Source organism: Sarcophilus harrisii, chromosome 2, assembly GCF_902635505.1.
Source record: "Sarcophilus harrisii chromosome 2, mSarHar1.11, whole genome shotgun sequence".
Classification (NCBI taxonomy): Eukaryota; Metazoa; Chordata; class Mammalia; order Dasyuromorphia; family Dasyuridae; genus Sarcophilus; species Sarcophilus harrisii.
The window spans coordinates 435,765,251-435,837,339 of NC_045427.1; the positions used below are offsets into that span (position 1 = coordinate 435,765,251).

The 72,089-nt window shown below is 38.5% G+C and overlaps 1 protein-coding gene across 2 annotated transcripts; it reads right to left on the reverse strand.

Moving 5' to 3' along the window:
• Window positions 1–5,873: 5,873 nt before the first annotated feature.
• Window positions 5,874–41,551, reverse strand: LOC100922425 (sodium-dependent lysophosphatidylcholine symporter 1-like). 2 transcript variants are annotated; one of them, XM_031954169.1, is made up of 14 exons: window positions 41,077–41,551; window positions 40,633–40,885; window positions 34,833–34,952; window positions 32,696–32,820; window positions 28,766–28,898; window positions 26,847–26,925; window positions 21,983–22,152; window positions 19,725–19,815; window positions 17,216–17,337; window positions 16,330–16,413; window positions 11,288–11,371; window positions 9,952–10,064; window positions 8,517–8,660; window positions 5,874–7,774 (listed from the first exon to the last, which is right to left on the reverse strand). In XM_031954169.1, the coding sequence occupies exons 2-14, from the start codon at window positions 40,702–40,704 to the stop codon at window positions 7,594–7,596; spliced, it is 1,518 nt and encodes a 505-aa protein (XP_031810029.1). In that variant the 5' UTR covers window positions 40,705–40,885; window positions 41,077–41,551; the 3' UTR covers window positions 5,874–7,593. The 2 variants fall into 2 exon arrangements, with proteins under 2 accessions (XP_031810029.1, XP_031810030.1); XM_031954170.1 differs by lacking the exon at window positions 41,077–41,551 and having other exon boundaries at window positions 40,633–41,047.
• Between the last annotated feature and the right edge of the window lie 30,538 nt (window positions 41,552–72,089).

A 72,089-nucleotide genomic window follows, 5' to 3' on the forward strand; every position in this document is an offset into this window, starting at 1 on the left:
CAAATGAGGGATAAAGAGGAATACAGATATAACATAAAATTTAAAAGCTTTTGCACAAACTAAACCATTGCACCTACAATTATAACAGAAGTAGATAATGGGAGAAGTATCTTATAAAGTTCTGTTATAAAATCGGGCCTGGTTATCTTAATTCCAGCAGTATAGACTCTCCCTTAAGGGAGGCTATAGCTTATAGAATTAATTTATGGAAACCATTGTTATAAGATCAGACTCAATGGTATTGAGACCGTCGTGATGGTCTTCCCCTAAGAGAGACTATAAGTTTATAGACCATACTCATGGGAAAATGTTGACAATATTTTTTGAAGGTAAGCATACCTGTGTTCGATTCATCCTCCAGCACCAGTTCTGCTTGCCAAAAGTGGTCCACTAGGCATTTGCATTCCATGCCCAGCTCCAAGCCAGTGAGCCGGGCTTCTTACCCATTGAAAGTTTGAGAATAGGTTGAGATCGTTTCAGCCCTCAAATAATATTTTGCCTACTACCAGCTTATTTTTTCTCCTTAATAAACCCCAAAATATTTTACCTTGACTCCTGATATTCATATTGGCCAGATGAAAGATTGCAGCCAAAATCAGAGTATAAGAACCTCACTCTCAGAAGAGGACTTTGGAGCACATCTTCCTTTCCGGCAAGAACATATCTTCACACTAGAGCATCACCATCCTGTGGAATGGACTTAAGTCTCTGGGATCCCCATTGCAGTACCACCTTTATATGGGGTATTCTATTAGTATGTATGCCTTTGAAAAACTTAAGAACTCCTAAAAACCATTATTCAAAAACATCTTACCCACATCCTATCAGGACACCTCCTATCAGAGGTGATACTCATTGAAGATTTATGTATGTGTGCACTTGTGTGTGTATGTGTGTATGTGTTGTGTAATTTAAAACAAGGCCATTATAGCAATTTGTTTTGCTTAACTATATAGATAATTCTTCAAAGGGATTTATTTTTCTTTTCCAATGAGAGAGAATAATTTTGAGAGAGAAAATAATTTGCTAATTGGAAAAAAATTAAATGAATATTAAAAAGAAAAAAAGGGGCCTGTAGTTTTTTAGGTAACAGGGATAGGAGTGACCAGTATTAAACACTAGGAGCTAATTGGAATGCCCTTGGAATTTTGCCACAGTCTTTCAATGGGATAGAGACACAGCTGAGTTCAGTAGAAACAGCTTGTTCAGTTGTTTCAGCCATATCTGACTCTTTATGACCCTTGCAAAGACATTCTTGCAAAGATATTGGAGTGGTTTGCCATTTTCTTATCCAGCTCGTTTTACATATGAGGAAACTGAAGCAAACAGGGTTAAGTGACTTGCTAGGGGTCAAACAGCCAGTGGGACTGTGAGGTCAGATCTGAACTTATGACAAGATCTTTGTGACTCCAGGCCTAGTGCTCTATCCATTGTGTCACTTAGCAACCCTATTTTACAGATGAGAACTCCTATTACAGATCCCTATTTTACAGATGAGGAAACCAAACAAAGGAAGTACAAAGCTTAAAGACAGAGGGCCATGGTCTTAATTCTAGCTCTGTCACTCTGTGTAACTGTCTTCCTTTGATGTTCCTCCAATCTCTAAGTATTATATAAAGGTGAATCTTTAGGTCTTGTAGAACTACTGTGTCAAAGAGATAAGCATTTAGAATGTCTGGGGTTGTCATGGGCCTCCTGGGAACAGGTCTAAGACCATACTTACTCTCCATTGACTGCAATAAAGGATGCATGGCAATCTCTTTTATGTTACTATACTGAAAGATCCGTTTACCCTTAGGGAGCTAGAGATTGAAGGAGAAGCAGTGCAGTTTTCTGGAAAGAACATCAGACTTGGGAGTCAAGGAACCTGAGTACTAGTCCTGCTGGTGTGGTTTTGGATGGATCAGTTGCTCTCTCTGGGCCTTAATTACATCCTCCATATATAAGAGGTGTGGATAGAATAATTTCTAAGGTTCTTTCCAAGATTGACAGCATATGTTTCTGAGGTCATGTTTTCATCCAGGAAGGATGCAAGGAGATATCCTGGACTTCCTCTGAGCATATTCTTCCCCCTGGGTCTGGCACATATTGTCAAATGACTGACACAGCTTGGTGGCTGACTAAACAGGAAGCTTCCCTGGAAGAGCTGCAAGGAAAAGGCTCCACTAGATGTTTATTGTTCCTCCAGCTTTGACACCATCCTCATGATCATGCAATGTGGAACTTGGGATCCTTTTGGTACTAGCTCTTGGGATCACAAATGCTAGCATAATGGGTCCCTATAGGAAGAAGAACAGTTTTCAGGGAGTGATTATAGAAGCAAATGTCATTTGAAGCAGCTATCAGAGCTGGCACTATGGTATTAATTAGAGAACTGCTTCTTTCATTGAATTAGACTCTTCTCTTAAAGCTGCAGAGCAGGGTTCCTTTGAGCTCAGGCTCCTGGCTGATTTTTCGTCTCCATTTTCTGCCCTGTTAATTCTCAACTCCTAGGTATTCCTATATCAAGGCTGCCAAGAATTGCTGAAGAAAGTTTCAAAATTATCTTGAATATTCTATAAACTTGGGCTATTTTAACTTCAACTAGACCCTCACCACTCCACTCCATGGCAAACCTTTCACTTGTTTCTTATTATTTTTTATATTCCCCAGAGTGGTTATTTCTAGTCTTCTTTCTCCTCAAGACTTCAAGTCCATTTCCTCTATCAAAAGCTGTTTTCAGTAGATGATTTGGCCTCCTGCTTCACTCAGATTAACCCCCTCCAAACCTTTCCATTTTCTAATCTCCAATGTCCTTACTAATCTTGTCCTTCCTTCCAGTTTCAATGGAAAGGATACCCTCTCTCTTTTTGCTAAAGCAAAAATTATATGATTAATATATATACTGCAAAATTATACATCTGTCCTATTCAGCCTTGAAATCGTGCTCTATCAATCACTTCTACTCTCACCCACTTTTAGCGTTTCCCTCTAGTCGATTTTCACCTTCTCAAGCTAAAAACATGTTGGGTCTTTTCTATTGTTTGTTAAGAGTCATGTCTGACAAGATTAGAAGGGAAGCAATAAACTGGGAAAATATTTTTACAGTCAAAGGTTCTGATAAAGGCCTCATTTCCAAAATATATAGAATTAACTCAAATTTATAAAAAATCAAGCCATTCTCCAATTGAAAAATGGTCAAAGGATATGAACAGACAATTCTCAGATGAAGAAATTGAAACTATTTCTAGTCATATGAAAAGATGCTCCAAGTCACTATTAATCAGAGAAATGCAAATTAAGACAACTCTAAGATACCACTACACACCTGTCAGATTGGCTAAGATGACAGGAAAAATAATGATGATTGTTGGAGGGATGTGGGAAAACTGGAACATTGATTCATTGTTGGTGGAGTTGTGAACAATCCAACCATTTTGGAGAGTAGTTTGGAACTATGCTCAAAAAGTTATCAAACTGTGCATACCCTTTGATCCAGCAGTGTTACTACTGGGATTATATCCCAAAGAGATTATAAAGAAGGAAAGAGACCTGTATGTGCACGAATGTTTGTGGCAGCCCTTTTGTAGTGGCTAGAAACTGGAAACTGAATGGATGTCCATCAGTTGGAGAATGCTGAATAAATTGTGGTATATGAAAATTATGGAATATTACTGTTCTGTAAGAAATGACCAACAGGATGATTTCAGAAAGGCCTGGAGAGACTTACACGAACTGATGCTAAGTGAAATGAGCAGGACCAGGAGATCATTATATACTTCAACAACAATACTAGATGATGACCAGTCCTGATGGATCAGGCCATCCTCAGCAACGAGATCAACCAAATCATTTCTAATGGAGCAGTAATGAACTGAACTAGCTATACCCAGAAAAAGAACTCTGGGAGATGACTAAAAACCATTACATTGAATTCCCAGTCCCTATATTTATGCACACCTGCATCTTTGATTTCCTTCACAAGCTAATTGTACAATAATTCAGAGTCTGATTCTTTTTGTACAGCAAAATAATGTTTTGGTCATGTATACTTATTGTGTATCTAAGTTATATTTTAATATATTTAACATCTACTGGTCATCCTGCCATTTAGGGAGGGTGGGGGGTAAGAGGTGAAAAATTGGAACAAGAGGTTTGGCAATTGTTAATGCTGTAAAGTTACCCATGTATATATCCTGTAAATAAAAGGCTATTAAATTAAAAAAAAAAAAAAAAAAAAAAACAACAATACTAGATGATGACCAGTTCTGATAGACCTGGCCATCCTCAGCAATGAGTTCAACCAAATCATTTCTAATGGAGCAGTAATGAACTGAACCAGCTATACCCAGAAAAAGAACTCTGGGAGATGACTAAAAACCATTACATTGAATTCCCAATCCCTATATTTATGCACACATGCATTTTGATTTCCTTCACAAGCTAATTGTACAATAATTCAGAGTCTGATTCTTTTGTACAGCAAAATAATGTTTTAGTCATGTATACTTATTGTTATCTAAGTTATATTTTAATATATTTAACATCTACTGGTCATCCTGCCATTTAGGGGAGGGTGGGGGTAAGAGGTGAAAAATTGGAACAAGAGGTTTGGCAACTGTTAATGCTGTAAAGTTACCCATGTATATATCCTGTAAATAAAAGGCTATTAAATAAAAAAAAAAAAAAAAAAAAAGAGTCATGTCTGACTCTTCAGGACCCCATTTTGGATTTTCTTGGCAAAGGTTTGCCCTTTCCTTCTCAGCTCATTTTACAGATGAAGAAACTGAGGACCACCCTTATGTGAGATATTCTCTGTGTTAGTGAGTATGCCTTTGAAAGACTTAACTCTGATCAATCATAGTCCAAAGGACTGATAATAGAATGTTATCCATCTCTGATACAGAGGTGATGGACTCAGTGTAAATGTGTGTTTTAAAACAAGGCCAATCTGTGAATTTGCCCTGGGTTATGTGACTAGTTTAGAGGCAAACAGCCAGTAAGTATCTGAGGCCGGATTGAACTCATGAAGATGAGTCTTTCTAATTCCAGGCCTTGAGTTCTAGTCACTGTATCACCTAGCCAAGTCTACTCTAGCTTTAAACAATGCCTTTCCTTAATCTTGTCACCATTTTGATTCATTGTCTTCCCCCTTTTCCCTTTATTGCCAAATTCTTCCACTTCCTCGCTATTCTCTCTTCAAGCCCCTGAAATTTGATTTCTATCTCTTCACTATGGTGAAACTCTTCTCTCCCATGTCACCACGTTTAATGGGTACTTTTTTCATGTTTTCAATTTACTTCATCTTTAGGCAGTCACGATATTGTGGACTGCACCATCCTTCTGATACAAATTGACTTGTTAGCCATTTCTCACACTCAAACAATTCCTCTCCTATCTCCAGTTCTTTGCACAGAGTTGGGAATACCACACAGGTCTGGAATGTACTGCCTCCTCAGTTCTGCATCCAAGAATCCCTATCTTTCTTCAGGGTTAGCTCAGGTCTTACCTCCTACTAAAACTCTTTTCTAGAACTCCTTATTGTTAAATGCTTTTTCCCTTTTCACACTGGATAGAGTGCTGAACTTGGAACAGGAAGATTTGAATTGAAATCCAACCTGAGATACTTATTACTTGTGTGACCCTGGGCAAGTCACTTAACTGCTTCAGTTTCTTCAACTGTAAAATGGGGATAACAATAACACTTATGTCCCAGAATTGTGAGGATCAAATGAGGTAATATTTTAAAGTGTTTAATAAATGCTCCTCCCTCCTCTCCTTCCCTTTCCCCCTTCCTTCTTCCTCCCTCCTTTCTTTTCCTTTTTCCTTTTCCTTTCCCTTTTTCCCTTGCCCTTCCCTTTTTTCCTCCTTCCCCCCTCTTCTTTCCTCCCCCTCCCCTTCTCCTATCTTTTCCTTTTCCTTCCCCTCCCTCCCCTTCCTTTCCCTTCCTCCTTCCTTTCTCTAAATAGCTCCTGCCTGGATATTCCATTGGCACTCAAGAATGGGGCAACTACATGGCACAATGGATAGAGTAATAACCCTGAAGTCAGGAGGATCTGAGTTCAAATTTGACTTCAGACACTTAATACTTCCTAGCTGTTGAATGCAAACATCTGAATACCTCATCTCCATCTCCTAACTTGTTCCTCTCTCAATTTCTCTCCTATTCACATAGGACATCCCCCTCATCCTTAAAGTCATCCAGACTTTGTCACCTTTGACGCTTCCTATTTTCTTATTAATCAGCATCCTTTCTCATTTTACTTTTCTTTCCTCCAGTCTTAGAGACCTGGTGGCCCTTGAATCCAAACAGATGCCAAATTCTCTTGTTACTTCATATTTTGAATCAAGTTTCTCTTTTCATTTCCTCCTATAATAACCCTTTCCCCCTACTTCCCTAGACTACTGTAATTATTTCCAACTACCTTGTTGTTTTCAGTCTCTTTCCACTCTATGTTGACCTCCATCCAATTACCCAAAGTGGTCTTCCACTTACTATTACAATCCTGTTATAGCTGTATTCAGAAATCTTCAAAAGCTTCCCCTGAATGATGGAGGAAAACTCAATTCTGGTATTCAAGACCCTCTACAATCTGACTTCAACTAACCTTTTCAACCTAATCTCAGTATTCCTTTTTATATATTCTGAATTCTAACTGAAGTACTTTATATCCACTGTTTTAGTACTGTCTTACCCTCTCTCTGTACCTTTTCCCATATCATATTCCATGCCTTGAATGGATTCTTCCTATCTATTTCACTCTCCATTTTTTTTTTCAATGCTCAACTCAGATGTCAAACCAAATGCTTTCCCTGATGTCTTTGTTTTATTTCTCTCCAATAATATGGAAATAATGTCTCCGTATTCCAATTCCTCACAGGGTGTCTGAACCACCAACAATACTTAAATCTTACTCTTTCTCGTATCATTATTATTTGTATATTTGTCTTTCCCCAGGTGATAAACTTTTTCAGGAGACCTTTGAGAATACAGGATCACAGAAGCCAAGGAGTAAAAGTAATTATATTCCTTTGTGTTCCCAGTACGGAGCATAGGGTCCTGTTAACAAACATTAATTCTCATTTATGTACAGGATCCTATACATAAATGCCAATTAATAAATGTTGTCGATTAAATGAATGAAGGAAGAAGTTGGTTACAGTCTTGATGCCTGGTGAAAAACTTTCTCCTCAGTGCCTTCTCTGAAGAAGATGGCAAAGTCCACCTATTCTGAGAAGCCCTCAAGGATTTCTCAGTCCATATTGCTCTTTTTCTTTCTTCTCCGATAGCATGGTGCAGGATAAAGAGCTCTAGCCTTCGAGTTAGGAAACCTGTATTTAAAACCTGACTCCATTATTTATTAGCTGTATGACTGTGGAGAGGTTATTTCCTGTTTCTGGACCTCAATTTCACCATCTGTAATAGTCTGTATTACTGTCTCCTTGACAAGTTTTGAAGACTATAAAGTATTCTAGAAATAGAAGCTATTGTATATTGTATATTGAGATTTATTTCTTTTTTCCCATTCCTAGTCCAGGGAAATTTTCTTTCCACTTCACCAGGCTGCCAAGGTGGTACCAGGCCCTTCCTTCTTTATAGAGAGCCTTGGGGACTCACTTGGCTGCCTCAATCTTTGTTCCGATCTCTTTCTTCTTTTTCTTATCAATGGGGTAGAAGCAGAAGATAGTCAGGCCGATGATTAACAAGGTGATGGGAACGGGGGCCATGAGCACTCGGAGAACCAGTATAACCCTATGGTTTGGCTCACAGGTCCCAGGGCGGTAGCCTGCAAAGCTAAACACACAGTGGAGAGTTAAGAATATTATGCCCAAGATTATTCCTGTGGATCAGTTCCCATGCTACTGGCTGCATGGCAATAATTTCAGGGTGAGAGGGGAGGAGAAATGGCCAGTCAGAACTCATATTAATCCTTTCCTCTGTATTCCCTCCACAATTAGCGCCAAAACAAGACTGGGGAAAATATCCCAGCAATTTCCTAAAGCCCTCTATGCCACCTCTGGCTACATTCTCCTTCCTTTGTTTTCCCATTCAAGGTCACCCTTGAATGTTTGGAATCAAGGTCATTTTGAATTGTTATCAGGATAAAAACATACAGTGTGGTTTGGGCCAGACATTGTAACTGTTAGGAACAACCCAGGTCTCACCTTCCCCAAGGAACATCCATAGGGCCTGAAATATTTTTAGGGACACATTAACCCTAAGTAATAGGCCCAGACCTTTCCCATCCATGGTAATAACCTCCCAGGGCCATCATTGGGAAAGCTTAGACTTTTCATTTCTTTTAGAAATACCCCAAGTCTTTCATCCGTTATAGGGAAAGCTCTGAAACTTCACATTCAAAAATCACAAGTGAATTGGTAAATCGCCTTAGAAGTTTCTGAGGTCTCAGGGCTCCCAGGACCTGTTAACTAAATGTAGCCATCTTCCTGGGGGAGGAGGGGAATGCTAAAGCAGCTGCTTCCCAAAAAGAAGCTCGACAACCAACCACAAACACGAAGAGTAAAGCAAGTCCTACTGTAAACACATGGTAGAGATCCCCAGGGCCAGACCACCTCCAAACTTGTTGACAAAGATGAAGAAAGAGTAGAAGAATGCTTCCAGGTTATGGCAGGTAGGGTTCTTTAGTTGGAAATCGTCTATGGTGTCTGGGAGCATGGACCTATAGAAGGGAAGACAAAGACTTGAAGGAGTGGAGATGTTTTGCTTACTTGGTGAGGTGATTTACTAGCAAATCATTTTCTTCCTCTGGATCTTAATTTTATCTGCTTCAAAATGATGAATTCCAAGGTCATTTCTAGTTCTAAATCCTATCTATGCTACCTGCCCAACTGGTCCTACATTTTTTGACTCAGGCAATGCCAAAGAAGTATGGCAAGGCAGACCATCCTTCCCTGCCCCTGCCTCAAAGGCATGGAAAGAGTAGAAGACTAGGGTGCTGCCATCAATTGTTGCTATGCCCCCCACATCTGTTCCCCCACTTGGGAACTATTACTTAGAATCATGTATTGTTGGCAATGGAAGGGACCTCAGAGATCACCTCTTTTAATCTCATTTCTATTATAGATGAGGAAACTGTCTTAGAGGAGGGTCACAAAGTGATTTCGTGACCCTGAAACCAGTTCTCCTGATTCTTAGCTCAGGGTCTACTCTGGCTAGTAGGAGGTAAGCTGCAGCCTTAATTTAGGAAGACAGTAGTGCTAGAGTGACGTAGGTCTCTTAGAAGCAATAACTGTTTCCATGGTAATAGGTCCTTCCCAGACATCTTCCCTCTCTCCAGGCCCCAGGTATATTTCTATTGTCTTAAGATGTCAGAACCTGTTAGACTTAACTACTGGTAAAGATAGTCCTTAGACCTAACTCCTAGAGGCCAATTAGTAATGAATCCTTCCTTATATATCCCATTCCTGCCCTAAACAATCTTTTTGTGTTTTGAGGATGAAACTATGTGACCTGAATCCAGTCACATGATATTTTGGGACTCAGTTTCCTTCCCTTAAAAATGAAGGGATCAGTCTGGACTAGCAATTCTTAATCTTTTCCCCTTTGACAATCTGATAAGGTCTGTAGACTCCTCAGAATAATGTTTTGAATGCCTAAAATAAAATACATTGGACATTTTCAAAGAAAACCAATCATGTTAAAATATAGCTATCAAAATATTTATGGGACTCCAGGTTAAGAACCCCCAGTCCAGATGTTCTTTAAGATCTCTCATTGAATTAGAATTCAATGTTCTAGGGTCTCTTCCAGTTTTGGTATTCTGTTTTAAATTCTTAGAGCTTTTCCCACCTCTAATGTTTTGTGACCCCAGACATTTTCAATTCATTGTCAACAAATCCTTTCTCAATCCAGCCCTGATCTAGACTCTTTAGTACAAAAGTCTCCTTTCCTCCTACCATCCCATCTCCTTTTGAAGATTAGGAACTGTCTTGGCAGAAGCCCATACTCACCATGGCAACAAGAAAAGGACAGCTATGCTGCAGCCCATTGGGATCATAAGGAAAGCAAAGGTGAGGAAGTTGTTTTTCACTTGAATCAAAATAATGAAGCTTGGGATGACGAGCTGGGGATCAAAGTCAGTAGAGTGGAGAGAGTGAGTCAGGAGGCAGAAAAGGAGAATTCAATGGAAAGGTACTAAAGAAAATGGGAGGAAGTGGGGGGGGGGTGGGAAGAGCTGCAGGCTTTTCTTTCCTCCATTACCAGGTTTGATCACAGACACACTACTTGGAAGTCAGTGTGGAACAAGGGAAAGGGCGTCTATCTAGAGGAAGACGTGCTGAGTTGGGATCCCAGCTCTATTTGGTGCTTACTTCCTAGCTGACTGCTCAACATCAGTCTTTTCCTCTTTAAAATAAGGAAGATGAACCACATGAACTTTGGGTTCTGATTCTACAACTCTATGGTGTCTAAGGTCTGTTTCTTATCAGAAGTCTTGAGTTTGCATCCAGGTCTTGATGTGTGTTTACTGAGCTTCAATACCCTCACATGTAAAACTGATAATACTGTATGTTCTACCTGCTCTGCAGAGGTTTTATGGGAAGAGGATTTTTGTACACTCTGAAGTATTGCTGAGACTGCTAAATGATACAGCAAAGAGAAAGCTGGGTCTTGAGTGAGGAAACTCCGAGTTCAAATCCAACCTCAGACACTAGCTGTGTGAACCCTAGGCTAGGAAGTCATTTAACCAAGCCCTGCCTCTGTTTCCTCATCTGTTAAATGGGAATAATGATATCTCCCTTCCAAGACTATTGTGAAGATAAAATTACATAGAATAAAGCACTCTGTAAACCTGAAAGTGCCTTTATAAATGCTAGCCATTAGTATAGAAATGTGAATTATAGCCCTTGTTCCTATAAACTTGTTACCTAAGCCAAATTTTCTTCCTGTGACTGAAGGGGAAGTGAGAAGCTGCTGTTTCTTGCTCTGTCACTTACTTGTCACTTGACCTTGGGCAAGTTGAAGAATCTGGATTAGATAATTCTTAAAGCTTCCTCTAGTGCTGATTCTTTATAATAAGCCTGTTGGGCTGAAAGCAGAAGCTCTCCCTACACGAAGGATTCCTGAACCATTAAGATTCTAGGAATGGCGGAGCTCAAGGACCAGATCACAGCAAGCCTGCTGAGCTTTGTTTCCTTCCCCACAATCTGCATCTCTACTCCCTCTGCCCCTCCACTCTTGCTCCCACCTCCTTGTAGGAGTTTTGGCTATATGTATCACTGAAGTAGATCAACAGGTAAGGCTCCAGTGGAATAAAGAAAATTAGCCAGGAAAGCCTGGCAGACTTACTGAATATCCAACAAAAACTGCATTTTTCTTTCCAAACTTCACCAGGAACCATTGCCAGAATGGAATGGTGAAGCAGGCTACCACCTGAGAGAGGAAGCAGAAAAGGCAGGAATTAGTACTAGTGCTTAGGAACAGAAAAGGAGAGGTCAGTGCTAGAGGGCACGTAAGAAAACAGGATGCCACAGATCAGGTCACAGAGTGAGTTAGTTAATATAGAAAAGCTGGAATTAGTACTCAGGTCTCTTGATTCTCAGTCCAGCACTTCTTCTAACATGCCAGGTTAATTTAGACGAGAGCCTTATTTGTCTTGAGGAGAAATAAGGGATGGAAGAGTAGCTCAGGTCTTAGCTGCCATGAAGAAATGCCTTCCTATATGTGCCTGATGTGTATAAGGCATATGGAGGTATGAGGAGTGGGGAGAGAATAAAGAAGAAAAAGAAAAATGTTTCAAAGAAGGAGGAGTTGGAGAAGGAGAAGGAGAAGAAGAAAAAGAAAAATGATAGATGACATGCTATGGATGGTGATCCAAGGAAGTACTGGGAAGAGAACCAAAAAAGAACCATGTCACAAAAACACAGAAAGGAGAGAGGCTATTCCTTTATTCTTTGTAGGTTTACAGTAATAGAATATTCGAGATTTTTGGAGACCTATGCAACTATTTTTACAAATAGTAACATTTAGAAAGTTAAATTTTTATTAAATATATTGAAACATTACACTTAATAGCTAAATTTAAAAAAAAAAGGAGGAAAGGAGGACGAGAGAAAATAAAGTAGATACCAGGTAAGGCACAAGTGATCACAAAAAGTACTATAGGGTTATACTAGGCTCTCCTTTTGAAACAGAAGATATCTACCATGAAAAAGAAGAACTTATAGTTCCTTCAAGTCCTATTTCTTTCAGGAAGTCTTCTCTGACCAACCCATCTCCCCTCACAGACAACTATAATACAAATTTAGCTACAATAAGTACAGAAAAGGGGCACACAATTCTCAGAGGTTAGATGACTAAGGGATTATTTCCAGCTGGGAGACAGAGGACTGGGGAGGGATGAAAATGGGAAAGATTTCATGAAGAAGGCAGCATTAAATCTGGGTCTTCAAGGATGGATAGAAAGTAAATAGAATCAAATTTTAAAAAAAACTATTAACAACATTAAAAACACATTTCTGTAGCATTTTAAAGTTTACAAAGAACTTTTCTGACAGTAACCTTATAGGGTAGGTTCTGTATCATTATCTGTGTTTCATAACAGATAAAATTGAGGCACAGAAAGAAACAGTTAATCCAGGTTCATTTATAACTAGTGTTAAAGCAAAGGTCAAAACCCAGGTCTCCTGAAGTCAGGTCAAGTGTATTTTCTTTGACTTCTTTCTGTTATGTAAATGTACTTCTTTAGAGGCATATATGTCCAACACATTAGTTTTAAAGATGTTCTGCTCGATTATATATTTCTATGAACTTCTTTCTGTTTTCAGAATTTAAAAGAATATTTCAATGATGCTCTTCTTTTTTCTGGCATCAATCTCACTATTCCCGTTCCCCCCCCCCCCCCAAAAAAAAAAAATCCAAAACAAACAAACAAATTTCTCATACAATAAATGAGCATGAGTCAAGCAAAAACATTTTTTTCCCCTAAAACACATTGGCGATGTTCAGAAATGTCTATTTCATTCTGCACTATTAGTCACCTTTGTTGTTAGGAGATTATATCATCCATCCACTGCATTCATAGTTGGTCACTTCGTTGATTATTGTTCTTAAATCTTTCAAAGTAATTTTTTTCTTTACAGTGTTGCTATTATGTGTAAATTATTCTCCTGGCTCTACTCACTTTATTCTGTATTAATTCATATAAGTCTTCCAAAGTTTCTCATTTTTAGAATTTTTTTAGAACACAATAATATTCCATTATATTCATGGACTTTAAATTATCCACCCAGACTAATAGGGGCTCTTCCAGTTTCCAGTTCTTTTCTACAGTGGAGGGAGCTGCTAGAAATATTAAAATATATAAACACATCCACACACACTCATATATTACTGAAGGGTCCTTTTCGCTTTTATCTCTTTGAGATTTATGCCTAGTAGTAGTATTAGGAGGTTTGAGGGCATATTTTATATTTTGGTGACTTTTGAGGGATGGTTTCAAATTGCTTTTTAGAAGGCTGGAGCAATCCATAGCTCTATAAACAAGATATTAATTTGCCTGATTTCCTACATCCTCTTCAACAACTGTTACTTTCCTTTTTTTGTCATTTTTGAAAATCTGATGGGTATGAGGTGGAAACTCAGAGTTGTTTTAATTTTCATTTCTTTAAAGTGACAAGATCACAGAAGGAATCTTCTCTGCTTTTACAAATAGTTTATGCAATATTGAAATTAATTGTCCTTTGAATATTTATAGAATTTGCCTTAAAATTCATCTGGTACTGTTTTTTTTTTTTCCCCTTTGGCAATTCATTTATAGCTTGTCCAACTTTTTAAAAACTGACATTGGGTTACTTAAAGTCTCTATTTCTTGTTCTGTTAATCTGGTGTTTTATGATTTTGTAAATATTTCTACATCTCATTTATCAATTTTCTTGCCAAATAATATAGAAATTAGATATTAATTATTTCTTCTATTTCCTCTTCATTTATTATGAATTCTACTTTTTCGTTTTTGGCATGTACAATTTGGTTTTCTAATCTATCTTTAAAAATCAGATTAGTTAGGGGCAACTAGGTGGGGCAGGGGATAAAGCACCAGCCCTGAAATCAGGAGGACCTGAGTTCAAATTTGACCTCAGACACTTAACACTTCCTAGTTAGTTGTGTGACCCTGGGCAAGTCACTTAACCCCAATTGCCTCAGCAAAAAAAAAAAAAAGTCAGATTAATTAATACTTAATTTTGTAGTAGCCTTTTAAAAAAGTCCCCAGTTTTATTTATAAATTCCTTTTTTTGCTTTCAATTTAATCTTTTTTTAGTTTCAGAATTTTTAGTTATTTGAGTTTGTTACTTTATAATTTTTTTTTTCTTTTTAGTGGCATGACCAACTTCTTGATCTATTATTTTTTGTTGACAAAATTCTTTTGTTGATAAAAAAAAAAACTTGTACAGATAAATGTTTCCCTTAGTTTTTTTTTGGCTACATCTTAAAAGATTGAGTATGTTGTCTCATCATTTTCTTTGATGAAATTATCTCTTGTTTCTATGTTATTTTTTGATCCATTCTTTGGCATTAAATTTAGTCTCCACCTAAATTTGAATTTTTTCTTGAAAGGCTCTTTATTATTATTTCATTTATGGTCAGTTTTTGTGAATTTGTTAATTCTTTGGCATTAAATGATTTAGTCACCTAAATTTGAATTTTTTCTTGAAAGGCTCTTTTATTATTATTTCATTTATGTTCAGTTTTTGTGAATTTGTTTCTGAGGTTTTTATGTGATAGCACATGGTCAGTTTTTGTAAGGGTGGGATACAGAGTTGAGAAATAGATATATTCCTGCTGTTCCTATTCAGTAACTTCCAAAGAGCTATAATTTCTAAAATTCTATTAAAATTCTTATTTCTATGTTGTTTCCTTTTTTGTTAAGATTTATTCCTTTTTTAACTCTACCCTCTCCATAAATCACATCCCCCCATTCCTTTCCTTATTTCTCTCTGTGTATATATTTGTTTGTTGGTTTAGCTCTCCTTTGAATGGCTTAGATACACATTAAATTCATGTGACACCCACTTTCTCCATCCCTTTTCTTCATGTTTGCATATTCTTCTCAAGAATCCTAATTATGAGAAAGAAAAAGTTCTATCTCCCCCCTTTCTCATTTCTTTTCTAGTATATTCCCATCTCCCTCCCCTTTTTTCCTTCTTTTAAGAATCATCAAAACAGGACACAACCACCTTCAAGCCATCTGTCTTATTTAATAACCAGTGAAGTTACTGGAGTTCTGAAAGGACACGTCACTATCCTATGGAAGCATTTGACCATCATTTAATCTTTTTCAATTACTCAAATAGATTTACCTTTCTAGGTTTCTCTTGACTCCGGTGTTTTCATTTCAAAGTATTTGCTCAGCTCTGGTCTTTTCACCAGGAATGCTTTTTTCTTCTATTAAAACGCTTCCCCTCGACCTTTGGTATTATACTCAGCCATGTGTCAGACTCTACTTCCATACTGTATCCTCTTATTTGGGATGATAGTGCCCTGTTTGGGCCTGACCTCAATTACTTGGCTCCTGCTACTGAGTTTTTGACCTCCTTGGCATTTTCCTGTCCAAGGATTCCAGTCTTCTCCTCTGGTACAGAGTGGATTTCTGTACCTCCTCTTCTATATCATAGAGTTCTGCCTGCTCTTGTCCCTGATCCATAGACATAGTGATGTAGGATTCAAAGGTACCTTGGACTTGTTTATCTACTTATTCTAGGCTTCTTGCTCCCTGAGTAAACAGGCTACAGGCCTCAGATACAGGGATTGTCTTACTTTTAGATCTGTATGCCTAGTATTTTACACACAGTAAACACTTAATAAATGGTTTTTTTATTCATTCAAGTGCCCCTGGAATGTCTCTGGTTAGAGTGCTTGTTAAGTTTCCAGCTTGCCTACTTATATTAGTGTTGGTTTCCCTGGTGGAAATGCTTCTGGCTGTCTTTTCGTGCAGTTCAGAGTTGGGTGAAGGCACTTACTGTAGTTTATTTTAGGTTATCTTGATCATTATTCACTTGTTCTTTTTTTGTATCTTTGATGGAGTACATATGGGATAGCTGTGTTGCTGTATGACCTTTCCCATAGCTATATAAACTTGAAGTCCAGTAACTTTCAAAGACCACACAGTACTTCTCTAATGTACCCAAAATACTTGGACAACTTTAAAGAGAAATACAAATGTTAGTCGTTATTACACCCCAGAGAGCCCCCAGGAATGGCTGAGAATAGGTCCTCTGAGATCATGTGAATCTCCTTCTCAGCCTAGAGTCTTCTAGAAATCCCTCATTGGGATCCAGGCAATGGGGGATTTGGCCCACCCAGCTTCTCCCCCAAATGACAAAACTTTGTACCAGTAGGATGAGCAACAGATACTGGAAATACCCCGAGAGACCAGCGGCATGGGTGCAGAAGAAGGCGAAGATCCCCTGGGCCATCTGTGAGAAAGAAGGAGGAGTTTTCAGGGAGATCCAATTACTTCCAGCACTGGAGGGGAGGTTAAGTGTTCAGCGTTGGCTGGATCTCCTTCTCAAAGGATTCCACAGATTCTCTGAAGAGGAATTAGAAACTGAGGTGGCAATATCATGTAGTGAAAAGGGCATAGTATTTGGACTTGGCATTGATGCCCATCCCTGACATTTATAGCTGCTTAATCTTCAGCAAATCACTCTGAGCTTCAATTTCCCCTGCTAAAATCAGAGAAGAAAACATTCTACCTGGTAAAACTGTGATGAGGAAAGCACTTCATTAATCTTAAATTGCTATATCATTATTAGTTTTTTTATCAACATCTAGTCCAGTTTCTCATTTTATAGAAGTGATTTGTCAATGGTGACAAAGTGAGTTATATCTTAACTAGGAATAGAACTCAGGTCTCCTGGGCTTTTCCCACCATAGCACAATGAAATCCAGCTGTGGCCTGCATGGAGTGGGATGGGGCAGATAATAAAAGAGAATCAAGGTCTAGGATTCAGTTGTAACCTTCTCCATCAATATAGGATTCATAGATGTTAGACTCTCAAGACAATCTAGTCCAGTCCCCTTCTCATCTAAAAGATAAGTCCCAGAGACACATGAGGGGGTCATTGGCAAAGCTAGGCTCGGAACCCAGGGTTTCAGACTCTTAAACCCAATGCCACTATACCAAGCCTTCTTTCAAATTCCCCCCACTACTAGTCTAGTTAGAGTCAACCCTTCCTAATCTCTAGGACTCTGACTCAGCAGACCCTGTCCTTTTACCTGGAATGCCATGGAGACAAAGAGAAATCCACTTAGGAGGATCGTGTAGGTCCTGTGACTCATGATGATGAACAGACTGTGAATAAATGGGAGTCTGGACTGGTCCTGTTTCCCAGATGGCTCTGCAATGGAAGGAGTCAGGTGAGGGGCTGATCATGCCATAGGTTAACTTTTGTAGTCGTAGGCACCAGGGGCCTTCTATAACCAGGGAGCTGCTAGACTTTCCCACTGAGTTTACCTGTGAGTTTGCTGTTCCCTAATTTTTTTCCTGGACCTCTCCTTTGCTTGCTCACATTCTATCTTGTTTCGTACCTATTTGTCTTGTACCTATTTGTCTCTATGTGGGTTGTGACTCACTATTTGATTATAGATTTTAAAGTTAGGGCCTATGTAATTTTTTATCCCCTCTCCCCCCAGTTTTTAGTGCTTACTAGGCACTTAAGTATTTCTTTTAATTGTAGAGTCCCCAAGAACTTCTTAACTAAAGTTCTAAAAAAATGACAGATGGTGGAGAAAGAAGAAGATATGGTTACCCCATTAAAAGGCATGGGACCAAGAAGTCTGAGAGGATGGGAGAGGAAAGGAAGAAGGTAGGAGAAAATAGCAAATAAGGGGAAAAGAAGCAGGAACTGGTTAGTGAAAAATTAAGTGAAGCTAGAATATAACAGAGAAGGGAAGAAGTCACTAAGAGTGAAAACCTAGGGATTGATAATCCAGAAAGATAAGGGCTCAGAGAGCTATTCAGCTCAAATTAGAGTAGGAAACTAAAAAACTTTCTTACAGCCTTTAATATACATTTCTTCTTTAGCCTGATTGCATCTGACCTTGTAACATTTTGTTATTATTATTATTCAGTCATGTCCAACTCTTCGTGATCCTGTATGAAGTTTTCTTGGCAAATATACTAGAGGAGTTTGCCATTTCCTTCTCTAGATCATTTTACAGACGAGAAAACTGAGGAAAACAGGGTTAAGTGACTTGCCCAGAGTCACCCAGTAAATATCTGAGATCATATTTTAACTCAGGCTCTCCTTACTTCAGATCTGGCACCTTATTCACTGTGCCACATAGCTGCTCCTATCTTGTATCATATTTATTTCTATATTTGTTGATGCCTCTATTTAACTTCAGGCTCCTTTAAAGCAGAGGCAATGTCCCTTTACTAACTTTTTTTCCCCTAATAATAAACATAGGACCCCTGCACACACCTGCCATTTAACGGTTGGTTGTTGTTCTTCGTTCTCAAAGAGGATCACAATGACACCAGTATATTAGGGTTGAATTACAGTGCATCTGACTGTGGCAGATCAAATGAATGTGACCTCAGAATGTTCTACAGGTCAGGCACAAATAGTCCACGTAAACATTTGGGGTGGATTCTCTAAATTTGTGATCTCACTTGGCTTACTGCAATTCTGCTTTGCTCATAGAGCACAGTGCCTTCTTTGATGCAGCTATGTCAGTGGGGAGTCTTTTGCCAGCATCTCCCATGTCATCTAATTCATTTGAATGCCATTTGACAATTAAAAATTTGTGAAATTGCATTAAATTCCCTCAAGTGGACAGTTTCTGCCACAAGGCCTTATCAGATGGCCAAGGAATATTAGGGGCTCAGTAAGAAAACCCCAAACAAAACCAGGAACTTGGGGGCATAATAATAGGGGGTTCTAGAAAAATTCTTCCTTCTCCCTCTCAACACCACCCTTCACTGGCTTACGTGGTACTTCAGAATGCTCCCAGTCTTCTTTTGATTCACAGCTCCAGTGTCAGTTCCTGACTTGGGACTTTGTTCTAGGGCCAGCTTCTTCCCATTTTCTACTCTCTGGAGGGGATGATCAAGACCTGTTGGTTTTGGCTTCACTTACCTGGGCCACCTGGACGTTTCTATGCTTAGAGTACTAGGAACCCCTGGCTCACATATTTAAAGGGGAATTTTGGCCTCTAGGGTCTACTGGAGTATCTCATGTCAGATTGCTGGGGATCTCCACCCCTTTGGTTAAAGGTTTTAATTCCTATTAAAATGCAAACTTTCCTGGAAGAGTATTCTTAATTCCCTATTAGCATAAATGAATTAATATTCATCCTTGGCCATGGAGGGAGAGGCAACCTATGGTTTCTGAAGCTTGAAAGAAAGGGAACTTGGAGAGAGATGGGGATTTACCAAGGTGGGGATGGCAGAGAACCAAGAGGCAAATCCCTGTTTCATTTGGGGCCTAGGTGTGGACTCTGCCTAGGGTCCGGCCAGGTTAGCCTCTGGGGAGACTTGGCGGTCCCACGGTGCTCTGAAGGCTGTGTCCTATGACATAAGGCAAGCAAGTGAGGAGTAGGGGGGAAAAACTCTGGATTAAAGATCAAGAAACTTAGGTCAGAAATAGACCTCAATGGTCATCCAGTCCAGCTTCCTCCTTTTGCCAAGGAGGAAAAAAGAGGTTGTGATTTGCCCCAAATCACACAACCAGTGTTGCACACCTTCCAGCTGGCCATGGCCAGACCTCCCCAATGCTCTCACCATGCTGCTCTTGCACCCCAAGGACAAGGATGGCACAGGAGAAGCAGTAGAGGGAACTGATGATCAGTGCTGCTATCAGATACGATGCTCGCTGCAGAATAAGGAGAGAATCTGTCAGTGGGCACTCTTCACTGCTCTTTCAGGCAACAAATTTGTCCCTAACTCTCATTTTTGCTCATGCTGTGTTCACCACCTTTCCTACCGTTTCTACTGTCACCTTTATATCTTTTCCAATCTGTAAGGCCCTTCATGTGCTACCACTTCAAGTACAGCCTTCCCTGATCACCAAACCCTGTAATTCTCCCTCAGCTATCCACCTATCTTAACTCATCTTTTAAAGAAATTTTATTTAGTTTTTGACATTTACTATTAAAAGATTTTGATTTCTATTTTTCTCCTCCTTCTCTTCACCCCTCCCCAAGATGGGAAGCAATCTGATGTAGATTTTAAATGTGCAATTATTTTAGACATAATCCCACAGTGGTCATGTTGGGAAAGAAGAATCAGAACAAATATGAAAACCACAAGAAAGAAAAAAAAAGTGAAAACAGTATGTTTTAATCTGCATTCAGACTCCATGGTTCTTTCTCTGGATGTGGATAGCATTTTCCATCATGAGTTTTTTAGAACTGTCTGAGATCATCATATTGCTGAGAAGAACTAAGTCAATTTTAGTTATCTGTACAATCTTGCTGTTACCATATACAGTGCTCTCCTGGTTCTGCTCACTTGACTAAGGATTAATTCATGTAATTCTTTCCAGTTTTTTCTGAAATTGGCCTGCTTATCATTTCTTGTAGAACAATTTAACTCTTTCTCTGGACAGATCCAATCTAAACTCTGATAAAAGGCTTTTCCTGATAAGACCAGACACACAGGATACTTAGAACCTGAAATCCAAAGACCTGAGACCTGCCTGTGACAATGTGAAAATCACTTCAGCTCCTATAAGCATCTGTTTCCTTATCTGTAAAATGGAATATTTGTACTATTCTGTACCATGCCAACTACCATATGTCATCAAAGAATCACTGAAAGTGAGAACAGGAAGACACCTTGGGATAAGGACAGAACAATGAATGCCTGAACTGTAAGGGTACTTGGAATACAGCATCTCTATCATAGGTGAATTATGCCTCAGAACATAGCATATAGAAATTCAGAGCAGAAAACAGAATTTGAGAGATGGAAGGAACAACTTCAGGGCCCAGAAGCCAAATGGTTCTAATTATGAAAAATGCAGAGTTGGAAGGGATCTTATCTGTATTTATCCAACTTCTTCATTTTGTGGGTGAGGAAATTTAAGTCCAGAATGAGTAAGGAATTTTCCCCAACATGGGCAGTTGGGATAAGCTCTGGATTCAAATCCAGGTCTTCTGACTCTTGGCCCAGTATTCTTTCAATCTTTTCACTCACCCATGATCATCTTCTTTAATTATTCTCCCATAAATAGAAATGGTAACAGTTAAGCTTTATGTAAAACTTACTATGTACCAAGCACTTTGTTAAGTACTTTACAATTATTATTTCAATTGATCCTTACAACAATCCTAGGAAGTAGATGCTATTATTATCCCCATTTTACAGATAAGGACACTGAGGCAAAGAGAAGTTAAATGACTTGTCTGTGTGTATATTATTTCCCTAGCTAGACAGTGAACTCTCTTCAGGGCAGAGACTGAGTCAGGTCTACTCTGGTATCTTCTATTATGATGAAGTACAGGGCTGAGCCCCCAAAAGAAAGAATTTGTCAGTCCCAAGAGGCTTTGGAGCTGATGTCTGGCTGTCAGCCATCAGAAGAGTGGAAGGAGAGAAACTTAACAAACCCTAAATAAGATGAACATCTCCAAAGACAAATCAGAACAGAAAAAGAGGATTACACATGTAGTCATGAATCTGACCACAGATGGCTTCCAAGTATAAAACAAATTCAATGTGTTATTTTCAAAGCTACCCTGCTTGCCTTGGCCTTCCTACTGACCTTCCTTCTGTTCTTTCCTGTACATTAAAAAAAAAATGATTCAATAGGCCTTTAAAAAATTACTTTTCTTTTTCTTTCTTTTTTCATTTTGGCAACTGTACTGTTTATCTCTCCCTTACCTCAACATGCAAACATTGAAAGAAAAACAAAAGTCATATGAAAAAGACATAGTCAAACAAAACACATTCCCACATTGGCAGTGCATGAAAATATGTCTAATGCGATTATAATCTGAGTCCACCTCCTCATTGCTGGGAAGTAGGTAACATATACTTACTGCGTTTTTCAAGGTTTCGGTTGATGGGAAAGTGTAGTTGCTCACAGTTTCATTAAACAGGGATCCATTGAGTCCCTGGCAGTTGGAAATTATTTTGGCCTGATGTTTGCCCACAATCAGCCCCTGGAGGCCACTGCCAATGAGGGTACTCAGAATCTCTATCGCCATCCCTATGGGTGGGAGATACCAGTTAATGGGACCCAAAATAGAATTTCCTTGGTTTATGTACTCCAGCCCAAACCCATTTAAACAAATCTCCCCTTACATGCTTTTAAATGAGTGGGGCCTTAGATCCTTTCTAAACCTTCTGCTTGATTTCAGGGATGAAGGCATATGAGTTAGAGCTAAAAAGGACTTTTGCCATAATACCACCTAACTTGTTTCCAAATGAGAGAGAAAAACAAGAACTGTCCCCTTGCCCCCAATTCTCTTATGGGTCAAAACTCTGGGTGCATTCTCACGGGAGGTAAGAATAAACCTACTCTCAAGAATGAAACAAGCAGGATCTGGCAGAAGCAGCAATTCAGACCTGCAGTCTGGATTGGAGGACAGCCATCTGGGAATGTGAAGATGGCTAAGAAATGGGCCAGGTTAGAGGAAGGAGGGAGAAAAGGTCAACAACTCAGGAGCAAGGAAAGAAGGCAAGAAAGTCGGGTCTGGCTACACCCTTCCTTTACACATGGTGCTTTAGTGGCAAGGGTGAGATTGGATTCCATACCCTAATACCGTATAGGCAGCACTATACATAGAATTTAGGTGCAGTATCAGGTTTGCCACTTAATCAGTCATGTGACTTTTTACAAGCCAATTCCCATCTCAGGTCCTCAGTTTTTTCTGTTGTTGTTTTGTTTTGTTTTTATTTTGTTGTTGGGTTTGTGGTTGTTGCTGTTATTTCTTAAATCTGTAAAGCTGTCACGATAATTCTTGCTCTTTCTTTTCCAGGGCTATCTTAAAAATTAAATGAGGTACATGATTTCAAAGTATTTTATAAATTGCAAAGGACCTTAAAATGTGTGCTGTTATTGTAAGATAAGGTATTATATGGAGATTATGGAAGCATGATGGATGGAGTGTCTTACAGGGAGGAAACTATGGCCTCAAATCCTACCTCTGACACAGGCTATATGATCCTGGGCAGATTATTTGACTTCTGAGTGCTCCAATCGACCTTTTCTCTTTAAAAATAAAATATTGCTGCTGTCTTTTGGTTTTATATACTTCTCGCTACCCAGAGAACCATTCCCCCGTAACAAAGACTGAAAAAGAGTCTAGTAGCACATACTATATTTCACTCTCATAATCTCCCACCTCTGCATAGAATGGACAGACTTTAAATTGATGAAGGAATGTTACTTAGGATGTCAAGAGCTGGACAGAGATCAAAGGCCAAACTCTTCATTTTATAGATACTGTCCTGCACTGACCCCTTTCAGCTATGACACTCTATGTTTGAAGGTTCCTGAAATCCCATAATCTAAAGTCCCTTCCAATTCTTCTTTCTATATTTTAAGATCCTTTCCAGTTCCAATAGTCTATGTTCTAAGGTCCCTTCCAGTTCTAACATTTTACATTCTAAGAGCCCTTCTAGCCCTGACATTCTCCATTTTAAGACTTCTAGCTCTGACATTTATGGTCTAAGGTCTCTTCTAGTTCTGACATTCTATGTTTGAAGGGCCCTTCTATCCCTGAAATTACATATTCTAAGGTCCCTTCCAGTTCTAACATTCTATATTCCAAGGTTTCTTTCAGTTCCAATACTCTATGTTCTAAGGATCATCCTAGTTCTGCAATTCTATGTCCTAAGGTCTCTCCCAGCTCTGACATTGTGATTCTGCAAATACAGTACAGACTGCAGTGGGTAAGGGATAAGCTCCGAGGAATGGTTGGTGCTCTGGATTTGAGGTGGGGTGTGGGGATGGTGCTGCCAAACCATCAGACAGATGGGATCTGTGGAGTGTGTGGGTTTCCATGACTCACACTCAGCTCTATGGAGGTTACATTGCCCTTGGCTCAGGTGAGTCACTGTTGTGTTCCAGGAAGCCCTCTGACTGTAACTCAGACTCTCACTCAAAGAATTTGTGTTTTCTTTGTTCAAAGCTACAAGTGAGTCTGGAAGACGTGGGGGCCTTGCTGTCAGCCTAAAATTTTATTTCAACCCACTTGATCTGTCAACAGAATCACAAGCTATATATAAGTTCCTTTACCTATAGACACTTCTGCCAAAGTGATGGGAGACTTGGAACAGGCTCATTAATTCCATTTCTCTATAGAATTCTTTATATAGTAAAAAACCCTTGGCCAAAAGTTTAGAGAGCTGAGTTCTAATTCTAACTCTGCCATTTACTTGTTGTGTTATTTTGGACAATTAATTTTCTATAATTCCCTATTTATAAAATGAGGTGGTTGACAACTTGGCCTATATTCTCAGGTCCCTTTCAATTCTACTGTGTTCTAAGGTCCGTTTGAGCTCTAACATTCCATGTTCTAAAGTTCTCCAGCTTGGACATTGTTCTAAGGGTCCTTTAAAATCTAAGGGTCTCTGAGTCTATAATTCTGATTACAGCCCTTGCTGTAAGGCGATTCTTGTGTACCTCCCTAATTAACTAGCCTACTTTTTTTTTTTTTTTTTGTATTTATCATATTCAACATTTCTTTTTTTAACGAAGTTTTTTATTTTCAAAACATATGCATGGATAATTTTTCAACATTGACCCTTGGAAAATCTTGGATTCTCATTTTTCCCCCTTTCCCTCCACCCCCTCCCCTAGATGGCAAATAATCCAATATATGTTAAAGATGGTAAAAATATGTTAAATCCAATATAGGCATACATGTTTACACAATTATCTTGCTGCACAAGAAAAATCAGATCAAAAAGTTAAAAAAAAAGGAGAAAGAAAATAAAATTCAAGAAACCATAACAAAAAGAGTGAAAATTCTATGTTGTGATCCACTCTCAGTTCCCACAGTCCTCTCTGTGTAGATGAACTAGTCTAATTTTCACAGCAGCTCTTACAAACCTTTCCATTTCTTCATATGCCTCCATAGCTCCCCCTCCCCACCCTCTTAGCTGAGGACATTATCTTGTAGTAAGTGAAAAAAAAACTGGGCCATTCACTGAAAATTCCTTCTTTTTTACTCTTCATCTCAAATGACTCAGATGCTCCTGCCACCATCTCCTCTTTTTCACATGAAGAAGTGACTCTTTTCCTTGTCAAGACAAATCCCTTCATGTGCATAAGTGATCCCAATCCCAATAAATACATATAAAATGGCTTATTCCCTTTGGTTGATGGGCTTTTCTATCAATATTAATATTTACTCTAGCAGATTTTTCCCTATAATCCCCACTCTCAACTTTTATGTCTCCCTGTCTACTAATCCCTATTGCTCATAAGCATACTCATATTTCCCCTAACTATACTCAAAATATGTCCTTTTGAATCTTTGCATCCCCACTAAATATCATCCTATATGCTTTGTGCTTTTTGTGGCTAAACTCTATAGAAGACCATCTGTAATAGGGCTGACACTTCCTCTCCTCTTACTCCAATTGTTTTCTCCAAAATTACTGATAATTTCTTAATTGCTTAATCCAATGGCCTCTTCTCAACCCCCTCCCTTGTGAACCTGTATACAGATTTTAACCTTGCTGATCACCTTTCTTCTTGATACTTCCTTCTCTGTAGGTTTTCAATACTCCTATCTCCTGCTTCTTCTATTACCTGGCTCACTGCTTCCTCTCAGTCTCCTTTGCCCAATCTTCATCTATGTCATGTCTACAAACTGGGTACTAGTAACTAACCCAGGACTTTGTCTTGGGTCCACTTCTCTTCTCCCTCTATATTATTTGCCTTAATGAATGGACTATTATGATAGCCTGCTGGTTAGTTTGTCTGCCACAAGTTTCTTCCCACTCCATTCAGGTTAAAAAAGTGATTTTCCTAAAACACAAATCTGATCATGTCATTGGTGAACCTAGACAGGACATTTAATCTCTCTAAGTCTCAGTTTTTCCATTTGTAAATTGGGCATAGTAATAGTAATTATGTCAAAGAGTTGTAAGAATTAAGATAATATATGTAGCTTTGTTAAAATGCTATGTTAAATGTTAAAGTGATATGTAAACAAGTGATATTATCCCTGTCCAAGAAGTAGGCCCTCATATCAAACTCATATTGAGTGAACTGTACTAGTTTTACTTGGCTTTGGCATTTCTCTCAGTTGGTTATGAGTAGAGGTAAAGTGTAAAGGGATGGGAATAAAGGCAGTAGTGCCTAAGGAAATATATACACATACATACTTAGAAACTCAATTTTCCCAGATGAAAGATATGTTTTTTGATGTGTAATTAATGCCTTACTGTCTTCAGGTTTATGAGATTTATTCTTTACAACCTTGGGGGGCAGATAGGACAAACAATATTATACATCATTTGACAGCTGAGGAAACAAAAGTTTATCAAGATGGAGTGATTTGCTCAAGAACAACAGACTAGAGGTATTTGATATAAATATCATTATCACCATTTTAAAGATGGGAAAACTGAGGTTGAGAGGGGAAGAATGACTACTTACTCAAGGTCACATAGCCCTACAACATGGATTTGAACCCAGGTCTCTTAATTTCAGTTCTAGTAATGGAAGGATGGGGATTTGAATTTTTTTATTTTTTTAAGCAAAGGACATCGTAAAATTCTGTCACTAGTCTCTGGGTCACTGAGGGAGAAGTGTAACATAGGTGAAGCACTGTGATTATGCTGGGGCTCTCAGTTAGCATTTGTCTAGGAGATGCTCAAGGCCATCCTAGAGCTGAAAAAAATGCACTCCACCCCCATCCCCTTTCTGGGGATGCTGGCACTTACTGTAGGCAGTGACAGAGTCTCGATCACTCTGGCTTCCTCCCAGGAACATGGTCATTGAAGTGTATGGCACATGGTAGCACTGCAGAGACAAGGTTCTATGGGTACTGAGATCTCTAACTCTGTCTTATGCCCCTTGCCCAGTTCCCCTCCCCTGGCCCCAGAGCACAAATAGACATTTGCAGGCACAAAATGGCTATGTCTCTAAACTGCCTGTGCTCATACAATTAATGAGCTCAGACTGAGCTTTGCTATCCAATGGTTGTTTGCTTATTTTACCGATTAATTCCTTTCTGTTCTGACAGCTTTTTACACTCTACTTTCCCATCTTTACCTTGCTTCCTTCCCTTTACAAGTCTGCCCTTTATCTCAAAATGGTGGAGTGGGAAGGAACCTTAGATGTCATGTAGTTAAAATCTTTTATCTTTGTGACCTTTCTGTAATATTTGACTCTCTCCTCCTGGATACTTTCTGACTTTTTTGTGACACTGCTCCCTTGGTTCTCCCACCTATCCGAAGGCTCTTTCTTAGTCTTTCTTCATGTATCATCCATCCATCCATCCATCCATCCACTATCCATCATCCAACTATCCATCATCCAAACATCCATCCATCATCCATCTATCCATGGTGTTCTCCAAAGCTCTGTTCTAGGTATTCTTGTCATCTTACTACATTCTTGGAGACCTCATTAGCTACCATAATTGAAGTATCATCTCTACATAATGGCTTTTACTTCTACACATCCAGCCTTGGACCCTCTCTGGGAGTCCAGGCATCAACTTCCATTATCACCAACTGCTTATTGAACATTTCAAACTGAATTGTCCCATAGACATGTCATTGACATGGGCATGTCAAGCTCAACATGTCCAAAATGGAACTCATTATGTTCTCCCTCACATACACCTCTCTTCTGAATGTATAACTTCTGTCTAGGGTACCACAGTCAAGTCTCATTGAGTCATCTTTGGGCTCTCTTGTGTGTCTTTTGGACCCACAAATCTCATAAATTCAAATTTTTTCAATTCTACCTCTACAACATTGCTTGTATCTGAATATCTGCTTCCTTCTCAGCAGTCACATGGTCTAACGCTAATTCATGCCTTCATTATTTTTTGCCCATCTAATGCAATAGCTTCCTCATTGAAATCCACCCGCTATATAGGTGCCACAGAGAGAGTCTGAAAACACAGATCTGACCATGTCGGTCTCCTGCTCAAAAAGCTCCAATAGAATCAAAAACAAACTCTTCTATTTGGCACTTGAAACTCTTTACAACCTGGCTCCAGTGCAGGTTTATTACAATTACTCTCTTTTGCTCAAACAAGTGATCTTGCTGTTCCTTCACCCACCACATTTCATCTCTTTGTCCTTGTCTTCTTACAGTCTGTCCCCTCATGTCTGGAATATATTTCTCTCTTTGTCTCTGTCTCTGTCTGTCTCTGTTTCTCCCTCTCTCTGTCTCTTTGTCTTTCCTTAAAATTCTTGGAATCCTTTAAAATTAAGTTCATGCGTGAAATCACTTTAGATTTTACTTTTTATATTTATTTGGTTAAAACTATCATGTGCACATATTGTTTTTCAGGATGGGATATAAATTCTTTGAAAGTAGGGATTGTTTTAGTTTTGCCTTTGAATCTCTAGCACTTTGCACATTATAGATGATTAATAAAGGTAGCTTGCTTGCTTGATTACAGATGAGAGGACCTGGATCCCAAAGAATGTGTATGTGACTCGCTCAAATTCATATAGAAAATCCAAGGCAGAATTGGGACTAGAAACCAGACTCCCTGACTGAATTTCCCTCTCCTTCCCTCCCTCCCTTCACCCCCAGCCCCAGTTCATACTTTAGTCTCAATTTTGAATCCCCAGGATCCCAAGTGATGCTTGACCCCCCAGAGCTCTTGGAGCTACCTTACACTCAGACATGTCTGGAATAAACAGTAGGTGGTCAGGTACCAGAAGAACTTCGAGGAGCTGGGTAGGTAGTCAGAGGGTGTGTACCAGAGGAGGCAGTACATCAAGACACCGAAGGGAGTAGAGCCCAAAGTCCTGTGAAACAGAGAAAGAATGGGGAGGATTCCATGAGAAAGGGCACAGAAGTCCTGTTCAGAACCAGGAGTCAAGAGACCCAGATACTGGTCCTGGCTTAGAAAATAACTTGCTTAGACAAACCATTCCTCCTTTCTCAGCCTCAAACTCATCCTCTGTAAAATGTGTATCTCCTAGCCCCTAGGACACTCCTCTACAAACAGTAGCTATTTATTTTTATTGTTTTTATTTGATTTAAACGAAGAGGTTGAATGATTTCTAAGGTATCTCTCACTTCCCATATTCTGTGGCTTAAGGCCTCTTACAGCTCTGATACTTTTGTACTAAGTTCTCTTTCAGTTCTGACATCCTGCTTAAATGTTCCTTCTAGCTCTGATATTCTATACAACAGGCCCCTGTAGTTTTTCTGATATTCTGTGTTTTGTGTCTGAAGGTTCCTATTAGCCTTCTATGTTCTAAGGGCTCTTCTATGTTCTATGATATGAATTAGGAGTAAATCTCATGGTATGGCAGAGTGATATATATATTTAGAATGGGTGAGTGAGAGTCAGATCCTGGCATAGAGAGACTTCAATCAACTTATTCAATTAACTAATTAACTAAAATCCAACTAAGCAATAGCTCAAATAATTGAATTTTCTTCACTTTGAGAATAAAAAAATAATTTACTAGAAAATGATCCACTGTATGGAATTTACTACAACAAACAGACTTTTGGGAGATTTCTATCATTCATTCTCCCCAATCCCTGCAGGGAGCTCAACAAACAAAGCAAGATTCAAGTAAGTTTAGCATCCTGTTCATAATTAATTGGAAATGTAAATTTTGACATTTTTTGGAGTACTTTCAAAGGGCAAAACTGAAAGAGCTGCCCTTCATTCATTCTTCCAAATGCAATTTACTACCCTTCCTTCCCATTAAGACTTCCAGCACATCAAGACTTGAATGCTTTAGATCCTGGTTCTTACAGCTAGAAGGGATCTCAAGAGATTATGGGTCTAGCCCTCCCCTGCCTTAAGAGTAAATAAGGCATCGTTATTCTCATTTTCTAAATTCTCCAAAGACAGTAAGTATCTTTAGGGCTGGGGAACTCCTTTTTCATCCCTGGTGCTTAACATAGTGCCTGGCACACAGAAGGTATTTAATAAATGTCAATCAACTGTAGATGAGACAGCTGAGGTTCAAAGGAAGAAAGCAGCCTGTCTCAGATGCCACAGCTTCAGTTTTCTAACTTTGACCATAAAGTTTTTCAAGGTCCAGAGCAGACTTTATGAAGATGCCATTAGATTTGAGAATTCTAATACTAGAACATCTCTTGGAATTTGGCTAGAAAAATACCCTTCATGGAAATCCCATGGGAACTATAAAAACTTAGATTTTTGTGGTTTTACCTCCATTGCTTTACCTCTATTGTGTTCCTCACAACAGTCCTGTGAGATGAGCAAGATTATGATCCCAAATTTATAGGTGAGAAAACTGAGACCCAATGAATCATAGGCTGTCTGATCTGGTAGGGATCTCAAAGCTCATTTAATTTAGCCCCTTCATTAAAAATAATAGTTAACATTTATATAGCACTTTAAAAATATTATCTCATTTGATCTTCACAATAACTCTAAGTGGCTGCAATAATTATTCGTATTTTACAAATGAGGAAACTTGAGATTGAGAAAGGTAAATCACTTGCCCAGAGTCACACAGCTAGTAAGTGGGTAAGGCAGAATTTGAACTCGTCTTCACGAATCTAAGTTCAGAGTTCAAAACAAGTAAATACCTAAATGCCTCATTTTACAGAGAAGGAAAATGAAGCCCAGATTCATTTTAAATCTGATCAAAATATTGCCATTTCCATGAAGTCTTCTTTGTTCTTTTTTAATCAAGAATAGACTTTCTTTTACAACATACTTTGCTTTGTACATTTCTAATGCAGTTAGCATGTAATACTTTCTGGACTTTTCTCACAGTACTTCCCTACCTATATTTTGGGTTTTAGTGAAAATGAACTATTATATTAAACTCCTCCCAGGCTGTTAGGATTCTGTGTCCTATGTAAACCTGTATTATCTTAGTACCTATACTGCATTCAGTCTACAGTAGTGGATTAACAAATATTTATTGAGTCAACAAATAAATTAATTACTAGAACTCATATCTCTTGATTCCTAGGCCAAAATGAATCATTCGAGGATATTAAGAGACAAGATGACAAATGCTCCCAAGTGGAGCACAGTTTGAGCATGCAGCTTCATCCTGCCATGTCCCCTTTTGGTGAAAACTGCTTATTCTTGGGAAATTTTGAATCTCTCCAGAGAAAGTATCTTTGATATCACAACTTAATTAGGAAGTTCCCTGAATTTGATATACCATTTCTTTGTCCCAAACCTTAGCACAAGACATGACTTCCTTGTGTATTCCTTCCTCATCCTGGCCTCTTAAAATCTTTGGTTTTGTTCATAACAGCTCATGGATGACTCTCTTTCCTATAAATGCTCTTTTGCCTTAATTCATCTCATATTTATGTATCTGCTTCCATGTCTGTCATATCCTCTAAAAGAATATAAGTTCCTTGAGGAAAGATACCATTTTTAGTCTTCATTTTGTATTCCCATCACCTAGGACAGGCATTGCATGGGAGGCATTTAAGAAATATTTGTTTAATTGAGTTTTGGAAATAGTGTTAAATATGAACTCAAAACCTTTTACTGTTTTTCTTGTCTACTGATTAAAGCTCAGACTCCTTTGCCTGGCATCCAACGCCTTCCACAAAGCCTTCCAGGTTATCATTATGTGTTAAGGCATTTTCTTAAGCATACTCTATGCCTCAGCAAAACTCCCTTCCCTCTTTGCCTACTGACTTCTTTTTTTAAAATTAAAACTTTTTATTTTTCAAAACATATACATGTATAATTCTGCAACATTAACATTTGCAAAATCTTATGATCCAGTTTCCCCTCATCTCCTACCCTCTCCCCTAGATGGTAAGTAGTCCAATATATGTCAAACTTGGTAGAAATATATGTTAAATTCAATATATGCATATATATTTATGCAATTATCTTGTACAAGAAAAATCAGATCAAAAAGGAAAAAAAGAGAAAGAAAATAAAATGCAAGCAAACAACAGAAAGAGTAAAAATAGTATGATGTGATCCACAGTACCCACAGTCCTCTCTCTGGGTGTAGATGGCTCTCTTCATCACACGATCATTGGAATTGGTCTGAATCATCTCATCATTGAAGAGAGCCACCTCCATCAGAATTGATCATTGTATAATCTTGTTGCCATGTACAATGATCTCCTGGTTCTGCTCACTTCACTCAGCATTAGTTCATGTAAGTCTCTCCAGGCCTTTCTGAAATCATCTTATTGATCGTTTCTTACAGAACAATAATATTGTTCATATACATAGTATTCATATACCATAATTTATTCAGCCATTTCCCAACTGATGGGCATCCACTACTGACTTCTTTATCCTCTAAAGTCCAACTCAAATGCCAATTCCTCTGGGAAGTCCTCCTTACTCCTTCTGGTCAATAACCAGAGCACTATGTCCAGATCCTCTCTGATGCATTTACCATGTCTTATTAGGTTTGTCTTATTCCCCTATGAGATTAGAGGCAGGGCCTAAGTCTCATGTAAATTTTTTATATCTGCTAGGGGCCAGCTTGATTCTCTCCCTCCCCAGATGGTGCTTAATAAATGTTGGTTGAATGACTAAGTTCTTTGAGCATTCAGTAGCAGAGAAGGACCTGGAATCTTGTTTCTCCCACCCCACAGGACCCAGCTCACTCACCATGGAATCAGTTTGCCACACTTCCTCAAGGGACTTCTGCTCACTAGGTAGCCAATAATGGGGTCAGATATTGAATCCCATGCTCGGCCAACAAAGATCACAGAAGAGGCCCAGAAGGCATCCAGCTGGAAGGAAATGAAGAGATCTAAAGTTGGATCACTGGGGGCAACCAATATAGATGCTGGAATAGACAGGAGAGTTTCACTTGCTGAGTGATTATGGGTAAGCCACTTTATTTGTCTGATCTTCGATGGCCCCATCTTTAAAATGGAGTCAACAACCTGTTTTTCTTTTCTCATGAATGAAGATGTTCTGTTAAGCTCCAAAGTATAAATGTTACAAATTAAAGGGATGAGATATAGGAGGGAAAGGAGATAGAAAAAGGGAAAGGTCTAGTTTCTGTTCCTGGTTGTCACTGACTATCTTGTTGACTTTGTCTCCTCAGTCTCAGTTTTCCCATCCGTAAAAGGACAGAATTGGACAATTAGTTTCTTTCTGCTCTCATATTCTATGTCAAAGCTCCCTCCAGGTTTGACACTTAGCATTCTGTAGTTTAGGGTTCCTTTTAAGAGAATGAGAAGAAAAAACAAGAAAGAAGAAGCTGAACTAGCTCTAACAATTACAGTTCTGTGATTAACCATCGGTAGACTGTGTGAGGTAGGAGAGCAGGCTGTTGGAAGAAGTCAATTTGAATGAAGTTCCTTGCTCTGGAAAAATTCCTCTGGTTAATGGGGAGTTTGATGTTCTAAGTAAATATGTAGTTATGTAGGACCTAGGGAAATAATTTGATCAGAAAGGGGAGAAGGGAAGAGGAGGAGAAGAGGGAAAGGAAGGGAGGCATTAGATAAAGAGAAGAAAAAAGAAGATAGAAAAGAGAGGTAAGAGAAAAGAAACAAAAAAGAAGAGGAGAGGAATGACAGAGGCTTGGGGGGGGTGGTGGAGAGAACATAATGGATAGAGCAGGCATTTTATCATGTTTTTATCCCTACATAATTTTTATCAATTTTGTCATAAAGGGACTTCTAAAACTTGTATGGGGGGACATTTTCTCCTCTGACACCGCTACTACTCTGATATATATCCTTATCACCTTATACTTATACTACTGCAATAACTTGCTTATTGGTCTGCCTAACACAAGTCTCTTCTAATTCTATCCATCCTCCATTCAGATGATTTTCATTTTTGTTTTCTTAATAAATGTTTTTTGATTGGTTAACTTATTGAGTATTTTTGAACAAGTCCCTTGCTTTTTTTTAAGCCTCAGTTTTCTCATCTGTAACAGGGAAATAGTGGTGGAACTACCACTCATCAGGAACTAAAGTTCCTGATACTTGTAACAGTCTGTGATTGAATGAGAACCTGGCTTTAACACAATGCCATTTACAATACTATTTAAAGACAAGAGTCAGATCCATTTAGTTCTCTCTATAGTTGCATCTATAACCAAATTAAAAATTCCCTATGCTTGCTTCATAGCTTACCTCTTCCACCTGAGAAATCACAGGAACCTAGAAATTCAGAGCTGGAAAAGACCTTTGAACAAACAATGTCTGAAAATGAGGACACTTTAGAACACAGAATATCTGAAATGGCAGGAACCTTATAATAGAAAATGTTACCATTGAGAGAGATTTGAGGTTCTTTAATTGGAATTCATAAATAGATTTCAAGGAGTTTATGAACTTAGAACTTTAATATTTTAATAATTACATTCCAACATAATTGGTTTCCTTTGTAATCCTATGTATTTTATTTTATGCATTTAAACAAATTATTCTGAGAAAGCATCTATAGATTTTACCAGAGTGTCAAAGGGGTCATGATGCAAAAAAGGTACCAAAAATGTCAAAGCTGGAATGGTCTTTGGAATACAGATTTTAGAGCTGGAGAAAATAAAGCCCAGAGAAGGGAAAAGATCTATTCAATGATACATAGTGAATCAGTGGCAGACCTGGGGCCTGAACTTAGATCTTTAGATTTTCAGATCAGGACCCTTTAAATTTTTGCTAACCTGGGAACCCATCACAATCCCCATCTCCCCATCCCCCAAATCCTTAACTTATGAAGTAACTGATAGTGCCAAATGGAAGAGAAGGGCTATATATTTTTGTCCTTCCCCCCTTGGGATCCTCACCTGTACTACATCCAAGAGGAAGATCTGCAGAAAGAAGGAAATGACATTGCCAGTCAATTGGTATGGAGCTCCTCCCAGGGCATAGCAGATCTTTCTGGATATGGGTAGCTTTGGTATCCCCTGGTACAAACATGAAAATCGGTGAACACAGGCATTTGGCACCCACCAGTGTCCCTTTTCCTCACCCCATGATTCTCCAAGAGTCCTGCTCTTTGTTGTTTCTGCTCCCCTTCCCCAAATCTGTTTGAGCCATTACCTGGCACTATCTCAGTCTTTCTTCCTCCCAACTAAACTTCTAGCTTGAGAACCCCAAGGCTAAGAAAAATGATCAGCAACTTCCCCCTTACCATGGAGATGTCCCTCAGATGGGAACCAGTAAAGCCCATAATTCCCTTTCTTACTCTCAAAGGGAAATGGGTAAGACTGAGCCAGAAGTAAGGAGACCTGGTTTCTAGTCTCAGTTCTACTACTTATTATGTTGTAGTGGGCAATTCTTTTCTCCTTCCTGTCTCAGTTTCCTTATTTCTGCAGTGGAGATAATACTTGTAATATCCACATGACATCAATGGAAGAGATATCAGAAATCATTTTGTCTAATCTTATTTCACCCAAGAGAAAAACAGGCCTCCAGAAGTGACCCACCGAGATCACACAGATTGTATGTGGCAGAGCACAGCAGATTCAATTCTTGTGACTGAATTCATATTTCTTCTACTCCGCTTCCAATGCAGGGCCAGGACTCTATACTGAAAAGCATTGTAGGCCTGTAAGCTGTTGTTGTGATGACATTCTTCCCTTCCCAGATTTAGCCAAAATGATGAGGAAAGGCTGAAGTTGATTCCCACAGAGAGTAACAAGGGTGTGTACCCAGGAAACCCATTACTATGACTACTTGCTCCAGCAAGCCAGGTTATTTTCTTGTCCTTACCTTCCAATATGTATTTTCCTGCCTTCTAGCCTTTAATTATGGGGCTGAAGTGTCTTCTCTCTTGTGTAGCTCCCACCTCTTCTTCAAGAATCAGTTATAGTCTTCATTCCCTCCAGTAAACCTTCCCTAATTAATGTACTCCAGAGGATTTTCCTTCCTATCTGCCTCATTCATCTCAACTCCGTGTATGTCTTCCCTTAAAGCCTGGTATTTTTAATGGTCATTGTATATATGTGTTTTCTATTTCCCAGCCATACTATAATGTCCAATGCCTAGTAAGGTATCCACCAAGAAACAGGGTAGAGTCTGTGGATAAAACAATCTGGTCTCAGCAGACCTTGGTTTGACCTCTGGTCGTGATCAGAAACCATATAGAGAATTATGCCCATTTTTGGAGGCCACATTTTCAAAGGCACACTGACAAGTTGATATAAATTCAGAGGAAAGGGAGGGGAAATGAGATAAAGAGCTATGTTATAAAATTGTGGAAGAAACTGGGGATTTTTAGCCCAGAGAAGGGAGGATATCAGGAGAATGTGTGGAAGAAGACATACATCTTAACTTCCCAAATAAACTGTGATCCCCAATCCTCAGGCCCAGAGGTAGAGTGTAATGAAGAAAGCTCTGACTATGGAAACTGAGAATTTTTGGCTCAAATTCTACCTTGGATGCTAATTATCTATGACTTGTGGAAGTCTGATAATCTATATGGTTCTCAATTTCTTCACTCTTAAAGTTGGACTAAATGGTTTTTGAAATTCCTTTTGGTTCTCTATTCTAATAAGGAAGCTAGATGCTGCATTGTATAGAGTGTTGCACGTGAAGTCAGGAAGGCCTGAGATCAAATCCAGCCTCAGATACTTAATAGCTGTGTGACTTGGGTACAAATCACTTTATCTGTTTGTCTCAGTTTCCTCATTTGTAAAATGAGCTGGAGAAGCAAATGGCAAACAGTTCCAGCATCTTTGCCAAGAAAACCCTGAATGGGGTCATGAAGAGTTGGACACAATTGAAATGACTGGACAAACAAGCTAACTTAGAAGAGAGCCAGCTGGCTAAATGTAAAGAATTCTGAACTTCAGAGAGGTCCAACACTGGAAGTGTCAGCCTTGGAACGCTTATTGTATGCTCTGTCTTTAGAGGAGTTCAGGCAGAATCTGTTTGAACAGTGGCCCAGGGCGGTGCAGGAAAGGCTCTAGTGGAAGTCATTCTCTAGAGTTGGAAGGACTTTCTGAAGTCCCTGTTAATTATAACATTGTATGACTACCATGACTGTGTGGTAAATCACTTGCACTTTCTGGGCTTCAGTTTTCTCTTCTATACAAAGAGAATCATAATCCCAGCTCAGCTTTCCTCCCTCACAAGGTTCCTGGGGAAGAGTCCTATAAGAGAAGTATGGGAAAGCACTTTGGAATCATAGCCTGTGTGGTACATAGAAACAATTCTTGGTATTATTGCTATATCCTGGCCATAACCAGTAGCCATTTATTAAGCACTTTTTATGTGCCAACACTATGTTAAGTGTTGAGATATAAGGAAAGGCAAAAGATGGCCCATGCTATAGAGGAGCTCATAGTTTAGTGGGAGAAATAACATAACTATGTACAAACAAGTTACATAAAGGACTGAAGCATTAGGAATAAGGGGAATAGGGAAAAGAGAGACCTTGTACAAGATGGGGTTTTGTCTGGGACTTGAAGTCCCAGGGAAGTCAGGAGGTAAAGGCTCTTTCCTAGGAGGAGGCAACAGCTCAGTGACGGAGAGAGCCCAGCCAGCTCAGGAGAGTGTCCCCTTCCCGGAAGACAAGCTATACCCGTCTTTTTAAAGTTCACTTTCTGAGGCTGCAGCACAGGGACAGGGCATGCTGCCTGCATTGCACAGAAGGGGAGCTCCCCGCCGCTCTGGTTTCCTTAACAACTGTGGGTGTGTGGAAATATGTTCTACACCTTCTCTTCACCCTACTCCTCTCGCCTGAGCCAACCTCCCTGAGCTAGCAGGGTTTCATAAGGAGGGAGACGTAGACCTAAATCAGCTATCTCCACCCCAACCCCTCCTTCCTCACCCTGGCTGAGAAGACTCCTGTGTCTCATTTATGTGTTCCATTACCCAATCCTGGCTCGTCCTGTCAGGCTGGGCTAGGCTTGTTTGTGACTGCTCCACAGCAAGGTCCATTAGCAAGCTCACACACATTCACACAGGGCCTGGGAATATACTTGAAAGCACTCATAATTAGAGGCAGCTCAGTGTTGTAGAAAAGACATGTGGATTTAAATCCCAGTTCTATTATTTACTGTATGAGCTTGGTAAAAATTTTTAACCTTTCTTAGCCTCAATTTCCCCATCCATAAAATGAGGCAGTTAGACCAGATGGTCTCTAATATCCCTTCTAGCTTAGAATATGTATATATATATATACCCGTGATATATATGACATATATTGTGTGTCCATAAACCCAAAGAGAATCAAATGGACACAGGGCCATGCTGTTTGAGCTTGGAAAGAACTTTTAGAAAATTGTAAGTGTTCAATGAATTATATCTAATCCAGTCTCTTCACTCTGTCGATGACAGAACTAAGGATTAGAGAAGTGGCTTGACAGAGACCATGCGAGGAACCTAGTGGATGGATTAGAATCTAGTTCTTCTGGCTTCCCATCTAGTACATACTGAGGGGCAGGTGATATAGCAGACACAGTGCTGCTAGCTTTGGAACTAGCTGTGTTACACTGCAAAAGTCAATTAACCTCTTGAAGCCTCTTTTTCTCCATGCAAAACAAGAATAATTATAACACCTATTTGTCACAGTTGTTGTGAGAATTAAATAATGCATATCATTAACCAGGGGCAGCTAGGTGGCTCAGCAGATAAAAGATTGGGCCTGAAGTCAGGAAGAAGAATTCAAATATGGTCTCAAATACTTGCTGGTTGTGTGAGTCTGGCCAAGTCATTTAACGTTTTGCCTAAGTTTCCTCATCTGTAAAATGAACTGGAGAAGTAAATGACAAACCATTCCAGTATCTTTGCCAAGAAAACCTCAAATGGAGTCATGAAGAGTTGGACATAATAGAAATGACTGAACAACAAAAACAGCATATTTAATGTAAAATGTCTTACAAACCTTAAAGTACTATATAAATGTAATTTGTTAGTCCTCTTCCTCCTTCCATTCTACTGTGCAGCCTCTTCCACATATACATAAAAACATATTTTTACATAGATATACATGCATGGACACCTATACACAAGGATAATGAATAGTTATATACACAGGACACAAATATAGACATACATATGTTTTTTGTGTATTAACATAACTCAAAGAACATATATGCACACATACAATGAATTGATTACACACAAGCTTTGCTGAAGCAACTTTAAACAGAGACAATGATGAGGACATTTATTAGACTATTATAATAACAAGCTAAATATTATATTTAATATAAGTTCCTTGCCCTGTGTTGGAAATTGTGGGAATGTGGGAAGGGGGTGACAAAGAAAAGAATAAATCAGGCCCCAGTTTGGTGGGAGCTGCCAGTGTAATAGGTAAGCCAGGTCAGACTGTATAGCCCCAAGGGTTTTTCTAAGCCAAGAAGGGATGGAAATGGAAAAGTCTTGAAAGGTTTTGCCCTAGTCTGAGGGGACTTCCTCATGAAACATGACTTTTTGAAGATACCAAAGGGAAAATGAGCCGAGTAGATAGAAAAGAGTCTCAGGTTGAAAAGGGATAATGGGGTGATCCATGCCCTCTGATTCACTTCATTGTCCCTCAGGTCCAGGCCTTCTTTGGGGAGTAAGGTACTTTGAGAAGCCAGTTCCAGGGAGCTGCATTTGAGAGAGACTGCACTATCAATCCGGACACCTGGATTGGAGTACTGGCTCTGCCAATTTCTCCCTGTGTGAACTTGGCCACTTACCCTTTTTGGGAGTGCTTCCTCACCTGTAAAGTATAGATAATTAATCCCTTATGGAAGTTTTATGGTCTATAGAAATGTTAATTACTTTTGGCAGAAGTAGTATAGAATCTCTCTCTGTTGGTTGATCTGTGTGCCAAATAGGAATAATTCCTTTTTCAACATGGGCCCTACATCCAATTGTCTCAGGAATTAAATCACATAAGACACCAGAATATAGCAGAATCCCATTTTGGATTTCGTGAAACTGAAGCCCGATCAGATAAGAGTCAGATAAGATCAGATAATGAGTCAGCAATGGGAGTGCAAAAAGGATCCACACATCCTGGATCTCAGTTTCAACTGTTGCCTCTCCTTCCCTTCAAATGTAGCTGGGGAAAAGACTCAATTAGGGGGCTGAGATCTTTTCCAGTTAGCTATGAGGTAAATTAAATAGGATTTAAACTCCTAGGAGCTGACAAAGGGGGGATGTCACTGGCAGCATCCCTAGTGCCCCCTCCCCCTGAGCTAGGCTAAGATTCTGTCCCCACCTGATGATTTTCAGGATCTCATTTTGCTACTGCCCTGAGAAGAAAAATGTTTCCAGTCCATCCCTAAGGGATAGCCATTCCTTCCTCCCCTTTCCCAGCGTCCCCCACCCCCCCAGAGTGTATCTCAGTGCTTCCCGCTTCTCTGGGTGCCAGCTCCCTGCGGTCAACCTCACGCCTCACCTTGGTGCTCCCTGGGGATCGGGTAGTAAGATATTTATTCCCCAGCAGTTCCAGGTACTCCGTGCCCCAGGTCTTCCCACTTTTCCAGTCCCCCACCTGACCTCCTCCAACTCCAATGGGGCCGGAGAAAAGGGGAGAGACTTCACATCTCAATGCTGAGCTGCCTCTAGTCTGGGGAGCTAGGGTAGGGAGGGAAGGAGGCCGGAGGCCCGGGAGGGTTGAACGTCTCAGCCTCCCAATCTTACCTGGCCCTCCTGTTTGCGGCCCCCAAGGTTCTGCCCCCCAGGGGCCGCATCCTTCTGGCAGGCGTCCTGCATGCTTCCCTTCCCTCTCGGGAGACTTCCCGGAGGAGGTGGCGGCAAAACCAAAGGAGAGAGAGGCTGGCCCGCTTGGGCAGGCAGGAGCAAGAGCAGCCGAGGACTGGAGAAGAACCGCCGAGGGGAGCAGCGAGTGGCAACCGGGCTCCGTGGGCAGCAGGATGCGGCGGCGTGACAATGCCTGCGGAGGCGGGGCGCAAAGATAAACTGAGATCTCTAGACTCCGGCCCAGAGGAGAAGCGGGAGCAGCGAAGGACCGTCCCTCTCCCTCCACCCCCCTCATCTCCTGGCTACCCCCGACTCCATCCCAGTCTCAGCCTCGCCCGTCCTCCCCCAGCTTCAGTTTCCGCCTCGGGTTACTCTGGGCACAACCTTCGAGCAGCTGTCCGGGCGTCCTCGGGGATCGGGCGGGGCCAGGGCCGGGCGGACGGGAGGGCCAGGAGTGTTGCTCTTTCCAATGTAGCTGGCTGGGCTCGGCCTTCTGAATCTGCGAAGACCGGGAGGTGGCGGTTACAGTGGAACAAGATGGGAGGAGGGTGGGCAGAGGGAGAGGGGGATGGAACAGGGGCACTAAAAGGATAAGGAAGGAAGAAGGAAGGAAGGGAGAATAAGAGAAGGAAAAGAGAGGGTACCAGAGAGGGAGAGGGGAAAAGAGTGGAAGAAGAAAGAGAAGGACAGAGAGGAATGGCCGTGATGAAGGTGGCGGTGGGGGGCAGCGGAGGAAGGTGGTGAGAGATGAAGAGAAAAGTATGATATGAAATGTAAAACTTTGGAGCAGGCACCCTGGATCAGGGCTTCTTAAACTTTTTCCGCTACCCTACCCGGGGTATATAGATATGTAAAATAGGTACACACATCAAACATTTACTAATAATAAATCATTAAGAAATTTAAAACAATTCTTTAGCATACATATAATTTTACCATTTATTAAAGATGAAAGCAAATTTGAATACTAATGAGATAGATGTGCTTGTTTATTTTTACATAAAGAATTAAATCTTGAGAGAATATTTGACACAGCAGGCTACAGAACGTTCAAAAACCTTTTACTGTTACCAAACTTTTAGTGATCCCCACATTCAGTTATCTGATCCCATAAAGGGTTTTGATCCATAGTTTAAGAAGCTTTGCTCTGGATCACTTGGGCAGATCTTTCCAGGAACTTCTTTCTTGTCTTTCCATCCTGCAATAAGCAGGACTGGCTAAGAAAAGGATTTACACTAGGAATAACACTGCCCTAATAAGGATTGTGGAGACAATTTCTCAACTATTCTCCAGTGTCATCACCAGCCTCCAATCTGACTGAATTCCAGAAATCTTTGGATATCCACCCAGTGTCCCCATTAAAGTTCAAAGACTTCAGATTCTCATTCCTTGAAGTATGAGCTTCAGAGACCCTGAATATTCTCTCAGGGCAAACAAAGAGTTCTTTCCAGGCCTAGGATTTGAACAGAGCTCTAGGCCTGGAGCCAGGAAGCTCTAAATACAAACACAGCATCAGATAATTATTCGTTATATGATCCTAGACAAATCACTTTAACCTCTGTTTGCTTCAGTTGCCTTATCTGTAAAATAGGTACAATAATTGCCTCTATCTCCCAGAGTTCTTTTTAAAAATTTTAACATCTATTTTTAGTAGTATTTTATTTTTCCAAATACATGCAAAGATAGTTTTTTCTCCCTCTCTTCTCCTTTCCCTCTTCCCCAAGACTGCAAGCAATCTGATATAGATCAACCATGTGCAATTGTCCTAAACATATTTCCATATTTGTTATGCTGTACAAAGAATTCAAAAGAGAAAAAAAAAAAACAAAAGGAAAAAAACCCAAGTAAACAACAAAAACGTGAAAATACTATGCTTAGATCTACATTCATTCTCTGTAGTTCTCTATCTGGATGTGGATGGCACTTTCCATCCCATGTCTATAGGAATTGGCTTGAATGACCTCGTTGAAAAGAGCTAAGCCCATCACAGTTGATCATTACATAATCTTCTTGCTACTATATATACAATGTTCCCTTGCTTCTGCTCACTTCACTCAGCATCAGTTTATATAAAGCTTTCCAGACCTTTTTGAAATTAGTCTGCTTATCATTTATTAGAGAATAATAATATTCCATTACATTCATATTCCATAATTTATTCTGTCATTCCCCAACTAAGGGGCATTCCCTCAATTTTCAGTTCCTTGCCGCTATAAAAAGGGTTGTTACAAACATTTTTGCACATGTGAGTTCTTTTCCCTTTTTTAAGATCTCTTTGGGATCCAGTAGAGACAATGCTGGATCAAAGGGTATGCACAGTTTGATAGCCCTTTGGTTATAGTTCTAAATTGCTTTCCAGAATGGTTGGTCATTTCACAACTCCACATTGCATTAGTGTCATCATTTTCTCACATCCCCTTCAACATTCATCATTATCTTTTCCTATCATTTAAGCCAATCTGAGAGGTGTGAAGTTTTTCTTTAGAGTGGTCTTAATTTGCATTTTTCTAATCAATGGTGATAGAGAGCATTTTTTCTTATGACTAGAAATAGTTTTAATTTCTTCATTTGAAAATTGTCGGTTCATATCCTTTGACCATTTATTAATTGCCTCCCAGAGTTCTTGTGAGAATCAAATGAAATAATTGAAAAATACTTTGCACAATTCCTCATACATACTATAGAAATGTTAGTTATTATTATTATGTTTACTCCCTTCCTGGGATTTCTCTTAGGCCTTCTGAAGAGTTCAAGGGCCTTATTTCTGTGTCCAAAAAAAGAGGAGAAAAGACATTTCAGTTTTTAAAAGGATATATATTGTGAATGTAATGCAATACTACTATGCTAAGTAATACTAAGAAATCATTATGATGATTAATATGGAGAAACACAGACTTACATGAACTGAATGAATGAAATAAGCAGAACCAAGAAAACAATATATACATTGACTACATAATGTAAATGGAAAGGACTTTAATCACAAAAATATTCAGAACTGAATGTGGTGAAGAAATTACAAAGAATAACCATTGCCCCAAAAAAGATGTGAAAAGATATCTTTGCTGTTTCTTCCTTCTTTTGTTGAAGTAGGAGGTGCATGGGTATGGAACATTGCATACAATCAGATTCCTTTCAATGCTTTGCTGGATCTGGGGCTATTTGATTACAGTAAGAATCACAATTGTGAGACCATTGGAGTCTCAATACAACAAGGCTAAGTGAGCTTTTTGGGTATAATGACAAGGCTCAGCAAACCCTCTGGTGGAAGACAATGGGTCCTGTTCTTTGGAACCTGTGGAAATAGCTAGTGTTTTGTTTCCTATAAGGTTATACAGTTTTAAGGATAGATAAATGTGGTAAAATGTCTTTCCCTAGGGATTGGGGAGGGAGAAAGTTTTCAAAGTGATTTTCTTAGGACAGTTTTAAGAAATAACAAGTACTAAGATTGTTACCTTCAATATAAGGTAAATAAGAAGACCAGAGAGGTAAAATGATTCATTTTAGATTATACAGCTAGCAAGTGGCAGAATCTGGATTTGAACCTAAATCTTTTCCCTCTCAAATCCAGAGATCTTTTTACTATGTTCATGTGACAGTGAATATAGGCAGAGTATGTACTAGATGAATTTTCCCAGGTCACCTATGAGGTGCTGCATATGTAATGATAGCCTTCCTTTCTGTAAACTCACAGAGAAACATCATATCACCTTAATAATTAATTTTTAAAAATAATATTGTATTTCCCCCCCAATAACATGTAAAAATAATTTTAAACATGTAGTTTTAAATTCTAGATTCTATCTTTCCCCTTCTCCCTTTTCCCCCCCTGAAATTGTAAGTAATCTGGCATAAGTCATTCATGTGTAATAATATGAAACATTTCCATATTAGTCATTTTGTGGAAGAAAATTCAATCCAAAAAAAAGGAAGGAAAACAAGAAAGTGAAAATAACATGCTTTGAACTGTTTTCAGACTCCATTAGTTCTTTCTCTGGAAGGGTATAATATTTTTCATCATGAGTCCTTTGCAATTGTATTGGATCATTATTTTGCTGAGAATAGCTAAGTCATTTATGATACAATATAGCTGTTATTGTATACAGTGTTCCCTTGGTTCACTCTCCATCAGTTCATGTAAATCTTTCTAGTTTTTTCTGAAATCATCCTGATTGTTTTTTCCTATGGCACAATAATTTTCCATTACAATCATTACTACAACTTGTTCAGTCATTCTCTAATTGTTGAACATCCCCTTAATTGCAAATTCTTAGCCACTATGAAAAGATAAATATTTTTGTACAAATAGTCCTTTCCCCTCTCCCTAAGCCCACCTTTTAATATCTTTGGGATACAGACCTAGTATTTTGCTAGATCAAAGAGTATACAGTTTTATAGCCCTTTGAGTATAGTTGCAAATTATTCTCCAATGGTTGGATCAGTTCACAACTTCACTAATAGTGCATTAGTATCCCAGTTTTCCTACACTCCCTCCAAAATTTATCATTTTCCTTTTCTGTCATAATAGAGCCAATGTAATAGGTATGAAGTGGTACCTCAAAGTTGTTTTAATGTGCATTTCTCTAATCAATAGTGATGTAGACATTTTAAAAATATGACTATAGGTAACTTTGATTTCTTCAACTAAAAACTGCTTGTTTGTATCCTTTGGCCACTTGTCACTTAGAGAATGAGTTGCATTCTTATAAATTTGACTAAGTTCTCTATATATTCAAGAAATAGAGCCTTTATCAGAGATACTATAAAATCCCCCCATCCTGCCCCAGTTTTTTATACTTTTTCTAATTTTGGTTGCATTGATTTTGTTTGTGCAATTTTAAAAATTTTTATATAATCAAAATAGTCCATTTTATATTTCATTATGCTCTCTATATCTTGTTTAGTTTTAAAATTTCCCCTTACTTATAGATCAGGTAAACTATTCCATACTCCACTAATATGCTTATGGTATCACCCTTTATGTCTAAATCATGTATCCATTTTGACCTCATCTTGGTATCTGAAAGGAGATGTTAGTTTCTACTTTACTGTTTTTTAGTTTTTCCAACAATTTTTGTCAAATAGTGAGTTCTTGTCCCTAAAGCTTGAATCTTTGGATTTATCAAACACTAAATTACTATGGTAATTTGTGGGAGGGTGTACACTTGCTTACACAGTAGTGTCTTTCCTTATTGACTTACTGATTTATTCTCTTTAGTCATAATTGTCATGAGGAAATAGGGCACTGATGAGTCCCTGCTATACTAGGCTTACCTGATAAGAGTTTTCAAAATATTTTGCACTCATTATTTTATTTGTTTTCATAACTCAATAAGAGATAGAGAAAGAGACAGCATGATAGTAGGAAGAACACTGGTCCTAAAGAGACCTAGGTTCAGACCCTGGCTGCCCCTTGTAAGCTATGGAACTGTAAGCAGATCATTTTTTTCTTTCTACTTCAGCTTTTTCATTTGTAAAATGAGGTCATTGGAGTAAATGCTTGCTAAGGTTCTTTCCTACTCTTGTGGTCTATAAAAAGCGAATGAAACCAATGAATCTCTCTAAATGTTTTTAAATGCATGAAATAAAATACACAGGGTTTCATAGGAAAATAATTATATTTAAATAAAGATGTTAGTTTTTTCTCATCCAATTTTATTGACCCTCTGAAATCTTTTCATGGTCCTTGATTAAGAACTTCTGGTCTAAACAATCTTTTTGAAAAATTCCTCTGAAAAGTGGCAGAACCCATATTACAGAATCATGAAAGGTCAATTATGGAAGGAATCTAAGAAAACTACTTTAGAAAGTCAGAGCTGAAAGATACTTTATACTCTAAATCAGAGAATGTTAGAGTTGAAAGGGACTTTAGAGTCCCTTGCAGTAACTTTCTAGAGAGGGAAACTGAGTCCCAGAGAGGTAAATATTTACTGAAGATCACACTGCCAGTTAGTCCTTATCAGCTGATATTTTGTGGGAATATTTCTCCATTAGATCAGTTTTCATCTGTGACAGACACTGATAGTTGGAATTGGTAAGAATTTAGGTGTGGGGCTGATCTCTGTGATATTGCTACTTGATACATCATTGGGAATTAGGAAGAACTGAATAAAAATCCTCCCCTTAGAAATTTATTTCTGTATTGCCTTGGATAAGTTATTCATTTTTTAATCCATAAAAATAAAAAAGGCTGCATTTGATGAATTCAGAAGTTATATCCAGCTCAAAATCTATGATCCTGTCATAATGCCAGTAGCTTGCAGCCTCGGGCACTTAATAATTATATGATCATAGGCAAGTCACTTGACTGCTGCCTGCCTCAGTGTCCTCATTTATACAATAGGGGTGATAACAGCAGCTTCCCTGGGTTGTTGTGAGGATAAAATAAGATGTTTGTTCATTCCATAAATGTTGTTATTACTATTTTTAACAGTTGTTCTCCCTGTATCCAGTTTCTCCTCTCTCCACTCCATTCTTCAATCAGCTGCCAAAATAATATTCCTAAAGTACAAGTCTAGCTATGCCATTTCCTGTTTAACAAGACATTAGTGGTTCACTTTTTCCTCTCAAATTAAATACAAAGTCCACTGTTTAGAATTTAAAGCCCTTCATAATTTGATTCCATCTTTTCTTTCCAGGATAATTACACTTTACAGCATTCATTCTATATTCCACTTGTTGTTCTTCCCACATGACATTCTCTTTCCTGCCTCCATGCCTTCCCTATATCTAGAATGCTCTCTCCTTCCTTCCCTCTACTTTCTCTTTGTGGATATAGTAAACAGACATTTATCATTGTGCCAGCAGGCACTGTATTAAGTGCTAGAGACACAAAAAGATATTGATCCCTTTAAAGTTCAACTCAAATACCATCTCTTAGAATAGGTGTTGTTACTTCCCTCTATTTTAAGAGTTCCCTCTACAAAATTATTTTGTATTTACAAATGAATATATATTTTATACCTATTTTTCATTGTACATCTTGTTTCCCTTTAGTAAACTATGTCATGCCCAGAGACAGGAACTGTGAGATTATAATATATTTATATTTGTATCCTACATGTCAGCACAATCCATGGCACTTGGTAGATAGGATTTAATATCGATTTGTTAAATTTAATTGAATGAAACAAAATATAATCAATCTCTCAAACCAAATATCAGGGTTAGCTCCTAATGTACATATGACTTAGATATAGAGTATGATATAGAGTATGATATCATAAACAAATCAGTCAAGAAGAAATTACCCTTCAGATTTATAGATGAGGGAGAGCTCATATGCAAACAAGGGATAGAGAGGATCACACAAGAGCAAATGGACAATTTTGATTAAACAAAATTTTTAAAGGTTTTTTTTTTTTTTTTGTACAAACAAAACCAAAACAGTTAAAATTCTTAGAAGCAAAGCAGGTAATGGGGAAAACTTTTTTTTTCTCAGAAAATTTCTCTAATAAGGGTCTCATTTCTGAGCTATATAATGAACTGATTCAAATTTATATTAATAAAAAGTATTCCCCAAATGACAAATGTTCATAAGACATGAGCAACCAGTTTTTGAAGGAAGAAATCCACGTTATCAATAGCCATATTTAAAAAGTGCTACATATCATTAATATTTAAAGACATGTATATTAAAGCAGTTCTGAGGTTCTCTCATATCCATCAGGTTACTGAAATTTTCAGACCAAAAAGGGGAAATGACAAATGTTGCAGAGGCTATGGGAAAACTGAAACATTAAAGCACTGTTGGTGGAGGTGTTTAGCTCTTTGTTTGTTTAGCTCTTTTAGAAAGCAAACTATGCCCCTACCCAAGTTACTAAACTATGTATATATAACCTTTGATGCACCAACATCAGGCTTATACCCTAAAGATATCAAAGAAGGAAGAAAATGATACATATGTTCAAAAATATTAATAACAACTTATTTTTGTTAGCAGTTAGTAGTTAGCAAAGACCTGGAACCTGAGGAGGTTCCCCTCAACTGGGGAATGGCTGAACAAATTATATATATGTTAAATTACATCATATTATACATTAATGTATTATAAATTATGTATTTGTACATATATATAGATAGATATATAATGAAATGGAATACCAATGTGATATAAGAAGTGAGAAAAGCACTAGTTAAACATGAGATTTGAAAAAACTAAAAGTGAAGTAAGTAGAACCAGAAGAACAATTTATAAAAAACCATTATAAATGCAAACAATTTTGAAATACTTAAGAACACTGATCAACACAATGACCAATCATGATTCTAGAAGTCCCATGATAAAAAATGCTTTCTATCTCCTAGCAGAGAAGTGATAGACTCCATACAGATTGAGATATCCTTTCTTGGACATGACTGTTGAGGGAGTTAATTTGACTTGACTATATTTGTTAAAAAATATTTCTTTAGCTTTTTAAATGGGGAAGGTGAGAAAAAGAAAAAGGTTTTTTTGCTAATAAGAAAAAAGGAAAATTTAATTAGAAAATAAATTTATGTAAGGCCTTTTGTTTTTACACCACAATCACTTCCCAATATGTATAATCGCTAACCTTTCTGACCATCTTTTGTAATAAATAAAAGCAGGTAAACAACAGTTAAGTCAGAGTAAACATATCTGTGGTGGATGGAAAATTCCAGCTCTATATTATTGCATTATACACCATAATAATAACAGATCTTGAGTTGGAAGAGATCCCTCTTTGCCATCTGGGTCAACCTAGTCATTTAACTTAGATAAGGAAATGAACCCATTTCCTTAAGGATTAAGTGACTTGCCTAAAGTAACAAAGATCTAAATTATCAGAGGTGGAGCAGTTAGGTTGTACTGTGGAAAAAGTGCCAGGTCTAAAGTCAGGAAGACTAATTTTCCTGAGTTCAAATTTGACACATACTAGCTTTGTGACTCTGAGCAAGTCACTTAACCATGGTTGCCTCGGTTTCTAATCTGTAAAATAAGATGGAAAAGGAATGGCAGACCATTTGAGCATCTTTGCCAAGAAAACCCTAAATGAGGTCATAAAGAGTCAGCTATGACTCACCTAAATAATAACAACACTTCCAAATCAAATGATCTTTCCCCTAGAGAAGGCTGCTACTCAACCAAATATATTAAAGGATCAATATTAATGATAATAATTAATAATAAATTACAGTAAGAGAAGACATGTATGTCTTTCCAGGTTTTAATAGCTTTAGTTTTGTTAGCTGGCCAAAGGACACTTTAGTTTAAAGCAAAAGACCTTTAGACAAATAATATAATAAATAAAGTTATAAGAAAAGATTCTTCCCATGTACATATGAGCCTACTTCTAAAGGGTTAGCAACTACTTTTAGGGGAAAGGGATACATCCTGATAGCATATGCGGAGAACATACTTGGAGATACGACCTCTTACACTAAGCAGGGGGAGGAGAAGGAAGAAGAGGAAGGAAGGAAGAGGAGACGTTATGTTTCATACTAACTGGCTTTTGTGCTGGGAATAAAAGTGGATTTGCTCTCTATTATACCCAGTACAAAACTTAACTATTTCTCAATTCTTTTCTCTATGAAAGAATTTGCAGACACTAAAAATTACATGTGATTACCAACAGGATGTAGACCAAGATACTGAACTACAAAGATCAATAAATTTATTCTCAGACAGGGTGCCTGCACAATCTTTCTTGGCTATCTTTTGAGTGAACTTATGATGAAGTCAGGCTAATCATAATATCATTATCATACATTATTAATGCCATCATCACTTCAAGTGGGGTTTTCTTATGCATTCTGGGTGACCACATGTTTCATCAAAGCTTTAGGATCTCCCCATGTTAGTAAACTTCTCCTGTAATCTCAAAATCTACCTATCTTATAATATAATCAGATTCCATAAATATCTGTGTCTTGCTTTGCTAGGAAGTTAACTCCTACAAAACTTCTTAAAGAAAGAGAGTCCACTCTGAGTGCATGATTCTCAATAAATTTTAATAAATGTCTTTATTTGATCTGGAGATGACCTGAGTCCTAAATTCTTTCAAAGATGACATCACAAATTATCTGCTTGCATCCCAGCATATGTATAACCTATATCAGATTGCTTGTGGTCTTTGGGAAGGAGAAAGGGAAGGAGCAAGGAGGGAGAGACAGGGAGGGAGAAAAAATTTATGTAAATCTTCTAAAAGTGAATGTTGAAAACTGTCTTTACATGTAAATGGAAAAAAAATACAATTAAGCAGGAAGGGAAAGAAGTAAACATATTTATGGGATATATGAATTATAGTTTTGAGTGGGTTTCTGCCTATAGGATGCCTTGAATTTAGAGTAGTTTTTCCCCAGGTCTGCATGTAAAAATGGGTCCCCCTCCAGACACTTTATATGATCATATATGTGATTTCCCTTGCATATCTATGAATATATATATAAGTAAAACATACTGTAGGCAATCACCCCAGCTACATTGCACAATGTACATGTAGGCATCTTACTTATGCCATTCACATTAGAATTCGAGAGTAGCTAGCATTAGTACAGCCCATAAGCCATAAGATATATTATGCAATATATGACACAAAGCATAATAAAACACCATTTTATTTATTTTATTTATTATAATAACTTTTTATTGACAGAACCTATGCCAGGGTAATTTTTTTACAGCATTATCCCTTGCACTCACTTCTGTTCCTATTTTTCCCCCTCACAACTCTACCAACAATGCATCAGTGTCCCAGTTTTCCCGCATCCCCTCCAACATTCATTATTATTTTTTCCTTTCATCTTAGCCAATCTGACAGGTGTGTAGTGGTATCTCAGAGTTGTCTTAATTTGCATTTCTCTGATTAATAGTGATTTGGAACACTCTTTCATATGAGTGGAAATAGTTTCAATTTCATCATCTGAAAATTGTTCATATCCTTTAACCATTTATCAAATGGAGAATAGCTTGGTTTCTTATAAATTAGCATCAATTCTCTATATATTTTGGAAATGAGGCCTTTATCAGAACCTTTAACTGTGAAGATGAATAAAACACCATTTTAAACAGTGATTACATATAAACATAACAACAAGTACACGTAAAGCAACAGTACCTTCAAATCATAGCAGCTAAGGAGTGGATTGAGTAAAATGTCCAACTTGGAGGTAGCAAAGCTTGAGTTCAAATGCTAAGATACTTTGCTAGCTGGATAGAGGTTCAAATGAGATATGATAGGTTAAGTGTTTTGCAAATCTTAAAGTGTTATATAAATGCTAGCTGGTGTGAATACATAGCAAGGAAATATAATATACCATAAGAGAAGCATTTGCGTAGCAAATAATAGATTTTATATAACACAAAGCAACTAAAGTTATGGTTACATACAGAGTACATGTTACAAAAATGAGCATCAACTTAATACGTTGATGGCCAAATTTTCTTGAAGCACTATAAGTAAACTTGGTCAATAATTGAATAAACATGGCACTTAACTACAAAAAAAGTTTTACGGATTTTATTGAGTCACACAACCATTTTGTAGTTGTAAGAGACTTTATTGACTATCCATATCAAACCACTTCTAAAAAACCAGAAGACTCTTCCAAATATAGAATAAATGAACAATCCTTGGTTTAAGGATATCAAGATTTTAAGGAAACCTATCTGAGATACTCACGTACACATCTTTTCCTTACTTTATAAAAACCCTATATTTTTATAGGGACCTTTTGGGTTCTTGGTCTTGCTTGGGGTTCATGGATAGTTTTGGCTGGCTATGAGCATGAACAAATTAAGGGACTTCTAGTCTCCATACTGATCTTGTGGATTGGCGACCTAGTCAGATTCTCATTGTCTTTAAACTCAATAGAAAGTTGCCCACTGTTTCCAGAGATCTACACACTGGAAGATTAGATTCAAAGAGAATGCCTCTTGGTTTAACCCTCACCAGTTTAAACAAAAGTCGTCCCCTAGGCATAGTTGGTTGACTTCACTGACTCTCTGTTAGGTCAAAGGATCATAGAATAATAGATCTAGAGCTATATGGAGCTCATCTAATTCAACCCTCTGATTTTATAGATGAGAAAGCTGAGAACCAGAGATAAAATGACTTATCCAAGAATTGAAGTGCTCTGACTTCAAAACAACTGTTTTTCCCCCTACGATTTAACACTACCAAAACTCAGTGTTTTACTCAGCTGAGCTCAGTGTCTTCTGAGCCACGATCTAGGTCTGAAAGTCTTGTTGCAATTGGTAATCAGGCTCTTTATCTAAATGTCTGATTGGCTGGCTCTCCATTGCTCCTTTCCCTCTCACTAGGAAGTCTGGTGGATTTTCTAGAAGGTAGTTGTAATATGTTACTTTTGTAGGATTCTAACAGTTCTCCCAGACTGTCTTGGAGACTCTCACGTTGCTCAATTTTCCTACTGCTAGCTATAGAATGGCTTTCCATTAGTGTCTTATCTGCTCTGTTTGCTGTTCCCCAAGAGCTCTTAGCAGAACTCTATTGCCTTGCTGATGATTTGGACAATGAATAAAAGCTCCAAATTATTGCTTATTTCTATCAGAGACCATAATTATGCTTCCTCCAGCAGATGTCTTAATCAAGAGGAATAGAAGTTGTAAGTCCCTATATTTTCTATATCTCTTTGGGCTCCCTAAATATAAGTCAATAGGTAAACGGCTCTCTTCTAAACTTCAGTAGTCAGTCACTCAAGTAGTTTAAGTTTCTGCCCTGTGCCAGTTACTATGTTAAGTACTTAGGATACAAGAAAGGCAAAAAAAAAAAAAATCCAAAAACAGTCCCAGTTTTAAAGGTCACAGTCTACTGGGGGAGGCAACAATAAAATACAGAGAAAAACTGAAAATCACCTCAGAGGGAAGGTACTAAGGTTAAGGAGGACAGGGAAAGATTTCTTACAGATGGAGAGACTTTAGCTGAGACCTGAAAGAAACCAAGGAATCCAAAAAAAAGATGAGGATAGAGATCATTCTAGGCATAGTGACTCCTGGTGGCCCTCCCAACCTTTTAAAACTCACAAGGTCCCCCTTTTCATCCATTCTATCTCCAATACTCTTTAGGTCCAGGTCCAGGAGGTCCAGGAAAGAAAAAAAAATGCAAAGAGACAAAGAACAGAAAAGTCATGTTCATGGCCATATGTCATCCCCAGATGGGAAAAAGGCATCCAGGTGGTAAACCACTGTTCCTCCTCCTTTCTCCACTCAGAAAATTACAGTAGCCCTTCTTGCTTCACTCAGATTCAACTAGGAGACAGAGATCATGTTGCTCCCAAGGTTGTTTTTCATTTACATCCAATTTTGGCTCAGCAGTCAATAAAAAAGACAATTGCAGAACCCCTGTACATATTCTGAAGGGGAGAGGAGGCCTCTCCATTCCATATGCCAAGAAGTAGTCTCATCAAATATCCACATGCCTGCTACAAGGATTGGCTCCATGAAAAACACTTTGTTGGAGAGAATACTTGAAAGCTGCATCTTAATTTTGTGAGCCAAATGCTAACTTAAAAAAAAGTTTCATTGATGTCTCTTATTTGTCCCCACCCACAGTAATTTCCTGATATCTTTTAATATGTTCAATCTTTTATTTTTCCAAATACACATAAAGATTGTTTTAACATTCATTTTTTGTAAAACTTTGTATTCCAAATTTTTCTCCCTCCTTCCCTCACCTCCCCCTTTGCCAACACAGCAAATAATCGGATATAGGTTAAATATATGCTATTCTTTTAAACATATTTCCATATCTGTCATGTTGTGCAAGAAAAATCAGACTCAAAGGGGAAAACATGAGAAAGAAAAAAATAAACAAGCAAAAAAGATGAAAATACTGTTTTGATGCCTTTTCAGTTTCCATAGTTCTCCCTCTGGATGGGGATGTCATTTTTCATCCCAAGTCTGTTGAAGTTGCCTTGAATCACTGCATTGTTGAGAAGAGCCAAGTCCATCACAGTTGATCATCACATAATGTTCTCTTGGTCCTGCTTGATTCACTCAGCATCAGTTCATGTTAAGTCTTTCCAGGATTTTCTGAAATCAGTCTACTTCTGATACCTTCTTTCTACTCCCAATAGAAATGTTTCTTATGACAAAAGTAATTCATCGAAAATAACTGAAATAGAGGCTGAGTAAAAATGGCAGGGTAATAGGAAGCAATGTAGTAAGTTCCTCTCCACTAATTTCTCCTAATAGAACTAGATGATGTACCATACTGAATCTTGACTGGGAAATCTAGAAAGATTCACAGTAAATTCTTTGTCTAGCCCAGCTAATTAGATGTTCAGAACCAAGACTGCAATGAAGTCGTACAATGCAATACTTGCAAGCCCTTCCAGAAACACTAGAGCATCCTGGTAGCTTTATTACTCACTACCCAGTTCCAAGTCACAGATCCAGTAAGTCAATCAATAAACAATTATAAGCACTTACTATGTGCCAAATACTGGGGCTACAAATGCAAATAAAAACAAACTCAGTTCCCATCCTCAAGGATCTTACAATCAAATAGGAAAAAATAACAAATAAAAGGAAGCTGAAAGGGGGTATGGAAGGAAAGGAGTACTCCACATGGCAGCACGATAAAGAAATCCAAAAGCATCCAAAAGCAGTGTAACTAGTGGAAAGTGAGGATGAGACTATATTGAATGCTTTTCTTAAATAGAGGACCTAGAGCTGACAACTCTGTCCTCAAGTCAGAGGATCCAATCAGAAGTAGAAGGCATTGCTGAGATATGAATACCAGCCAGTTCACTCTTGCCAGATAATGAGATTTCTGGTGATGATTTTCCTGGGGACATCAAAGTTGTGATGGAGAAGTATAAAGAAGAATAAAAACAACTGTTTTTGTTTTGTTCTTGAAGACAACTAATGGCATCACAAGGAATATGTCTTAGAGACCTTTGAGTGAATTTTTTTTTAAGTGAGGCAGTTGCTCAAAGGCATCACACTTTCTCCTCCAGAGTCAACAGAGGCCAGTGGCAAGACAAAAGTCACAACCTTAGTTTATTTAAGCTAAGATCTTTCCCAAGTTTCAGTTTATCTAAGACAAGCTATTCACAGATTGAGAGCTAGGTAAGAAATCAGACAAAAGATGGCCTAGTTTGCTATCACAAAAGAATCTGTCTGAGAGGGAAAGACCCTTAGAGTTTTTGGCCTCATTCTGAGTCATCAAAACCCAAACAATGAATGAGAGGCTCGGGCTGATACCTATTATTGGTCATTCAATAGAGTGAGTTTAAAAGCACAATCAAATAACTCCATTTGAATCACAATAGGCTTTTTCAAAGTCTGATTTTCAGAGCTATATTTCAAGAAATCATAAACAAAAATTGCACAAGACAAAGAGTTAATTGTCTCAGCTTTTTGAAAAGTAAAATAAATAGGAAATTAAAAGTTCCAAGCTCCAAGATATTTTATAAAGTATAAGGGACTAAAGATTATATTTCCTTGAACAGAGCACTTACATGTATGGATATGACATCCCACATGACAGAGGAATCATATGTAATGAAGGGAGGAGAAGGAAGAAGAGGAAGAGGAAGAGGAGGAGGAAGAGAGCAGTGACTATTCATAGATTGTTGTTTATCCTTTGTTCTTGAAGGGGACTAATAACATTATTAGGGTGATTTCTTGACTTGCAAGTAAATTGGATTTAAGTGAGCCAGAGCTACTCAAAGTGATTAGTCCAGAGTATTCAGAGTCCATTGACAAGGTAAAAGTCAAGATAACTGATGATTGCCCCACAAAGGCAGTATAGTTGGTGGGAAATGGAGAAAAGATTATGATGAACTTCTTTCTTAAATGGAGACCTTGGAATTTATTGTGGGCCCTATTGTCCAGCCAGAGGTGGATGGGAAGGGTAATTGTACTTGGAGGTGGTGTTCAGTACAATGGATATGGTACTGGCCTAAAGTCAAGAAGACCTGAATTCAAATCCAGTCTCAGATATTTATTATCTGTGTGACTCTGGGCAAGATATTTCATCCTAGTCAGCTCAGTTTTCAAATCTATAAAATGATTTGGAGAAGGAAATGGCAAATCACTCTAGTATTTTAGCCAAGAAAATCCCAAATGGGGTCACGAAGAGTTGTATACTACTGAAACAACTAAACAAGATTCCAGGATGGGAAGCTTTGTGTAATGCTGGAGAAACTGAGGCAAGATAGAGATTAGAGACTATTTAATAATTTATTTAAAAAGGGAGATATACTGGCACCAAATGGATCCATGGTTTGGTCCCAGGGCTGAATGAGATTAACGTCTCCAAGAATCCAGCAAACAATGCGAGTTCTCAATGACCTATATACACGTGGCTCAGACTCAGGGAATAGACTGAGGCAGGGCAGAGTCAGGGTGCTGAGAGTGGAACGGGACTCTGACAGGGTGGGGTGAGCCATTGGAGAGGAGAATGACATAGGAGGGGGAGGTACCCCCAACTTGGGGAGAGGCATCTTGATAAGACAATATCTAATATTCTAATAGCTTGGGATGGGGGGAGCCATTCTGATATTCTAAAACATAAGATCTTTTATCCTTATCAAATATTCTGATTAAGAGGGAGGGGAGGTTTTGCAGAACTGAGAAGCAGGGAAACCAAGACAGGACTGAGTTAGGATAATTAGGGAAACTGAATCAGGACAATAAAAGAGAAATGTGGCATAACACTTGGACAGTGTACTTAAAAACAAAAACAACAAAAAACAAACAAACAAACAAAAAGGAAAGGAAGTTCAGAAACCAGTAGCAGCAGCAGTACCATTGGTGTGGCTCAGGTTCCAAACAAAGGACAGGGTCTTATTTCTACATCCAGCCCAGAGGAATTGTAAGAGTATGAATCACACTAAAAGGGATCTGACAATGCTGCCATTTAGAAATTTAAACAAATAGACAAATAATACAAACTCAAAACAAAACCAAAAAAACCACAACATAACAACTAATCTGAAGAATAGAACTTTGCAGATAGCTGATGGAGTAGAGTCCAGATACTTTTTCTTTACTTTATTTTTCCTTGCTTTTTTTCTTTTTTGACCTGTGTTTTCTTTTCATTATGATTTACATGGAAATGTGTTTTGCATGACTACATATGTATAATCTATGTCAAATTGCTTGCCTTCTCTATGTGGTGAAGGAAAGGGAGGCAGAGAATTTGGGATTCAAAATTTGAAAAAAAAAATTAAAACTGTTTTTATGTATAATTGGGAAAAATAAAATATTAAATTAAAAGAAATTTTTATAGAAGATAGCTCTCCAAGGAGAGGAGGAGGGGATATCAGGAAAAATTTTGGTAATATAAAAAACAAACAAACAAATAACAAAAATGTACTAAAAATAAATAAAATTGAGTTCTGCTCATTAGATGGTTGGAAGGCACTATATACCAAGCTTGAAGCCTTTTTATACAGTTTTCAGATTTAGTTCTAGGGGTCTACAAATATTTGCTGTTCCCAAGGTGGTATGATCCAGGGAGAGGTGTGGTCACTGATTTCCTGATCTGCTTTCTGGTTTTTATCCAGGAAAGTCCCCTTGTTCTCTTGTATCTGTAAGTGCTGGCATTCCTCTTGGCTCTGGAACTGTGACCAGGGTTCCTGCTTCCCTGTAAGCATAAACACTGGTAGTCTTCTCTGTCCTGGAACTGGTACCCAGATCTGCATGTTGGCAATGCAATCTAGTGTCAGCTCAGGGTCATTTGTAATCTCTTTCTGACCACTTGCCAATCTCCTCATTCTCTCTAGGGGAGATAACCGGAGAAACGTAAGAGGAGCCGTGTTTGAGCCTTCTCCCACTCCACTGTTAAATGCAATGGAGTTTCTAATGGTCAGGCCCCAGCCACGAGGAGAAAGGTCCCTGACTTGGGGTGAAGTTAGAGAATGTCTCTCCCCACGGCTGCTACTCCCTGGACAGGGGTGAGCGGTCTCTCCTTCAGGTCTTGCTCTCCCAGCAAGATTTGGGGGCTTAGATGAGCTGCCCCGCCCTCAAGTTCCAGCATGGAATCGCCAGAGGAGCCCTCGCCATTCGGGATGCACTGCACTGGGTAAGATGGCATCTCTTTCTCCCCCACCCTCGCTCTGGCCTTCCCTTCCCCTCTTCCATGGAGTGGGGAGTGTAGAACTCGAGGCCTGTTTCAGACCTCTCCCATGTGGCTTGGCAACCTGCCGTTTAAATACTCCTATCCTGTCCCCTTCTTGGGGTAACTATACAGTGGGGAGATTGGGGACTCACTCTTACTCTTCTCAAATCTCCAGAAAGGTTTTCACTAACTTTTAAAACAGAACTTTGCTGGCAATCTGAACTACCTGGCTCTTAAAGCCGCAGCTTCCAGCCCTCAGGAAGCGTGCTCAGCCCATACATTTTAAATGGGACTCGGTTTCCCTGATTTGGTCATCCTGTGTTAGAGCAATGCCCCCTCCCGGCACAGCCTTTTAACTGTAGAAGCCTCAGAATTACGCTTTTGCATGGAGGCTGTCTACAAAGACAGGGGATTTTAAACTGCTCTCGGTTTTTTTCTTACCTTCAGGGCACTACTTAAAACCTTTTCTCAGCTGCTTGTGGAAAGATAACCTAGGTAAGCCAGGCTAGGTCTGTCTCTCGCTCTCACTTTCCTACCTAACCCTACAGGTGGGAACTCTTTTGCTCCTAATTTTCTCAGTCCTAAGACCTTTTGCTCTTAGCACACTCTGTTCTATTTTCTGGATTGGCGTTCTATGTCCCTGCCAACAAAAGGTTCTTTTTTGGGCTCCAACCCTGGCCAGGTTGCAGCTTCAAGAAAGACCTTTGGAATGATGGCTGGGGAATAAAATTCCAGGTCAGAGCAAATTAAATTCTTTAGAAGATGGCTCTTTTTTTCCCTCATTCCTTGACTGCAGCAAGAAATGAGTTAATGGGAGAAACCGAAGCCATTTAAGAATTCGGTGAACACCTTTAGGAAAGAAGTCTGTCTTTCCTGTCTGTGCTTCTCTCAAGCTCTCTAGACTTGTACCCTGTGTCCTTCCCCATTCCTTGAGACACTTTGGCTCAGGGAGCCCAGGGGCTATAGAATATGCATACTATCTAGAGTTAAGTGAGGAGCTATTGAAATGGAGATCACACCCACTCCTACTACACACACCACTCCCTAGCACACTTCTCCGCTACCTTGCCCTTAATGATGGTGGCCCTCTGAGGAGGTTTTCACCGAGGCAAGCCCACCACATCACCCTTCTATAACGGGGGGCGGCTCAAAGTCTCGAGCTAATTTGAGCTTGCTGGCAGACTCCGGGAGTCTTGGGGAAATTAGTTGCCTACGAGACGTCGTAGGGACGAAATCCTGGTTTTTCTTTGGCAAACGGCCTTCTAGGAGGCCCTTTGTGACACCTTCTAGAGACGTCTATGAAGGTTACGTTATAGAATGGGAAAGTCTTCGGGTTTGCAATGAATTGGCTTCCCTCCCTCATCCCTGGAGATTTTAAGCTGTCTCAATGGACTGGGCTTGAGAAAAATGCCTCAATCTCAACACCTGAATTCTGAATAGATTAGCTGAATTCCAATCTCTCTACAGACAAGTCCATCCTTTAAAGTGCTTTTTTCTTTCTAATCCTGGGACTGATTAACACTTGTGCCCTCAGGCAAAAACTGCGAGCCAAAACACACCCAGCACACTTGTCTCTTTTAAAGTTGAAAAACTGAACTTATTGAAACCTAGGACCCACCCACCACCTCAACTTTTCAGGGGTCAAAACTCATGTTTCTTCCACTCTGCTGCTAAAACCTGTTTGTTGGTTTCCCTTTACCTCTAACCTGACTCTCAGCTCTTTTCTTCTCAGGGCAACTTCTGCCTCCTCAAAAACCACTCGCAGAAGCGCCTTTTAATACAAATCTCTCCCAGATTTAGGCCTGTAGGTGTCCCGGAAACTGTCCAAGGAGACCCCAGTCTCTGTCCTGAGTTCGAGCAGGAGGAACACTGGGGAAACTGTGTCACACCACAGGGGGTGAATTGGTCCCCGGCGTCCTGCTCCCTGGTAGGGAATTGGGGTCTGGCCCTGTTTCCCCTTTTATCCTAGGACAATCCCAACACCTCAGGGGCCGGTAAGCTGGGTTGGCAGTGCTGAGATACTTCTAACACTCCCTCTGACCCCTTCTACCCCTCCCCCATAAGAGTGGGGAAAGTGGGGGGAAGGCTCAAGGTCTTTGCTTATTAAGGAACCAACTCTTTTAAAAGAAAGGCAGCACAGTTAAAAGATTTCTAAGTGCTTAAATTGCATTCTTATCTTGACTAGAGATATAGGCCTCTTGCCTACCCTGACTTCTTAGTCCACACCCTTTAATACCAACCCCAGGAGAAATTAGCTTTCCTGGAAATTAAGAATGAAAGGGCTAAACTCTAAGCTACTAAATACTTTTTACTATAGACAAATAATCTTTTGCTCCCAGCATTTTCTCTTACTTCTCCTTGTTAGATGGGTTCTTACAGGCAGCCTGATGCATTTCCTGCTGCATCTCCACCCTGGATGACACCCCAGTTTTAGCCAGCTCCCAAGATCTGGGCTTCAATCTTTGGACTCACAACTGCCCTTCAGCCTGGAGAACATGGGACAACTGACCGGGAACAACTGACCGGGACAAACACCTATAGATGCCCTGCTGCCATCCCCAAATCCCACACCTCACGCCCCACCTCCTGGCATGAACCCCAAATCTCACGACCCTTGCCAACTCAGAAGCAGTTAAGAGGAGATCAGCGCCCTTTTTCCCACATGCCTTTAGAGGTGACTGCTTGAGGGGGTTGAAGAGGGGACCCCTGAACTTGGAAAATCCTGGAAGGAGAAAATCTTCAATTCTGTCTCAATAACTGACTTTGCCCCATGTCTTTTTCCTTAAATGAATTTAAGTTCCAACTGCTTGAGGGGGAAATGATGCGGGAAAGATTCCAATCTTTGATTCCCAACCCCCCTAGCTAATGTAAATTACCCTTTGACTCACAAATCCTGGTCCCTTTGAATTCCAATAGAAGGTCTGGACCTGTCCCAGCCCCATCCGGATCTGAGCCAACTTTGGGGCTACACCCCAAAGCCCCTCAAGCTAAGTCTCCGACTTAAAAGGACCATACTGGGAACCCCTCTTTGCAGAGATTCCAAACATGGTCGCCATGTCAGTACCCTCTGTCCACTGGACCCTCTGTCCAGTGTCCTCCTTATCTCTACCTTCACCTATCTCCGACTTCTAAACTCAGTAATAAACCTCTTTTATTAATCTAGCTCTCTGGGCCAATAAATGCTTTTATTGGGAATCTGCGCCGCTACTAGACCTCATATACCTCCGATCCTTGCTGCGAATCCAAGGGGTTCGAGGGAACTCTATTTGACTCCCTGTACCCCAAACCTGCCACTAGACCTTAACTAAACCCTAATTTCATTTAGGTACCCCAAATGTAGACCTCAACATGTGGTCTACACCTCAACATTCGGTTCCTGACCTCAACAATTCTACTCCACCAACTTGACATTGCCTTCAAACTTATTTTTTAAAAGAACATTAAATTATCTGAACACTAGGACAAAAAAGAAAACATAGATGTCATATTTCAAGATATCTTAAAAGATAATTTCCCAAAACTCTTAGAATCAGAAGGCAAAGTAGAAATAGAAGAATCTATTAGTTACATCCTGAAAGAAAATCCCAAATGAATATTCCCAGGATCATTAGAGCCAAAATACAAAGTTTCCAGGTCAAAGAAAAAAGTACTAAAAGCGCCCAGAAAGAAAGAGGAGCCTCATTCAGGATTACCCATGATTTAACAGCCACCACCATAGAGGAGCACAGAACTTGTATTACAATATTCCAGAAGGCAAAGAATATGGGATTACGGCCAAGAATAAGTTACCCAACACAAATGAATTTAAGGGTATAAGGGAACATGGATTTATAATGAAGTAGAGGATCTTCAAGCATTCCTCATGAAAAGATTAGAGCTGTGGAGAAATTTTAAAGTTTAAATATAGGAGTAAAGAGAAATACTAAAAGATAAACATGAATGAACAAGGACAAAGGATTAAACTAGGATAAATTATTTACATTCAAATATGGGGAGGTGATATATGTGTCTCTGTTGAATTCTATCATCATCAGTGATAAAGGAAGACCAACTAGGCAAAGCCTGGGAGTAGTTCTCTTATGTCTTAATGATCTTAAGAAAAGAATAAAAAGAGATGAAAAATACACTGGAAGGAGGAGAAAGGAAGTTTAGGGAAAACTATCTTACAAAAACAGTGCAAAAATAGACATCTATGCAACTCATAGGAGAAAGTGAGGAAAAGTTGTTGACAATTGATTCTTATCTCAACTGGTCAAAAGAAAAATATATATAAATTTACAATTGGGTAGAGAAATATATTTCATTCAGGACAGAAATAAGAGGGAAAAGGAAGAGGCAGGGAGGGGGAATTTAGATGTAAGGTAGACTAAGGGAGAGATTAATCCTAAGCAAAACAAACTGAAAAATATTTATAGATCTTTTTGATGTGGTAAAGAATGGAAATCTGAAGGGTTGTTCATAAACAGGGGAATAGAGGAATAAATTATGTCATATAAATACAACGGAGTACAATGGAGTACAATGCCTTCTGAAAGGACAGTGAAGAGTTTGGAGTATGGATTGAGACAATTTTGTGGGGGAAAGGGGAGGAAAGGGACAATAATCAATGTGGCATAATTTGTTTTAAGTGACTAAATATATGTTTGTAATGGGGTTTTGTATTTCTTGTGCTCTAAATGGGATAGGAGTGGGGTTGAGGTGGCAGGATGAGAAGTCAGAACTTGGCTGATTAGAAAAAACATTATAGAAAAAACCAGACTGCCACAGTAACCATGTCTGACAGAATTTCACAGTTACTGGACCCTACCTACTTAAAAAAACAAAAAAACAAAACCAAACCATGGTATGATTGGTGTCTTCTTCTGTTTACTAATATTCTAAACTTTGTTTTGGCTTGAGACTTTGTGCCAGGGCCCAGTGCTGCCCCTTTGGGCACTCCTGGATTTTTTGAGCAGGCTGTTAGTCCTCTCTCTTTTGTATTCTAGTTACTGCAATTACCCAGTGCTAGATGAGGTGATTAGCTCTAAGCCTCCTTCCTCCGCCAGTCTTCTAGTCATCCAGTGTGAGTACTACTCTTGGAATCTCTTTCTTCTCCCTTCACAGTCCCTAGTTAGGAGGTAATTTCATCTCTTGCTATAGATCTGATAGGTCTGAGTCAGATGTTGGAAAGATCAGTTGGTTTCAAAATTCATATGGAAAAACAAAAGGTCAAGAATTTCAAGGGAATTAATGAAAAAAAAAAATCAAATGAAGGTGGCTTAGCTGTACCAGATCTAAAAATTATATTATAGGCAGCAGTTCCAAAAATTATTTGATATTGGCTAAGGAATGATTGGATCAGTGGAATAGGTTAGGTTCAAAACAAACAGTCAACAACTACAGAACCTAGTGTTTGACAAAACCCAAAGACCCCAGCTTTTGAGATAAGAACTTACTGTTTAAAAAATTGTGGGAAAATTGAAACTAATAAACAGAAACTAGGCATTGATTCAATTAACACCGACACCAAGATAAGGTCAAAATGGGCATGCAGGAAAAGAATAGTTAAAAAAATTAGAGGAACAAGGATAGTTTACCTCCAGACCTGTGGAAGAGGAAGGGATTTATGACCAAAGAAGGCAAGATCATTACATCACAAAAAACGAAAATTTCGATTATACAAACTGAAAAGTTTTTGTACAAACAAAACTAATCAGAAAAGATTAAAGGAAGAAAAACTGGAAAATATTTTTAAGTCGTTCTGATAAACCTCATTTTAAAATATATAGAGAACTGACTATAATTTATAAGAAATCAAGCCATTCTCTAGTTGATAAATAGTCAAAGGGTATGAACAGACATTCTCAGATGAAGAAATTGAAACTATTTCTAGTCATATGAAAAGATGCTCCAAGTCATTATTAATCAGAGAAATGCAAATTAAGACAACTTTAGATACACTACACCCTGTCAGACTGGCTAGAATGACAGGGAAAGGTAATTGGAATTTGGAGAAGATGGGGAAAAAGGGACACATGCATTGTTGGTGGAACTGTGAATACATCCACCATTCTGGAATGTTTGAACTATCTCAAAAATTACAACTTTTATCCTTTGCCCCAGCTACTGGGCATATCCCAAAAGATCATAAAGAAGGAAAAGGGACCTGTATGTAAGAATGTTTTGGCAGCCCTTTTTAAAGTGGCCAGAAACTGAAACTGAATGGATGTCCATCTATTGGAGAATGGCTGAATAAATTGTGAATGAATATTATGGGAAATATTATTTTTGAAAAAGCCAACAGGATGATTTTAAAAAGGCCTGGAAGACTTACAGAACTCGATGCTAATAAACAAACAGGGCCAGGAGATCATTATATACTTCAAAACAATACTATATGATGACCAATTCTGATGGACCCGGCCATCCTCACAATGAGACGAACCAAATCAGTTCCAATGGAGCAGTAATGAACTGAACCAGCTAGCCCAGAAAGAATTCTGGGAGATGACTGAAAACCATTACATTGAATTCCCATCCCTATGTTTTTGCCCACCTGCATTTTTGATTTCCTTTACAGGCTAATTGTACAATATTCCAATTCTTTTTGTACAGCAAAATAACGGTTTGGTCATGTATACTTATTGTGTATCTAATTTATATTTTAATATATTTAACATCTACTGGTCATCCCGCCATCTGGGGGAGGGGATGGGGGAAGAAGGGGAAAAATTGGAACAAGAGGTTTGGTAATTGTCAATGCTGTAAAGTTAACCATACATATAACCTGTAAATAAAAGGCTATTAAAAAATTAAATCTATATTTATATTTAAATAAATATAGCTATGTCATTGGAAAAAAAAAGATCAGTTGGTTTCAGACCTCCTAAAAGTTTCTACTCCAGTGGTGACTCCCAGGATTCTGAGGGGTGGACCATAGAAACCTGTCTTCCAGCTCAGTGTTCTCCACTTCTGTTCTGACAAGTCAGCATTGATGTCTGGCTTCAGGTTTGATGACTAGAGCTTTTGATAGATTATAATTTCCCCCTAAAGTGTTTTATTCAGATTTCCTGCTAGTTGTAAACCCATTTATTGGGGATTGTATTGACTTTCCTGATGTGACCTCTTGCCTAACTTTCCCTGGGTTCTGGCCATTTTTTTTTTTTTTTTTGTAAAATTCTGAACTGAATGGAGAAGTTTATTTCTGTTTTCCAGTTTTCTTTTTCATTGCTCTGTCTGGAGTCTGTTTCAGATATTTGCTGGATTGAGCCAGTCAGTCGATAAACATTTATTAGCTACTACTATATTAGAGCCAATTACTAGGGATACAAAGAAAGGCAAAGGATAATCTGTTCTTGAGAAGCCCTCAGTCTAATGGGAGAGCTGAGTTCTGCATGTGGGAGAGCTGAATGTTTCTATAATCTTTCATATTATCATCTTAAACTGAAATATTTTCCTTTTCACTTCTCTACCAAGAAAAGAGAGGTTTTTTCCCCCCATTATTGCTTCTCTGGGGCTATGAATGCTCACTACATCCAATAATTCTTTGGTAATTAACAAACAATAAACACAATAGATTCTTTTCCTCCAAATACATTCACATGACAGTGAAAAGATGTCTGTAGTAGAAAATCTTGCGTAAAAGTCTATGCATTCCCTTCTCATATTTTCATCAATACTCATGTAATTCAATTTCATAAAGATTTTAGAGACGAGAAATCAGTTATCCCAATTTTGAATGCATTCCTCAACACACTGTAGAAACCGTGACTATCTCTTTAAGAGCAGAGAAAAACCAAATATAATGTGAGGAAAAGTAGTTTAAGCTGGCAGTTTGGAGATCACTTGAGAAATGTCTATTAAATGCTTCTCTATGGAGTTAGGGAAAAGGGGCTTATTTTGTCGGTGAGCTAAGAATCTGTGGAAAAGACAGAGCAAGGTTCGGAGAAATATTTTCCTTGTTGGACCTGTTTTGACTGTGGTCTTGTAAAGAAATTATATGTGAGGAGTTGGCAAGTGGAATATATTCTGGAAAAATTGTTTCTGACTTCATAATATCTTTTCTGAAGAGATTTAATTTAACTATTTTTTCCCTTTATTTTTAGTTCCTATTTCTCTTCCTATCTGTCCCCTCTCCCCTATTCATTGAGAAGGCAAGAAATATGATACCCACTATACATATGAGGTCATGCAAAATATATTTCCACATTAGCCTTGTTGTCAAAAATAAAAAAAGCAAGAGAAATAAAGAGAACAAAAAATTTCCAATCTGTACTCAAAGTTTATTAGGTCTTGATCTGGAATAACATTTTCAACATGACTCCTTCCAAATTGTCATAGATAATTTTAATTACTATCTTGAGAAGAAATATGAAGAAGATTTTTTAAGAGACTTTATTCAGTATGTAGAATGAACTGAATGTTGTGAGACTCAGTTTTCAAATAAGAGCAGAGCAGTTACCAACTATTATATTGAGGACTTGATATGACTCCAAGTACACACAAAATATTGTAAACAGTTATATGTAGTAGCTTTATTATTATTTTCATTTGTTAATACATTATATATATTTACTAATTTTAATATTTGATTAATTACAGATAGAAATAATAAGTATGTTTCTTAAGTTCATCAAATAATTACTATTTTAATTAACCGAGAAGAAAGAGATTTAAAATTCATTAATGAGAAATTAGTTATTTGAATATGCCCATAAATGACTGAAAGAACTTGGGAGAATATTAGTAAATGAGAGACCAGGGGCACTTTTTCAAATACTTAAAAAATTAATTCCTTTGAACTTTCAAAACTGCATCACCTCCAGAAGAAATTTCTTTTGTGTGTATTAGATCTGGCCCAGTTTCTTGTCCTGACTTCATCTTTTTAATTGCCATTTCTGCTTATTCATGTAGGATACTGAGTATCAAAGTTGAAATATGGAAGTTCCACTATTATCAATGAAGAAATAAATCATCATCTAAATATTAATAAATGTGTTCCATTTTCCTTCTGTGTGATGTCCTCCTCCCAGTTTTATTTATAAATTCTATTGGGATAATATGACCTAGTTGGGTCTCTTATCAAATTTTCTGTAGATTCATTTTCTGTAGAAAATATTTTCAGACTATACTACCATTAGTTGCTTTTTGAAATGATACTACTTATAACCTCCCACAATTCTCCTCTAAGATATTTTACAAATGATTTGTATTCTGAACTGGAATTACGTTTGACTGCCATTTGTGCTTTTGTATTTGTGCTTTGGAAAGAATCATTCTGCTGATCGTTTCTTATAGAACAATAATATTCCATCACATGAATTACTTCTTTGTTTTGAGACCATAGTGCCTTGGCTGTTTTCAATTCATTACTGAGCTTGGTCCTAGTGGGCTCTCCTCTCTGGGCTTGGCTGCTGGTAATCTTTAGTGTGGACTTCAGTTCCTTGACTTTTTGAGATCTCATAAGGCTGTGTATAAAAGTCAACACAAAAAAGAGGTGGTCTCATCCTAGACATAGGCTTGATTAGGAAATCATGCAGCTGACTCATTGGGATGCAGGGCATCTCCTAACTAGCTCTATGGGGCTTAGAGAATTGCCCTTATTAATTTACGACCAGAAGAAAGGAAAGATATAGTTTCTTGTACTCTCAGTTTCAGATCCACAAACAATCACTCTGCTATAAACAGAGAGGAAACAATCAGAGAATATTTGTGCCTCCTCATAGTCATGAACTTCCAGAAGTAGCCTCACCAATTATCCATATGGGTCCTCATGCATACATTCCCAGGCTTGGCTCTGATTGGACAATACTGTATTACAGATGTTTCTTTATGCTATTGGATAAATGATGAAATCAGCTGTATTAACTGAGAAAGAATGGATGGGGTAGTGGAAAGTGACTGGGATTGTGAGTTAGTTATGAACCTTAGTTCAGATCCTTGCACACAATACCTATGTAGTATTTAAATTTTCTGAATCATGGTGCCCTTGGGTTGACCCTTCTTCTTCTCTCACTTTGCCCTACCTGCTTTAAGTCTGATGGAAGAAATAAATTCTTCTTTTTCCCAGTGGGATTTGCATCTTAAAACAATTGCTGGAGCAATTAGGTGACACAGTGGAAAGAGCAGGACCTGAGTTCAAATATGGCATCAAACATTTGACACTTACTATGTGTGTGACTCTGGGCAAGTCACTTAACCCCAACTGCCTTGCCAAAAAAAAAATGAATTTCTGGAAGAGGGCAAGATGTGACCAAAAGGATTGAAGAATTAATGTAGGATGTGGTGATTGAGTATGTATATATATATGAAATCTGGACGGCATAGTGCCTCTGTAGTGTCTCCCAAAGATTTTTTTCCTTGTTAAATAGCTGTATGTTGGAAGAAGTGAGCTGAGGAAGGAGTTACTTTTTCACCAAAGAACAACATTACCCAAATTAGGAGTAGTGGGAGAGATCAGCACAAAACTCTGGGGTCTCAGCCTCTTTCTGGACTGTAAGAGGTGGGTGAGAATGTTAGGATCTTGGTTTTACTTCCCAAATATTATGGGCAGAAGAGAAAAAGCAGAAAGGAGGGTTTAGTGTTCTGTTTTGTAAGTCACATAAACCTGACAATAGCTCAAATCAAGTTCATCTGTAAATCAAGCCCTGTTGGACCCACTTGCTAATTAAGCCTCATCTGTCTCACAGGGAGGATGGAGAGCAAACTATTTCTATATAAGAATGTCTCCTTCACTGATACTTAAAGTTGCTCCCTTGTCCTTTCCTTCCTTTGATTGAAGCATTGCTTTCTCTGGTCTCTCTCTTTAAAACATGTTTATATCCCTGAAAAAGAAATTCCTTCCTTTTCCTATCAGAAAGGAGGAGCTAGTTTGATAATAACATTGAACTGAAGAAAATGGGATAATGGAGAAAGAATGACAGAAGAAAGGAAAATGGGAAGTAAAATCCAAATTTCTCTCACTGACTGGAAACCAGGAGTTATAACAAATCTTCCAAGCTCTGCCACCAATTCACTAGGTAACGATGGCAAGTCAGTTTCCCTTTTCTACTTTGTTTCCTTCTTTATAAAATAAAGGTTTTGGCTAAGGTCCCTTCTAGTTCTGATGTCCTCTAGTTCTATGAAAATATTGCAGTGAAAGCAGTGGTATTCTGGTGATTGTTTAGATAATCAACAAAATAACAAATCGAGTTCTGATTTATAGTATTTGTAGCCTTGATTTTGCTGATTTCTCACCACTGAGAATTTAACAATTCGTTCTCTGAAGCCAGTTCAAGCTGGCTTTAGCACATTTCTGTTTGAAGCTGACAGAGAAGATTGGGCATGTGAATTGTCTGGGACTTTGTAATTCCTATCATAGCTCTTGAATTATAGAAGTAGAGAGTTGAAAAAGGTCGTTGAAGCCATTTCATGCCTAAAGGAGAGACTTTTCTCCAACATTTCTGCTAAGTTGTTATCTAGTCTCTCCTTGAAGACTTAACAGTCTCAGAGAGATCACTACCATTTGTTCCCTATTAGGCAACTTGTTGGGAAATTGTTTCTGATAGAGATGTGAAATCTGATTCCCTGTAACTTGTGCACATTACTCTTATTTCTCTCCTCTGGGGCAAAGTCTTTGCTTGTTTTATATCTGGTCTTAAAGACCTGGAAAAAGATGGCATAGGACTGATGATGCTGAATTAATTACTTCGTATGCCTCCCTCTTGGTGTTAAAATTATAGAGGAACAGAAACCACTAGAGTTGGAAAGGACCTTAAAGATCATCTGGTCCAACTCCCCTCATTTTGTTGATGAGAAAATTGAGGCCCAGAATAACTAAATGACTTTCCTAAACAGAGCTGGGATTGGAACACAGTCTTCTAATTCATAGATCTAGAGGGATCTCAGAAGCTATCTACTCTGTTTTACAGATGAGAAAACAGGTAATAAGCATCAGAAGTAGGTTTTGAACACATTATCCTGATTCTACATTCAGTGTTTTTCATAAATATCCAAATATTGGAAAATGCACTGCCCAAAGACTAGAAATAGATAATTTAGCCATCCTGAGTTTGCCTTTCCAGTGGAAATATCCTGCTCTCCTCTGAGCACCTAGAAAACCAGAATTATTTTGTCACATTTCCTAAGAAAAATAGAAACAGCACCGGTCTGGAAGTCAGGAAATCTGGGTTCCATTGTTAGATTGTCCATTTTCAAGCCACGTGAACCATCATTTCCTTTCTCTCAGACTAAGTTATCCTATCTGAAAAATGGAGATCACAACACTTTTATTTTCATCTTTTGATGGTGGTGTAGTGAAAATTCTTTGCAAAAAACTTGTAAAGCATCACAGGAATGTAAATTATTGTTACTACTGAAGTTTGGGGAAGAGAACGCTATGTTCTTCCTTAGCCCCTGAGCTTCAATGTTAGAAATCAGATCAAGGAAATTATCAGAAAATTAAACTTAATTGATGTTCCAGTGGCTTGTGAAAAAGCAAGAAGTATAGAGAATGTAGCTAAGATGATAGTCACAGGAACTTCTACCAAGGTCCCCCAAGAAAATCTCTCCATAAAAATGTACCAGAATAAAAATCCTGTTAGGGAAATCTAAGAAAAAAAAAATCACTATGAGTAATTTATCTGGCGGTCTGGCCACCAGAGCAGCGTGCAAGAGTAGTTATAATTCTGGCAGATCTGTTGCTCATCACCTAGTTTTATATCACAGATCTAGGGCATACTGAGGCAGAGATCTCTGGAGTGAAAATCACTCACTGACTTCAGGCTACATATTTAATGAGGAAGCAATTCAGAAACAAACAAAAATATGTGCCTTTAGATCATAGGAACAGAAGATAGATTATCGCACACAATTTAGTATACACCATTGTAAAGAAATTGAGAATTTCTAGACTTACAACCAAGAATAACTTATCCAGCAAAACCCAGTATAATCCTGAAAGGGAAAAAAATGGTTCTTTAATGAAAAAAATTTTTTCTAAGCATTCCTACTGAAAAGAGTAGAGCTGCATAAAAAATTTGAAATACAAACACAGGAGTCGAGAAAAGCATTAAAAAGTAAATATGAATGAGGAACTAAACAGTGACAAAATATTTATTTAATATGAAGAGATGATACATATATTCCATTAGAATTCTATCAGCCTCAGGATTTAGAAAGAGGCATGGAAGTAGTTGTTATATTTTAATGATTTTAAAAGAAGAATGGAAATAGAAGGAAGAGAGTGAGAGAAGAAGGATGGGGAAAATTTTTTTTGTAATTGGATGTGGAATTAGAAGTCTATATAATGAGGAGAAATACACAGTAAAACTATAATAGTGGAGGACCTCATTTTACCCTTTCAGGCCCAGATAGCTAAATCTAATGAAAAAA

Bases quoted from the DNA above. Each gene is read 5' to 3' on its own strand.
- LOC100922425 (XM_031954169.1), bottom strand. From the start codon at position 40,704: ATGCAGGACGCCTGCCAGAAGGATGCGGCCCCTGGGGGGCAGAACCTT. The intron at 28,899-32,695 runs GTGAGTGAGCTG...TCTGTTTCACAG, and splicing joins TGTGGCAAACTGATTCCATG to GACTTTGGGCTCTACTCCCT. The intron at 22,153-26,846 runs GTAAGTGCCAGC...TCCCACCCATAG, and splicing joins AGACTCTGTCACTGCCTACA to GGATGGCGATAGAGATTCTG.